The sequence below is a fragment of the Argopecten irradians genome, chromosome 4, assembly GCF_041381155.1.
Source record: "Argopecten irradians isolate NY chromosome 4, Ai_NY, whole genome shotgun sequence".
NCBI classification, from domain to species: Eukaryota; Metazoa; Mollusca; class Bivalvia; order Pectinida; family Pectinidae; genus Argopecten; species Argopecten irradians.
The window spans coordinates 7,769,389-7,841,477 of NC_091137.1; the positions used below are offsets into that span (position 1 = coordinate 7,769,389).

The 72,089-nt window shown below is 34.5% G+C and overlaps 3 protein-coding genes across 5 annotated transcripts; 2 read left to right on the forward strand and 1 right to left on the reverse strand.

Annotated features, from left to right (window-relative positions):
- Window positions 1-6,278: 6,278 nt before the first annotated feature.
- On the forward strand, window positions 6,279-29,436 carry LOC138320494 (CDK5 regulatory subunit-associated protein 3-like). 2 transcript variants are annotated; one of them, XM_069263479.1, is made up of 15 exons: window positions 6,279-6,372; window positions 10,526-10,610; window positions 11,294-11,425; window positions 11,638-11,738; window positions 13,134-13,182; window positions 13,413-13,501; window positions 13,939-14,028; window positions 15,442-15,578; window positions 16,166-16,331; window positions 16,712-16,825; window positions 20,115-20,199; window positions 21,782-21,876; window positions 21,974-22,182; window positions 23,763-23,934; window positions 27,451-29,436. In XM_069263479.1, exons 2-15 carry the CDS (start codon window positions 10,541-10,543, stop codon window positions 27,520-27,522), a joined length of 1,581 nt encoding a protein of 526 aa, XP_069119580.1. In that variant the 5' UTR covers window positions 6,279-6,372; window positions 10,526-10,540; the 3' UTR covers window positions 27,523-29,436. The 2 variants fall into 2 exon arrangements, with proteins under 2 accessions (XP_069119580.1, XP_069119581.1); XM_069263480.1 differs by lacking the exon at window positions 6,279-6,372 and adding an exon at window positions 9,956-10,086.
- A 3,232-nt stretch (window positions 29,437-32,668) lies between these two features.
- Window positions 32,669-56,508, reverse strand: LOC138320492 (uncharacterized). 2 transcript variants are annotated; one of them, XM_069263475.1, is made up of 10 exons: window positions 55,998-56,508; window positions 52,361-52,582; window positions 48,305-48,444; window positions 47,821-47,956; window positions 46,202-46,342; window positions 45,685-45,900; window positions 36,290-36,442; window positions 35,957-36,049; window positions 35,289-35,373; window positions 32,669-34,526 (listed from the first exon to the last, which is right to left on the reverse strand). In XM_069263475.1, exons 1-10 carry the CDS (start codon window positions 56,065-56,067, stop codon window positions 34,091-34,093), a joined length of 1,692 nt encoding a protein of 563 aa, XP_069119576.1. In that variant the 5' UTR covers window positions 56,068-56,508; the 3' UTR covers window positions 32,669-34,090. The 2 variants fall into 2 exon arrangements, with proteins under 2 accessions (XP_069119576.1, XP_069119575.1); XM_069263474.1 differs by having other exon boundaries at window positions 35,921-36,049; window positions 55,998-56,503.
- Window positions 56,509-62,953: 6,445 nt separating this feature from the next.
- LOC138320491 (outer dynein arm-docking complex subunit 4-like) lies at window positions 62,954-72,077 on the forward strand. The gene is made up of 12 exons (XM_069263473.1): window positions 62,954-63,533; window positions 64,781-64,912; window positions 65,852-66,005; window positions 66,354-66,415; window positions 66,663-66,843; window positions 67,596-67,805; window positions 68,079-68,286; window positions 68,807-68,893; window positions 69,345-69,541; window positions 69,901-69,969; window positions 70,225-70,677; window positions 72,048-72,077. Exons 1-12 carry the CDS (start codon window positions 63,417-63,419, stop codon window positions 72,074-72,076), a joined length of 1,899 nt encoding a protein of 632 aa, XP_069119574.1. The 5' UTR covers window positions 62,954-63,416; the 3' UTR covers window position 72,077.
- Window positions 72,078-72,089: the final 12 nt, after the last annotated feature.

Below are 72,089 nucleotides of genomic sequence, written 5' to 3' on the forward strand. Positions count from 1 at the left end.
ACAGCCACATGATAGTCTTATATTACTCGTACTCACCTATAGAGACACAGATACAGCCACATGATAGTCTTATATTACTCGTACTCACCTATAGAGACACAGATACAGCCACATGATAGTCTTATATTACTCGTACTCACCTATAGAGACACAGATACAGCCACATGATAGTCTTATATTACTCGTACTCACCTACAGAGACACAGATACAGCCACATGATAGTCTTATATTACTCGTACTCACCTATAGAGACACAGATACAACCACATGATAGTCTTATATTACTCGTACTCACCTATAGAGACACAGATACAGCCAAATGATAGTCTTATATTAATAGCCGTTATATTACTACTATGACATAGTGACAATGCAGACGATCTCCAGGCTATATTATAGCAAATACGAACGAATCAACAAAGAATGTCATCTTACTAATCATTATATTCCAAAACCACAAAGAATATATCGGATTCAAATTCGATCAGTTGATAAGCTAGTTCACAAGTACATTGTTGAAACACATATACTGATAGTCAATCAGTCAATCTTTATTTTCCAAAAGCCCTATTTCAAAGAAACTGTCCTCCTAATTCAGTAACATTCAGTAATCCAGTAATCCATTTTACAGTAAAAGTCACCCTAATTTTTTTTCTTTCTTTTAACTGTGGCCTTACTGACTGGCACAACATGATTTGTATTGTTTTATTTGTCAAAGTAGACAAATTCCCTTGTAAACGAAAACATTCTGCAGCTTAAGAAGTTTTGATCAGCAATATTCTTCTATTGCGCATGTTTCTGATGATATATAAACGATACATATTTGTGCTCCTGAAACATCTCGCTATATATGTACTATATATCTCCAGGGAAAGACTATACAAAAATATGTCCATTTTATCCCCCGCTTTCTCCGAAACGGGGGATATTAATTTGGGTTTGTCCATTTGTCTGTTTGTCTGTCCGTCTGTCTCTCTGTCTGTCTGTAACACTTCGTTTCCGTCCAATAACTGTAACAAATGAAAACCGATTTTCTTCAAACTTGGTGACAAGCTTAAATGCTTTAAGGGTTCGGCCAAGTTCGATCGCAACTGGCAATGGACCTTATTTAGCGGATATGGCCCTTTGAATTACTAAAAACGTCATTTTCTGCATTTTCCGTGTAATAAGTGTAACAAATGTAAACCGATTTTCTTCAAACTTAGTAACAAGGTTAAATGCCTTGAGGACTCTGCCAAGTTCGATCGCGACTTTCAACGGACCTTATTTAGCTGAATTATGACCCTTTGCTTAAATTTTAAAAAGTCAGTTTCTACCACTTCCGTACAATAATTGTAATAAATATTAACCGATTTTCTTCAAACTTGATAACAAGGTTGAATGCCTTAAGTGCCTGGCCAGGTTCGACCAACTCTTTCAGCGGATGTTATTTATCAGAGTTATGGCCCTTTAATTGACTACAATTGTCATTTTTCAGCAGTTTCTGTGTAATAGCTAACAAATGTTAAAACTAATATTGTTAAAACTTGGTAACAAAGTTAAATGCCTTAAGGGCTTAGCCAAGTTCGATCGCCACTTGCGACGGACCTTATTAAGCAGAGTTATTGCCCTTTGATTTAATAAAAAATCTTATTTTATGCTATTTCCCTGCAATAACTCTAATGAATATTAACCGATTTTCTTCAAACTCGGTAACAAGGTCAAATGCCTTAAGGGCTTGACCAAGTTCGATTGCCAGGCCTTTTTCAAATAAGGTTAAACTTAACCTCAATAATGTTTACCTTTAATATGTCCTGAAAGCGGGGGATGGAAATTCCACGAATTTGCTTGTTACTCTACATAACGGAAGGCTATCTTTTATATTCATCCATTCATTTCTTTATTCCTCCAGATTAAAGAGTTACATAAGTTGAACAATAATGAACAAGATCTCTAGATCTGTCAGAAACTATTTTTCTAATCAAAGTACTCAAAGTACTGCAAAAATAACGCAGCAGAAACAGAAAAATAGAATGAAATCAAATGAATTTCCAAAATTAAAATATATATAAACCATATTATAAAGACTTTAATATCAATTATTTCATGACCATTCAACTGATCAGAGAAAATACATGTTTTGTTTTACATTTTTCTTAAATAAAGTTCCTACATGAAAATTACAAAGAAAACAAAAGTCTTCATTAAAATGAGTTTTTATCCTTAGTATACTCTTGTTTCTTATGTTGCACATACACTTATTTTGGTAAAACCATCTACATATGAGGGCAACCAAATAAGTTATTTTGCCTTTACCTCAGATCAGTGTTTAACATTCATTTTAAAAAATTATTTTAAAGTACATAAAAAGGGCATAAACATTATTTTAAAGTACACAAAAAGGGCATAAACATTATTTTAAAGTACACAAAAAGGGCATATGATTAGTTTACTTTAAAACTCTTATATCTATTAGCCTTAGATAGTATGTCCAATTTGAATTATCATTAACAGAGATTATGTAAGTTGGACAGAGGAGTCACCAGCAGGCAACAGTTGACCTAGATGGGCTGTGTATTATATAACACTCTGTGTATTCTATGTGACACACTCTGTGTGTTCTACCAATCAGAAGGCAGTCTTCCCATGACTACTGATTGGTCCAAAGGAATATTATTCAATGAATAGGGAATTTATGAATGGAAGTTTATGAATGAAATGGTTCAAGAGGTCACCACTATATGTCATTGTAGGGCAAGTCCTACTCAGTCCTACACATCAATAGTAAACCGGATAGCATTAATACAAACGCTAGTCGCGTTGTATTAAAAATGTGCTGGGAAATTAAGATAAAAAATGTTTCTGCTCCACTATGTATCATTTTTATCCAGCAAAGGTAAATCGGGTCATTAACATTTGGCAACATTATTTTAAGAGAAGGTGACAATATTTTCATTGACTAGTCAGAAATATGTGATACTTTTAATGAATTTTACGTAAATGTGGCCACTGATATTGGTGGTAATGGCAGCTGTAATGAACAACTCATTATCAACAATATCAGGCTAGAATTCACACCAGAAGTGCTTTTGAATAACATCATGTATCAACAGCAATGAAATGAGAGCAAATCCAGGAATAAGCACTGTCCATACATTTTTTTTATAAATGTTTTTCGGCATCGTCCGTTACCTATGTTTACAAAGGAGCGTATTGGTGTAGAATTAATAGACATTGTTGTTTTGATGTTTAGGCAAACAAATCTGATCAAAAAATGCATCTTTTCTAATATTGGCAATTTTGACCTTCATACTTCGGATTTTTTTTAGAAAGGTATCATGACAGAAAGGTATCATGACAAAGATCAGACCAGCATTATTAACACAAAACCATAAACAAACACACAACACACATATCTTGCAAATATATAGGCATCACAATACAAAATAATGGTTGGACACACATAACAACAGCATAACTGCAAATGCTAACAAGACACTTGGATTCCTAGAACATGCTTACAAATCCATACTCAGACCCAAACTGGAGTACTGCTCCTCCGTATGGGACTCTAACTCATGCAAATTGATACCACAACACAAGTTCTGTACAAGATATGATAGAACACCTCAACTGGTCCTCGTAGTACGTGTAGTATTTTTGTGTTGACAAAAATGAATTTTATTCAACAAAGATGAATTTTGTTCAACAAAAATGAGTTCAGATTAACAAAAATTATAACATATTACAAAAATAAGTTTTGTTATAAAAACAATCTTTCAATGGACAAAAGTCATAACGAAATTCAATTTTTGTAACAAAATCATTTTCGTCACAAAAATAAAAGGTATTTTTTTATAATAACTTCATTCCCGTAATGACAAAAATGAATTTTGTTAGACAAAATTATCTTTCAGTGGACAAAAATCATTGTTGTTATGACAAATTTCATTTTTGTGGGCAGAATTCATTTTCGTCTCGACAGAATTCAATTTCTTCTCGACAGAATTCATTTTCGTCAGTCAAATGATCCATGTTTGACCTTTACTTGTAAGCTGCTAACCGATTGGTTGAAACGCTTACAGTTAGCTCATTCTTTGGCGAAGGGTAACCAGATTTGGAAGTTGTGATAGTGAACGAATATTGGTTGAATATGTACGTAATCATTACGCTTATAATAATTCGTGTGCATTTCCCTTGAAAGACTATTTTGCATAGAGTATCCATTTCTGTATGTACGTAATCGGCCTTTACTTGATATCGTTACCCCCCTCCCCTTCTACTTGGCCTAATAAATGATATTCCAGAGCATGCGCCTTTCACAAGAAGTCGGGACATATTCTGCTGACCAATGTAAGTATATTGATACAAACACAGCCTATCCTTGCAGCCTATCCAGTATGTAATGACACATTGGTTTAAGGCCGTGTGCGCGTGCTATACCAACGGTCACTATATCCAATGAGAGGCCATGTTACAAAATCGTGATGAGACAGTTCGTTTGCATATATATATATATATATATATATATCCATATCTGGATTCGATGACAAAATTGTCTTTTGTTACACAAAATTGAATTTTGTGTTCAATATTCACTTCTGTCTAACAAAACTCAATATCGTCCACAAAAATGAATTTTGTCATGACAGAAATGATTTTTGTGTAGACAAAAATGAATTTTGTGTGTTGAAAGATAATTTTATAAGACGAAAATGATTTCGTTATGACAGAATTCAATCTTGTGTACTCAAAATTGTTTTTTATTAATTTACAAAAAGATAAAGTCCCAATCGGCGCCCCGTATCATTGCAAACACGCAGAACAAGAACACGATTAATATTATTTTATAAAACCATACACCATCATGTGGCAAAATAGTCAAATTCTTCATACGATAGACTACAGGAACAGTCAATCACACCCATTTACTATATACATATCTATAGACGTACGTAGCGGCATGCCACCAAGGCCATATTCAAACATTCATTTTTCATACACACAATGAAACAATGGAACATTCTCCCGGTGGCTACAGTACAAAGCACTACACTAGAGGTCTTCAAGTCACATATCCTAAAAACAGGACTGGAAGACCTAAACCCCACTCTCTAAGCTCTACCATATGTTTATCTTACAACTATAAACTGAAAAAAATAACCTGCACCTTCACAATCACGTACTGTAAATGATTTTCATTCTTTTTTTAACCACGCCCCTGCTAATCCACACAATAATCATCGTCATCGATGGATTCGTGGCACCAATAAGAAGAAGAAGGATTTACGAATTTGCTTTACGTTTTATATACCATGACTATGTAATCTTTTAATCACATTAAAAAATCTGGATCTGATCCTCTACCGATGTGAAATGACTGTTAGGATATATGACCAGTGAGGTTGCTTTTTGAAATCGTTAACAAGAGGTCACCAAGACCCAGTTGTTTAAAAAATGGTTAGGCTAATCACAAATCAAGATAAATTAATTTAAAAAAAAATCCCGAAGAATACCATTTTCTTATTTACTTACTGATGATAGTGTAGCGGGATTGGACTGGGTCGATCATCGGTGACCAGGTAGCTCAGTCGGTAGAGCACTCGGCTAGTATTCTGAGGTTCGAATCCCGGTCTGGCCGCTACATTTTCTCCTCTCCTGTTACAGAATTGGCGCCCAACTAAATAACCCACGGTGGTGGTGGTGTTTGGAAGGGTCTCGTGTGTCTTCGAGGGCGAAGACTTCGAGAAAGGAGGGAGGAGTGTAGCGGGATTGGACTGGGTCGATCATCGGTGACCAGGTAGCTCAGTCGGTAGAGCACTCGGCTAGTATTCTGAGGGTCCCGGGTTCGAATCCCGGTCTGGCCGCTACATTTTCTCCTCTCCTGTAACAATAGTAAATTTAATCACGAATTGTACAGCGGCAAATGAGAAAGGGACATTTCACTAATCATGTGATTAAGTTAATCATCCTTTGAACAACTCAGCCATCATTATCTGTGATATCTTTTGTATTTTCTTTTGTATTGTATATTTGCTCATTAATTTGAATTAATCGAACTTTTGTAGACCTTTAAACATAAGTCTTAGCTTACATGTATATAACGTTATATTGGATGGAGTCCTTTCAGTGTTTATTTTGCCGACAAGCCAGTTCTTATAATTATCTTATTTAGACATAGTCTCTAAATGTTGGTTATATTAATGAAGACATTTTTTTTAAAATCCTGAATATTTTTTTCCTGTGCATTTGACACGCTTATACATTGCGAATGCAATCGTTCAACTCGAATGCGCCGAAGGTGAGAGTTCTTCATTACGGAGGTAAAATAGTCAAAGGTAAACACCACGTTGAAAACTCAACATCTGGTTGTGAAATACAAGGAGTCTTTTGTAAGTATGTCTCTTTAGTTTGATATGTATACTATATTTCAGTCAGCTTTATATTTGTGCAAAAACTTATTCTCGTTTTGATATGTAAGGACATTCCTGCAGCGACTGCCGGGCCCTTAAATATGGGTAATGGGCATGGACAGCTGTCAGCAGACCGTTCTCAGCAGACAGCTGTCAAAATTTAATATGAATTTAAGGCAAAGCCTCAGAAAAGCGCAGCTACATGTAAAAGATGTAACATCATATCTTTATATTGTCTATTTTTTTCTACGAGATTAACAATGAAATATATTTTATTGACATGCACGTTCACAGGGACCTGGCACGAAAATTTTTAACCAATAGTATACATATATATATATAATAGTATCAAGGGGATGAACTCGGCGGTCGAAAAAAACGGACCTATTTTTTTTAAAACCGTGATTATTTTAATAAATTGGTTCTATACAACATTGACGGATATCTTACCTTAAAGAGAAATAATTTATCTTTCCATTGAGTGCTTGATGAACAAAATTGGCCAAGTATTGACAAAGTTATGGCTTGATGAATCAGGAAATTTACGTCAAATATGCTAGGTAGACATTTCCCTGTCCGGTCAAAATGTCGTCTCGGCTCTAATGGGTACCTCAAAAACCAAGCCAAAATCACAAAATCTACGCTTGTGGTGGTAAACAGTACCCATAACTGTGTTCATCCACAATCTCCTTTGGAGGTGTCGTGACCCGTATTTTGTAGAAACTCCATTTAAACATCGTGTAGCTCACTTACTTTAACCGTCACCGCCATGTTCATTTTTCTCTCGGAACGCTCCTCGACTTTACATATCGTGACTACATTATGCAAATTATGTAGTGTTGTGCTTGTGGGTAAACTCGAGAAGCGTTCCGAAAAACAAATGAACATGGCGGTCACGGTTAAAGTAAGTGAGCTACACGATGTTTAAATGGGGTTTCAACAAAGTACGGGTCATGACACCTCCAAGGAGATTGTGGATGAATACAGTTATGGGTACTGTTTACCACCACAAGCGTAGATTTTGTGATTTTGGCTTGGTTTTTGAGGTACCCATTAGAGCCGAGACGACATTTCGACCGGACAGGGAAATGTCTACCTAGCAATTTTTTCGTAAATTTACCGATTCATCAAGCTATAACTTCGTCAATACTTGGCCAATTTTATTCATCAAGCACTCAATGGAAACATAAATTATTTCTCTTTAAGGTATGATATCCGTCAATGTTGTATAGAACCCATTTATTAAAATAATCACGGTTTTAAATAAATAGGTCAGTTTTTCTAGACCGCCGAGTTCATCCCCTTGATACTATAATATATATATATGTATACTGTTAGTTTAAAAAAAAATCGTGCCAGGTCTCTGTGTGCACGTACATGTACTATAGAAAGATTTCAAAATAATCCAAATGGAATAGTTGAGTATATTTCAATCTTGTTTTTTATCAGATGCAGAGAAAACTTGGCAATATGCTATGCTATCAAAAATATACGCGCGAATCTGTGCCGTCATATTTGGCGTCACGTTTTGTGACATCACTGCTGACGATGCTGTGTGCTTGAGAACATACACAGTACATATTGGACCAGTACATTTATTGTGTAGTCCTCGTATGAGTATAAATCAAAACTACTTATGGCAATTTTAAAGCGTAAACCGATAACACATTTAGTCTAGTACAAAAATTTCAATTCTCGTCGTGCTGATAACGAGAATTAAAACATGGCTGCCTACATGGAGGCGCGAGACTTTTCCTACGGGACACAATTTCAAAGTCCAAGGGATACTGGAATGTATTGGAATCTAAATACTCCCACAGATGGTATGGTTCGTAGGGCTTTGCTCTACGCGGCCTTCGGCCTCGCAGAGAGCTGCGCTCTTATAATAACCACAGCAGTTTTTTGTTTTGTCATTGTGACATATAAACAGGTTTGGCACATTCCTTTCATTTTCATTTTCAGAATTCTGCATTGATGTAACTAAATAATTACTCAAATGCAGGACTATAGTAGTACAAAATGTACTGAAATGCAGGACTGTTTACACGAAATTTTAAGACATTTCTTCTAAATTTTCTGTCCTTAAAGCAATTACTAAACATTGTGAAATTTAATAGTCTTTCCATTGGTGTTTCGATTGACTCGATAAGACAAGTATTTGTTGAGAAAAATGGTTTTTATTCCTGGTTCCTTTTCTTTAGATATATGCCATCCGTCAATAGTGACGATTATAGACGAGGCGATATTCGGCTCAGTGGCGTGAGGGGAGGGGGTTATATACAGTGCATTTTTTCTCTGGTGCTGGCATAGATAAAAGTAGATAAGTTAAAAAAACATGATAAAGATGAAGGTTCATAGGCGTCTTGCATGGTCAAGGACGTATATGAGAAGGATAAGTCACACTGGATTTGGGGCAAGTACAACGCAGGAGCCTTTGTGTTTGTGCACAGACCGTGACGTTGGGCGTAAAATTATTTTCTTTGATATCCGCCAGCGCATGCCTTTGATGTAGCTTGTGGGTGCAAGAGTTACTGTTTTACTTTCTGAAGCGTACTGTCATTTCATGAGCTGTCATCTTCTTTATTTAAAGAAAATTTAAGACATTTCTTCGAAATCTTCTGTCCTTAAAGCAAGTACTAGACATTGTAAAATTTCATTAACTTTACATTGGTGTTTCGTTTGACAAGATAAGACAAGCATTTGTTGAGAAAAATGGTTTTTATTCCCGGTTCATATTAGTGTCTCGTGCAGTGTTTAGTAGTGTAAAGAGACAGTGACAAATCCTTCTCACTGGTATGAGTCCATGTCTCATTTTAAAACAAAATACATGCATAATATGTGTTAGGAATGAAAGTTGTATCTTGTTTATATGTTTTATAACTCTGTCTGATAAAAATTTGGAAAAATGAAATAAATACAAAAAAAAGATCTTCTCACTTATAAATCCTTGCGTGTGGTGTTTAGTAGTGTAAAGAGACAGTGACAAATCCTTCTCACTTATAAATCTTTGCATACACTAAAATGTTTGCATGGTGCAACATGATTCATTATGTTACTGTTTATGGATGTTCTATTGTAAACAGCATATATATATACATGCATATCAAATATATATTGAAGATTTTATAATGGATTTCAAAATGATAATTTGATATTTTTATTGCATATTGTATATAATAATAATTGACTTTATTTTGACTTGATAAAACTATATTGAGTCAAAGACTCATCTCGCATATGCATATGGTCAAGTAAAAATGTACAATATATAAACAGTATTGTCTGTAAGCTTATTAATTAGTGATTTCAGTTGTATATGTTAGCTCATATAAAGTTCATTGCCTGGTACCATATTAGATGTTGATTATCTTTCCATCTGGCCCATTTGTCAATAACTGCAATACTTTTTCTATTACAATGTATAGGTATATATATATAATATACATGTATACAATGAACCTCCGAATTTGAATGTTTTCCTCTTACATACATGTAGATGGTGCAAAGAGTCAGATTGAACAGCGCTAGCCCCATCCTCCTTTCAGAGCCTGATAGATAATATCACGCCAAATGAAAAGATGGGGGACACAGATGCATGTTATTAGGGCTTGAGATGTGACGTTTAATTGGGCCAGTTAGGCTGTTGTTTTCATTTAAACAGCTCTTCCCTAGAAAACTACAATCATTCATCCTGTAATTATAATTACCTAACTTATTCCAATATTTCAATGAGAATTGACAAAAAACCTATGTTAAATGAAAATTTAAAAAAAGAGGTTGACTTGGCTTAAAGTAACAATACATGTATATGTGTATTTAGTTCATAAAGTCGTCACATTGGTAGTTATGGTAGTCACATGCTGTTGTCTGCAATGACATTACAATGTTGACTATTTTTGCTTCTTTAAAAAGTGGGACCCATTAGTAATAGAGTTTTAATCACAAGTTTCTGCCAATCTCATATAGTCTTATTTCTGTATGGTTAACAACATTCTTCTGAATCATGAAAAAATTCCAGCAAATATGTATACAATGTTTTGGGATTTCAATGAGATATTTACATCAATGTATCCGTTATTTACTGCCAACAAGTATTCTCAATAACATTTCATTCATTACTTCTTTAATTTAGGTTTCACCAATTGAAATGGCAACCATACAAAGCCAAACATCTGCAGAGAACATTCCAATTGATATACATTTTAACAAATTATTGGGTAAGTAGATCCATATGTTCTATATATTGCACTATTTATACAATGTACATGACTTCAAGCCACTAACCTGACTGTAAAAAAGATATAACCACAATCTAAAGAGAAATGAATAATACTGATTTAAGTTTCCCAAACAAAAAGTGACAATTTAAAAAGCTGAAGTCATTGTAGCTGGAGTAAATTTATTTGACTAATGTGGTAAGGTCTTTAAAGAAATCAGATCCTGCGCTTGTGATTTGCAGGTAGGTAGCCCTATAAATGATGGGACCCACTTAGATGGCCCATCTACCCATGTTTTCCCTGTATGACTCATCAAAATGTTATTGTTAAATATCAATAAACAATTTAATCAGATTAGCAGATTTTAGATTTTTTCACATTGTGATTATCTTTGAAATCTCTATGATATAATGCTTCTTATGCTTGCAATTGAAGTTTTACCAAAAAAAAAATATTAAATGCTGATGTGGAACTAAAGTAATGTTAAAACAAATAAGAATTTACTTGTGTAAATTGTATAATTATGGTTTTACCACCTTCACTGGCCAAAGGGTATTCTGTATGATACCCAGGGAGAGTGACATACTGTACTGAATGTCTTAGGCTTTAAAAGCAAGAGAATAATTTGACTGTCTGTCTATGTCATATGAAGGCAAGAAATGTTGTTTTTTTATTGTTTTTAGATTGGCTGATTAATCGTCGACATTGTGACAAAGAATGGCACACATCAATGTCAGTTATAAGGAAGAAGATAAATAAAGCAATAGAGGATATGCCGGCCATTGAGGAAATAGCAAATCTTTTGGAGGGAACATGTCAGTTATCATCAAAATCACTTATCATTACTGCTTTGGTTTTTAATGAAATACTTAATAAATATCAACGCTCTTTTCGAATTGCTATAATTTATTGGATTATTCTCACTTTTTAAAAAGAGTTTCATATTTTTATCAATTGCTATTTTGACCTAGATTAGTGATTGGGATATTGTTAATTTTAATTGTTGGCTTCTTGTTGTATTTGACAGACGTTAACTACTTTCACTGTGTGAAGATTGTAGAAATTCTGAAAGATAGTGACTCCGGGAAGAAGAATATGTTTGGACAATATTCATCACAAAAAATGAAGGTACCAGAAATTAATCAAAGTTATTACAGACATCATGCTTACGGTAAACCTCAGGTTAATTCGAACCGCCGGATAGTTCGAACACACAATTTTTTCCAGAAAAACGGTAATTTTTTAGCTAGTGATAGTTCGAACACTGACTTTTTATAATCAATCCTATTTCGAATAGTTCGAACACATCAAATTATGAACGTAAAAGTAAGATTTTTGTCGGCAAACCGCCGCAATGGGGTCCCTAAAAATGGCGATATATTTTGCATATTGCAACAGTTTTGATGTTTGGAATAAAGATTGTATAAATGATCATTATAATGACCATACGACAGATAAGTAATGAACATTTTAAGCCATAAATACAAATTATTTATGCCGATATATCGTACACAAAGCAGCAAGGCCAAATGTTTAATCTTAGGCCCCGACAATGTATATTTAAATTCGCTGTACCTGATGGAAACACGTGGAAGAAACCGCCAATGTTTGTTAAGTCCAATCTAGATACGGATATCAGTTTAAGTCGACATTAAAATATGCATTCAATCTATCTTTAATCAGCCAATCAAGGTGTTAAATTACCTGTAAACACGTGCCTCACGCTGGCTTGGACAGGCCAGTTACGAGGTGTCACAGCGAGCATCAAAACCCAGTCGCTCCTGGGTCACAGCAAGTGAGTGTGATTAATCATTCAGCTCCAGCCCAAACAATCCACGTGTTGGGTAATTGAACAATACATACGTAGCTTTTCATCAGGTTAAAACTAGTTACGTAATTTTAGAAGCAGACAATATGCAATCGAGTTTTGGACAATCTGACAGTCACAGTGCGCTTGTGACCTAATTTTACGAAATGAATGTAAACAAATATTTTCAACAGCAGTTTCGTAAATGCAAACGGATTTTCTTTAACTTAAAAAGTAAATAAATAAATTTACGTTTGTGACGAAATATAACAAAGATCTAACTAGATTTTCTGTGGTTTAGATAAAGTTTCTATCTCAGTAAATGGACGTCGCTGTAAATTATAGGCCGCGATTGTGAACGGTGCTGTTTGGGGCCTTGTCCACGTGCACATATGCACGCGGGTCCTGCTACGCAATTAATTATAAATTCACCAATTAAATGCTCATGTTTACGAGAAAATGGTTGAATAAAATATCTTCAGGAAGCTAAATACTTTCCCTATAGATTTTCTGCCTTACAAAACTGGTTTTTACCGATTTCAACTTGGATAGTTCGAACTCACAATTTTTTCCTGAAGCTTAATTTCGGATAATTCGAACTGGTCCATCAATATTTATTTAATTTTGTTCGAACTAACCGAAGGTTTACCGTAAATATTGTTTACTTGTGTTGGAGGTCAAAGTTAAATATTCTTCTTTTGCATTAATTTTTTCAGGATTGGGTTGAGATCATCAAACTGTATGAAAAAGATGGGGTATATTTAGGTAAGTAGAATCTGTTATCAAGGAAACAAAATACATTTTTGGAATTTAGATATTTAATTTCTGTAGTTTTTTCAGTCATATATTTTATATGACCCCCCACCACCACCAATTAAAGAATACTCCTCACTGCAAAATAAAACAAAAAATCCCAATGATACACATAATTATCAGGAAGTATGGTAATTTTGATTGTGTGTACCTAATGATATTGTTTGTATTTCTTTTTCTAGGGGAGACTGCCCAAATGATCGGGCGTAATGTCAATTATGAAGTCCCTGCCTTAAAGAAACAGATAGCGAAATGTCAACAAGTTCAGAAGGTGAGATATATGATCTAGTACCTAATTAATTTATCTAAGTTATTGTTATACCTGTACAAGAACTGTTTATCAAAGTTGAAGAAGTGAATATATTAACATCCATTAGTTATAACGTTTGTCAGTTCTGTAAGGATCTAAACACATACACCTCTATGAAATTATTTTAGTGCTGTGAAGAATAAAAAAAAAATTCTGGAATTATGAAAATTAAAATGAGGAAACAAACACATGTAGTAAGTAAAGAAAAACTGAAAATAAATGTGGCGAAATAGACAACAATGATGATTCCAAGAAACAGGAACACAAAGACAATAAAGACATTGTTAATATGGTATTTATAATGAACAATTGAACATCTTTTTATAGGGAGGCAAACACCTTAAACTGGTTTGTTGTTATATGATGTACCAAGGATTAATATGGTTTGTTTATTGTAGGAGTGTGATATAAAAGAAGCTGACTATGTAAACAAAGCAGCAGAGCTACGGAAAAAATACAGCTCCCGGTGTAAAGAACTGGGTATCGAGGCAAGTGATTTTAGATCACTACATCTGAGTTCACAAAAAGATGTAATTTTTTAAAGGCTTCATCAAGTGTCAAGGTGTTGGACATTCTACAACAAACCTTACAATTGTGATGAATTGGAAGTTGGCTGTTACAAGGGCTTTGTTGATAGTTTTTCTCAGGGAACTCATAAACATGTCAGGATCTTCATTGATTGTATATTATAAACTATTTCTCAGGTCAGGGAACTCATAAACATGTCAGGATCTTCATTGATTGTATATTATAAACTATTTCTCAGGTCAGGGAACTCATAAACACGTCAGGATCTTCATTGATTGTATATTATAAACTATTTCTCAGGTCAGGGAACTCATAAACATGTCAGGATCTTCATTGATTGTATATTATAAACTATTTCTCAGGTCAGGGAACTCATAAACATGTCAGGATCTTCATTGATTGTATATTATAAACTATTTCTCAGGTCAGGGAACTCATAAACAGTCAGGATCTTCATTGATTGTATATTATAAACTATTTCTCAGGTCAGGGAACTCATAAACACGTCAGGATCTTCATTGATTGTATATTATAAACTATTTCTCAGGTCAGGGAACTCATAAACATGTCAGGATCTTCATTGATTGTATATTATAAACTATTTCTCAGGTCAGGGAACTCATCAACATGTCAGGATCTTCATTGATTGTATATTATAAACTATTTCTCAGGTCATGGAACTCATAAACATGTCAGGATCTTCATTGATTGTATATTATAACTATTTCTCAGGTCAGGGAACTCATAAACATGTCAGGATCTTCATTGATTGTATATTATAAACTATTTCTCAGGTCAGGGAACTCATAAACATGTCAGGATCTTCATTGATTGTATATTATAAACTATTTCTCAGGTCAAGGAACTCATAAACATGGCAGGATCTTCATTGATTGTATATTATAAACTATTTCTCAGGTCAGGGAACTCATAAACATGTCAGGATCTTCATTGATTGTATATTATAAACTATTTCTCAGGTCAGGGAACTCATAAACATGTCAGGATCTTCATTGATTGTATATTATAAACTATTTCTCAGGTCAGGGAACTCATAAACATGTCAGGATCTTCATTGATTGTATATTATAAATATTTCTCAGGTCAGGGAACTCATAAACATGTCAGGATCTTCATTGATTGTATATTATAAACTATTTCTCAGGTCAGGGAACTCATAAACATGTCAGGATCTTCATTGATTGTATATTATAAACTATTTCTCAGGTCAGGGAACTCATAAACATGTCAGGATCTTCATTGATTGTATATTATAAACTAATGAAGCCAAAACTCCACTTTCTGATATTTTTCAATATAACAAACGTCTCTTAGATAAATTTGTAATTATCCTTTTCATTTTGTGTTTTCAGGGAAATAAGATAAAGTCAGAGTTATCTGCCCTTGTAAAAGACCTTCCGATGACTTTCAATAAGATTGCAGATACAGCAAAGGATCTACAGGAGGCAGTGGAATTTTATGGAGAATTTGTAAACTTTGTAATGAACAGGTACTGAAATGAGAGTTATGATATATAAAGTGATAATTTTAGCAACATTAAAGCTGTGGAATTTCTTTTATCTGTAAATTAGGATGTTATAGTTCCAATAGCCTGTGAAGGGGCTTATATAAAATTTAAATGAACCATTATGTCAATCGTCTGTCACTTGCATTTTAAACTTTGCAAGAAGTCCGATCACCATGGTAGGGGAGTATGTTCAGTAAAAATGTAGGTTACAATAATGTCCTATACTTTGACCTTTGACCTACTTCAAAAGAAGATTTTCTTGGCTCTGTTACATTAATTGCATTTCTTCTGATAGGTAGAGCGCAGTTTATACATACCAATGTTTATGTTCAAATTGCCGATAGCATACATTTGATTGGTAATTCTACACTTTCTCTACCAAACAACCCAATGTAGGTTTTATCATATCCAGACTATAGCAACAACGAATAACATGTGTGTTTTAATTGAATTGATTTACACAAGAAAGGCTAGTTAAAGGAAAAAGTAACATACATATGCTAGCTGTTAGTTTTTCTTTGGTACTGTTGAAATGGTCTGCAATAATCCCAATTGTCCTTTGTTTGAAGCCAAAAGCACCAGAAGACATGTTTGACCATGTTGAAATATGTCCAAAGCCATGGCGATACTACCACATACGAATGGAAGACTGGTACCAAGCCAGAGAAGGTGGTGGAGGCTGCAATACTGATCAACCTGGATGATGAACAGGACCAAGTTGGCAGTGCTGAAAACGTCAGTTTACAAACAACAGAGAGGAGATTAGTTCTTCATGAAAACGAAATCTAAATTTCACAGCTGCTAGGACATCTATAGATTGTACAGCAGCTTCTTTGTTTTCTCTGTAAACATCAATATCTTTATTTGGAGATGATAAGATTTTCTCACGTCAAGAATTTTAACAGTCTCCTGGCATCCTCATGGTACGGGAGATAATCCATTTTAATTGCAGAAATCTTATTTTAGCAAATTAATTACCAGAACACTTTCACTGCAAACACCTTCTAGTGCTTAGATTGAGTAACAGTTAGCTTACTCATCTAATGTTTTCAGAGATTCAGAATTTTAGGATTGGAGATTTTATTTTGATAATTATATTTTATGCATGTGAACAGATTGATTGGGATATTGGAGCAGATATGGAGGCAGACATTGACTTTGGAGATGACATCAACTTTGACATTTCTGAAATCACCATTGAACAAGGTGGAACAGAGACAGATGACCAGGTAATGGTTCTGGGTAAAAGTTGTAATTTTAGTCCCCTGTTTCACCAAAACAGGGGATATTATTTTGGAATAGTTCATGTATCCGTTTTATCTGCAATGTTTTCAGTTCTGCTCTCTAAAAAGTGTAAGAGAAACTTAAACAAATATGGTTAGTGGATGTGTTGTGGGGTACTTGAGGCTAAGTTCACCATTGTACTTGACCCATGATATGTGTTGTGGGCAAATAAAATGGGAATTCCTTGAATTATCTTGTTGCTTATCATAAGGCTTTAAATGAGATATTTGTGGTGATAGTCAGTTATTTAAATTTAAAATGTTAATGTTATCAACTCTAGCTCACTATCATAGAATGTAAGTATCAAGGTATTTTTGAGGTCATCTGACCGAAGGTCAGGATGACCTATTGTCATCATGTTTTGTCCGTCGTCGTGCGTCGTGCGTAAGACTTTTTATACAAAAGCCTACTCCTCCTTACCCCTTAAGTAGATTACATCCATATTTGGTGTGAAACATCATTGGGGAAGGACAATAATATTTTATATAAATGAGCCTGATCCGACCCCTAGGGGCTGAGGATTGGGGCCCCAAAAGGGCAAATTTTCTTAATTTAAGCTTTAAAATCCTACTCCTCTTCCATCCTTGGATTGATTTCATCCATATTTGGTATGAAACATCATTTGGGAAGGACAATAATATTTTATATAAATGAGCCTGGTCCGACCACAGGTGTTCGTTTCTAATATAAGTATAAGTATAATACTGGGTCAAGGTCTATAACTCGGCCGGCCATATAACACTACCCAATTTCAGAAAAAGTATGATTATTAACCAACCGTATAGGATATAATAATAGGAATACTCTCAATCGACAGCCAGATAATTTATCTTTATTTTGGTATATGATACAATATATATCATGCCGTATAAATGTCACTAGGTATCCAAAAACATCGGAAAACAGCCAGATTTCAACTGGTCGGACACTGTGGTGTCCTCCGATGAACACGCCAGGGCTCTAATGGGTAGCTCAAAAACCACTGCATGTCAACACTTCAGCGTCATAAGAATGAAAGTTTGGTAGAAAACAAACTTACCGGTTAGTAAATCCCTGGATAAATACCATCCATTTGCCTAACGTAGCCCTTTGAAATTTCCGATTGAAAAAAATTATGTCTCTAGCTGCCATGTAAGTATGTGTGCAGTAGATTTGTTTTGTCGGCGTTGATTGGCTCTCGAAAATTAATTGACCAATCAACGCCGAGAAAACAAATGTACTACACACATATCAACATGACGGCTAGAGACACACATTTTTTCAATCGGAAATTTCAAAAGGCTGTATTGCGCAAATGGATGGTACATAGATAAACAAGTTTGTTTTTTACCAAACTTTAATTCCTATGAAGCTGAAGTGTTGACATGCAGTGGTTTTTGAACTACCCATTAGAGCCCTAGCGTGTTTATCGGAGGACACCACAGTGTCCGACCAGTTGAAATCTGGCTGTTTTCCGATGTTTCTGGATACCTAGTGACATTTATACAGCATGATATATATTGTATCATATACCAAATTAAAGATAAATTATCTGGCTGTCGATTGAGAGTATTTCTATTATTATATCCTATACGGTTGGATAATAATCATACTTTTTCTGAAATTGGGTAGTGTTATATGGCCGGCCGAGTTATAGACCTTGACCCAGTATTATACTTATACTTATATTAGAAACGAACACCTGTGGTCCGACCCCTAGGGGCTGAGGGGTGGGGCCCCAAAAGGGCAAATTTTCTTAATTTAAGCTTTAAAATCCTACTCCTCTTCCATCCTTGGATTGATTTCATCCTTATTTGGTATGAAACATCATTGGGGAAGGACAATCATAATTTATATAAATGAGCCTGGTCCGACCCCTAGGGGCTGAGGGGTGAGGCCCCAAAAGGGCAAATTTTGTTATTTTAAGCTTTAAAATCCTACTCCTCCTTCATCCTTGGATGGATTTCATCCATATTTGGTGTGAAACATCATTGGGGGAGTACAATCATATTTTATATAAATGAGATAGGTCCGACCCCTAGGGGCAGAGGGGCAGGGCCCCAAAAGGGCAAATTTTCGTAATTTTATTTTTAAAATCCTACTCCTCCTTCATCCTTGGATGGATTTCATCCATATTTGGTATGAAACATTATTGGGGAAAGACAATCATATTTGATATAAATGAGCCTGGTCCGACCCCTACGGGCTGAGGGGTGGGACCCAAAAAAGGACAAGTTTTCTTATTTTAAGCTTTAAAATCCTACTCCTCCTTCATCCTTGGATGGATTTCATCCATATTTGGCATGAAACATCATTTGGGAAGGAAAATACTATTTTATATAAATGAGCTTGGTCCGACCCCTACGGGCTGAGGGGTGGGGCCCTAAAAAGGGCAAATTTTCTTATTTTAAGCTTTAAAATCCTACTCCTCTTCCATCCTTGGATTGATTTCATCCATATTTGGTATGAAACATCATTTGGGAAGGACAATAATATTTTATTTAAATGAGCCTGGTCCGACCCCTAGGGGCTGAGGGGTGGGGCCCCAAAAGGGCAAATTTTCTTAATTTAAGCTTTAAAATCCTACTCCTCTTCCATCCTTGGATTGATTTCATCCTTATTTGGTATGAAACATCATTATAGAAGGATAATCATAATTTGTATAAATGAGCCTGGTCCGACCCCTAGGGGCTGAGGGGTGAGGCCCCAAAAGGGCAAATTTTGTTATTTTAAGCTTTAAAATCCTATTCCTCCTTCATCCTTGGATGGATTTCATCCATATTTGGTGTGAAACATCATTGGGGAAGGACAATCATATTTTTCATGAACGAGTTAGGTCTGACCCCTGGGGACAGACGGGTGGGGTTCAGAAGGGGGAACTTCAACTTCCTCTTTTCAGGTTTCGGTCTCTGATCTCAACGAAAATTGATCTATAGGGGTTTCAAGGGATGGCAAACAACATGCAAACATGGGGATGGAGCCGCGGGGGTCTAAAATGGGAGCTTTGCTGAAATTTGGCTTTAAAATCTTACTCCTCCTTAATCCTGGAATGGGTTACAACTATATATGGATGAAGGGCTACCAAGTTTGTTCAACAAATGACCTTTACCTATTTCAGAAACTCACATATTCAACAAAGGAGTTCCTTGTATTGCTTATATTAATTATTAACCACTACTTTATACTGTGACTTTGTTGTTTTGTGCCATGAGTCAGATGACCATTAAGGCCCATGGGCCTCTTGTTTACCCACAGAATCAGGATAAACCGGTAGAGCCTGATAGTGATAGCAATGGTATAGACTGGAGCGACACTGTACTGGTAGAACACCCAAATAAAGGTAAGCTATCTATTTATAGACTGGAGCAACACTGTACTGGTAGAACACCCAAATAAAGGTAAGCTATCTATTTATAGACTGGAGCGACACTGTACTGGTAGAACACCCAAATAAAGGTAAGCTATCTATTTATAGACTGGAGCGACACTGTACTGGTAGAACACCCAATTAAAGGTAAGCTATCTATTTATAGACTGGAGCGACACTGTGCTGGTAGAACACCCACATAAAGGTAAGCTATCTATTTATAGACTGGAGCGACACTGTACTGGTAGAACACCCAAATAAAGGTAAGCTATCTATTTATAGACTGGAGCGACACTGTACTGGTAGAACACCCAATTAAAGGTAAGCTATCTATTTATAGACTGGAGCGACACTGTACTGGTAGAACACCCAATTAAAGGTAAGCTATCTATTTATAGACTGGAGCGACACTGTACTGGTAGAACACCCAAATAAAGGTAAGCTTTCTATATGTAGACTGGAGTGAAACCTTACTGGTAGAACACCCAATTAAAGGTAAGCTATCTATTTATAGACTGGAGTGCCAACATACTGCTTAACACCCAAGTAAAGGTAAGCTTTCTATTTATAGACTGGAAAGACACCGTACTGGTAGAACCCCCAAATAAAAGTAAGCTTTCTATTTATAGACTGGAGCGACACTGTACTGGTAGAACACCCAAATAAAGGTAAGCTATCTATTTATAGACTGGAGCGACACTGTACTGGTAGAACACCCAAATAAAGGTAAGCTATCTATTTATAGACTGGAGCGACACTGTACTGGTAGAACACCCAAATAAAGGTAAGCTATCTATTTATAGACTGGAGCGACACTGTACTGGTAGAACACCCAATTAAAGGTAAGCTATCTATTTATAGACTGGAGCGACACTGTACTGGTAGAACACCCAAATAAAGGTAAGCTTTCTATATGTAGACTGGAGTGAAACCTTACTGGTAGAACACCCAATTAAAGGTAAGCTATCTATTTATAGACTGGAGTGCCAACATACTGCTTAACACCCAAGTAAAGGTAAGCTTTCTATTTATAGACTGGAAAGACACCGTACTGGTAGAACCCCCAAATAAAAGTAAGCTTTCTATTTATAGTCTGGAAAGACACTGTACTGGTAGAACACCAAAATAAAGGTAAGCTTTTTGTTTATAGACTGGAGCAACACTGTACTGGTAGAACACCCAAATAAAGGTAAGCTTTTTATTTATAGACGGGAGCAACACTGTACTGGTAGAACACCCAAATAAAGGTAAGCTTTCTATTTATAGACTGGAGTGAAACCTTACTGGTAGAACACCCAATTAAAGGTGAAGCCCTCTGTCTTTAACTATCAGTGAATGTATATATATATAGACTGGAGCAGAGTAACATAATAAATACAAAGAAGGGTAAGCTTGATACCAAAATACACTCTCTTTTTAACATTGAATCAAGTTCACATATATATCTTAAAAGCACTAAATCAGTTATTTAGCATTGCAAATTCATCCTCTTTGTCTGAATTGACCAAAATGTTTGTAGGAGGTAAAACTGATGTCCATTGATGTCTTTATACAGATGGATCTGAGGAGGGAGTGGCTAAAGGGGAGGAGGCTCTTACCCTACTGGACAATCCGGTCACTCGGGCCAAGTTCATCGACGACCTTTTGGAGGTAATACTACAGTCATTAAATGGTTCCTCTATATAAAGATCACTTAGTATTTGTATAATATTCAGATAATCATTTCTTTATTATTTATTTTTTCCAGTTGGAAGCTTTCCTGACCCAACAAACCTTTGAGAGAGAAGCTAGTGGACACTCCGACATTGTCAGTACCAGTCAGTTTCAGAATGCACCTTCGTCTATACAGATTGAGCAAAGCAAGATCATGTCCATGGCCTCAAAGGTCAAGGACATCCTCGGACAGCTTACCTCGGTCAAAATGCACCACTTATTGCTTATAAGGAATTCACCAAGGTAATCAGGAATGTAGTATTATTAAAAATGAAGAAAAAAACAAGTAATCCAAAATAATTTGATGCTATTAAAACCAATATCAATATAAGGAAAGTATTTGAAGAATGTATAGCCAAAGTCAAACTTATTTATGCTATGTTTATCAATAAATATCCTGTATAAAATACCTAACTGAATTTATAATCGAATCACTAGTCTAGTACAAATGTTATAGTACACAACTGAATTTATAATTGTATCACTAGTCTAGTACTAAATATTATAGTACACAACTGAATTTATAATTGAATCACTAGTCTCTGGTACTATATATATTATAGTATATAACTGAATTTATAATTGTATCACTAGTCTGGTACTATATATTATAGTACATAACTGAATTTATAATTGAATCACTAGTCTAGTACTATATATTATAGTACACAACTGAATTTATAATTGAATCACTAGTCTCTGGTACTATATATATTATAGTACATAACTGAATTTATAATTGTATCACTAGTCTGGTACTGTATATTATAGTACATAACTGAATTTTAATTGTATCACTAGTCTGGTACTATGTATTATAGTACATAACTGAATTTATAATTGTATCACTAGTCTAGTACTATATATATTATAGTACACAACTGAATTTATAATTGAAACACTAGTCTAGTACTATAAATTATAGTACATAACTGAATTTATAATTGAATCACTAGTCTAGACTCACCTGACCAGTGCTAAAACTGGACAGTGCTTGAACAGTTATTTTATTTTTCGCTCCTCATTTCTAAAATCAGTCGATTCTTTTGTTTATGGTGCATGATAATTGTGGTATGTGTTGACACTTCTGCTAGTAAGAAAAGTTTCCTAACCAGTTCCGTAATTTGATTATGAGCAGACGACTTCTGACGGCAAATCACAAAATTTACGATCGACAATATAAACAACATCGCATGAAAAGTTAGAAATATTCTAGAAATATTTAACTATGTTAAAATGATGGCACAACATCTCTTATTAAAGAAAAATATGTCCAATATGTTTTTGGTCAAAGTAACGGAAAAAATGTTAATTATACAATTTTGGTTCACTTCCCGTCCCATTAAATCGTGTGTTAATTCATGATTTCTGGTGTTTTACCCACGAAATAGTTGACTAATTTTTTTGTCGAATATGAACAGTTGGTTGCTTTAGAAAATAACTTTTGTTTTTGTTTTGAAAAATACAGATCTAAATGGAACAGAATAGGCAGAAAACTTGTCATAATGCAATGTTTATTTTTTTATTGAGGTGTTCGAGGACTGGTCCCTTCTTACACCATTTCCGCCATTTTTTTAACTTAATTTTTATTTTGTTGAAAATATTCGCCATAAGTCTGTCCTAAATGAAAATAACACAAATTCAACCATTCTGTCCTAAACTGCTCAGGGTAGGTAAGTGTACTATATATTATAGTACATAACTGAATTTCATAACTTTATCAGTAGTGCTATATATTATACTTTATTTAATAAAAGAAATGCTTTATCTGTAAATAGTCGACAATATGGAAGTATTGATGAAAACTTGATTTATGAAAACAGGTATGTGGACCGCCTGAAGGACTCCCTCAAACAGACACTGTCCCTAGCTGACAAAATGGTGTTCTATGAGAAGGAGATGGTCGTAAAGAAGAAAGAGATAATGGAGGAACAGCGACAACTGGAACCCAAACTGAATGTGATCGTACAGAGAACAAAGGAAATGCAAAAACAGGTTTGTTTTTTTGTTTATTTATTGTTGTTTATTTATTTATTTGTTTATTTTTTGTTGTTTGTTTGTTTCTAGCTCACCTGGCGCGGCGTCCGTCGTCCGTCCGTCCGTCAACATTTCTATTAAATCGCTACTAGTCATAGAGTTCTGCATGTATTGTAACCAAATTTGGCCACAAACATCCTTGGGGGAAGGGGAACAGAACTTGCATAAATTTTGGCTCTGACCCCCCGGGGGCAGGAAGGGCGGTGCCCAATAGGGGAAATAGAGGTAAATCCTTTAAATCCCTACTTGTCCTAGAGTTTTGCACGGATTGTAACCAAAGGAGAAGGTACGTTAAGACTCGAATATGGCCTCAAAATTAATTATCCAGTAAAGAACAAATTATTTAGCCATATAACAGCTGAATACATTTGCTAACACATTACATCTCGAAAATATCCCGCATGTGCCAATTATGTTCACTATGACCTCATCAACATGCAGTTTCCCGCCATTTTTCACAAAAATCCTTGAAAAATCATACTTTTTGAGTGGTTTTCTCTAAAAATGAATGTGGCCGCCTTCGTGGAGCAGAAGGAGATTTTCACACGTTGTGTATCGTGAATTTACGCATATCCATGCAAAATATTAAGTTGCTCCAAGGTGGCGGCCAAATCCATTTCAAGCCTTTTCTAACCTAAGATGATGAATTTCTAGCAAAATTTGGCGAGAAGAGGAAAATCATCAATTTGATGACGTCATAGGTGGGACACATCGTGTACATGGTTATAAAAAATTATGTTTTGATGAATGGCAAGTATGAGAGTATTTATTGATATGAAATTGATGGGGATCAGAGTTAATATTTTTCGGCCTAAAAAATTAAGGCCAAATACGAAGGGAAACAGAACTTGTATATATTTTAGCTCTGACCCTCCGGGGGCAGGAGGGGTGGGGCCCAATAGGGGAAATAGAGGTAAATCCTATAAATCGCTACTTGTCTTAGAGTTCTGCATGGATTGTGACCAAATTTGGCCACAAACAGCCATGGGGGAAGGGGAACAGAACTTGTATAAATTTTGGCTCTGACCCCGGGGTGGGGGGGTGGGGGGGGCAGGAGGGATGGAGCCCAATAGAGGAATTATAGGTAAATATTTGAATTCCTTCAGAATGAAACAATGAACCTGTATTTAGAACATTACTTGGCATTACAAACCAGTTGAGCGATAAAGGTCTCTTGTTTTTCTATAAGCTTTGGTTGTAGAGGAAAACAGGGATACCCAATGAACATCAGCCTAAACCTGGTAGCATTTAGCAAAAATTTCTCTTATTTTCAAACCCAGAAATATTACTCATAGTAATGTTTCAAATAAAGTGATGCTTGAGCTGTGTCATACACATGATAAAGCTTGATTGATGACATTGCTCCCAAAATCAAAATTTGTAGATCTTTACCAAAGCTTTATTATGTATGTGATATAGTTAGACAAGAAAGCCATAATGTGATGTTGTTATAGTGAAAGAATTTGGGAAACATAGTTTAGGGTCTTTCTTCATTAGAATAATTTTAGAGTGTCGAAATGAAACCATATGAGAAATAGTTATTTCCCCTATAAACTGTGAAAAGTATAGTTTTTATATACAGACTGCATGTACATACCATCTACATAATTGATACAATCAAGTGTAATCAAATATTTGTCGAGAATCAAGTCATAAAAGATCCGTGAGTTTGACCCAAAGTATCACTACTTATCTTAAAATAAAAAACCCAAAAAACCCAAAAAACATTCTGTAACTGTTAATACTTTAATACATTTCCTGTTCCATTCTGTAACTGTTAATACTTCATACATTTCCTGTTCCATTCCATAACTGTTTATGCTACAAACATTTCCTGTTCCATTCTGTAACTGTTAATACTTCATACATTTCCTGTTCCATTCTGTAACTGTTAATGCTTCATACATTTCCTGTTCCATTCCATAACTGTTTATGCTACAAACATTTCCTGTTCCATTCTGTAACTGTTAATACTTCATACATTTCCTGTTCCATTCTGTAACTGTTAATGCTTCATACATTTCCTGTTCCATTCCATAACTGTTTATGCTACAAACATTTCCTGTTCCATTCTGTAACTGTTAATACTTCATACATTTCCAGTTCCATTCCGTAACTGTTAATGCTACCTACACTTCCTGTTCCATTCCGTAACTGTTAATGCTACATAATTTCCTGTTCCATTCCGTAACTGTTAATGCTACATAATTTCCTGTTCCATTCCGTAACTGTTAATGCTACATAATTTCCTGTTCCACTCCGTAACTGTTAATGCTACATAATTTCCTGTTCCATTCCGTAACTGTTAATGCTACCTACATTTCCTGTTCCATTCCGTAACTGTTAATGCTACATACATTTCCTGTTCCACTCCGTAACTGTTAATGCTACATAATTTCCTGTTCCATTCCGTAACTGTTAATGCTACATACATTTCCTGTTCCACTCCGTAACTGTTAATGCTACATAATTTCCTGTTCCATTCCGTAACTGTTAATGCTACATAATTTCCTGTTCCACTCCGTAACTGTTAATGCTACATAATTTCCTGTTCCACTCCGTAACTGTTAATGCTACATACATTTCCTGTTCCATTCCGTAACTGTTAATGCTACCTACATTTCCTGTTCCATTCCGTAACTGTTAATGCTACCTACATTTCCTGTTCCATTCCGTAACTGTTAATGCTACATACATTTCCTGTTCCATTCCGTAACTGTTAATGCTACCTACATTTCCTGTTCCACTCCGTAACTGTTAATGCTACATACATTTCCTGTTCCATTCCGTAACTGTTAATGCTACATACATTTCCTGTTCCATTCCGTAACTGTTAATGCTACATACATTTCCTGTTCCATTCCGTAACTGTTAATGCTACATACATTTCCTGTTCCATTCCGTAACTGTTAATGCTACCTACATTTCCTGTTCCATTCCGTAACTGTTAATGCTACATACATTTCCTGTTCCATTCCGTAACTGTTAATGCTACATACATTTCCTGTTCCATTCTGTAACTCTTACAATGCCACAAATGTTATATCATGGTTTGATGTGATCAGTTTTTCCAATTGATGTTATTTAATTTGTTTTTTGAAAGCATGAAAATAAGCAATTTTAACTGGTTTTTCGAAAATCAGACATTCAAAAATCAAAACCGGAAGTGCATTTTGTTTTATTAATATATAAGGTAAATTATTACTTTTTCCTTTCCAAAATCGTACTCAAACCATCTTAAATTTAATGAACTTTTATAACATATCAAAGTTATTCTGCTGTATTTAACAATTTAGAGTTTATCTAAAACCCCTTGGGACATGCAGAGGTACATCTGCCGATCGTAAAAATGTTTCTAGTATCACGTCATGTTTAATTTTTACACTAAGATGTTCAAAGGAATATCCCTTCAAATGTAGAGAGAAAAAAACATTATTTGTCCCAGTTATACATATAGTGTTAATTTCATTTCAGATGGAAGGCGAAATTTCTGTCAAATACAAGAACAGACCAGTGAATATCATGGGCGAAATCAACATGATTTGAAGTCAGGAAATCATTTACATATTATATAATAAATACGAAGAAACACTTCACACAATTTACACTCTTTCTGTTGACTGTGGTGGTATGAAGAGCCATAGTGTTATCATAAGGAGGAAGTGAATCACTGTCTGGATACTTTTATATACACTGTACCTGTATTTCGACTGATTCGGTGTTATGTTTATTATGTATTACTTAAGTTTTTGCAAGGGTAGCATTTTCATACAAACTTGTAACTTTGAGTCTGAAATCAGTAAGCTTTGAGGGAAATCTTACTAGAAGTACTATAACCAGGTTACTAAATTTGAATTTAGATCGTAAAAGAATTGTGCAATAGCTAAAATGTTTTACCTGCAAAAAATCACCAACTCTAATGTAATTTTGACTCCCGAGAGCCACATGGGGACATGATCAAGAGGAATGCAAGGAAAACGGCCATTATTTGATGTTTATAAAAATAATTTATTTTGTATGAATCAAAATAAGCATGATTTGTGACTGTGAGCGAATGTTTGAACTTTGATCATGGTAATATGGATAAAAATTATACAAATAAGTAAATAAGTACTCATAAAAATGGATATTTTAAGATGATTAAACGTACTGGTCAGCGTTCAGTAATCGCCACCACATGTGGATTTGTATAACATGTTTTTGTTGATCCCTACAGGTTAGTATCTAGTGTTTTCTATCAGCTGATGGAAATTCATGTGCAACCATACAAATACATATGTGATAGTGAGAATATGTACGTGACGAGTGCTGATCGCCAGCTTTAGTGATAATGAAATGATTCATATGAGTGCCGGTAATTTAAAAGGATTGGGTTGGGCAAATGTAAAACTATCTGTAAGATATACGAAATATGACGTGCAGACAAGGAAGTGGGAATTCCATGTAGTAAAATTAATTAATATCTAGTATCGTACATGTCCACCAATAAAAGCGTTAATATTCATTAATTATACACAATAATGATACACATTTGATTCCTTGAAACGTGTTTGTAAGAAATGGTCAACTAATTATAATATTAGGGCTGTGCCCTAATTTATAGAAATGTGATACTTGATTATGCTGCGGGAGTGAATGTACGTGAAGTGTATACTAATTATACGGTGTGGGGAACATGAGCGCGAGATAATTTATAGGGATTTGTACATATTTGTTTTGGCTGAGACCTGTTCTGTTGAGATGTACATATTATATCAATAAACCAACTGACTCCTGAATTTGTTCGTCAAGTTTTATCAAATGATAATGTAAATAATCTTTGTATAAACTTGATTTGCATTCTGTACCAAAATGTTCATTACAGTGATCCTTCTATTTAATCAATAACATTATAGAGTCACAGGAAAAGGTACGTTTTAAACTAGACCGAATTATTCTTCTATTCGATCATCTTTTATACAGCATCAGCTCAATACCTATACATATGTACAATGATAAAATGGCTGAACGGTATATCAAATGTATAGTAGTTCTGCTTGAAATAACGTTACATAAAATGTGAGCAGTAGTTCTGAAATAACCAGTGCAGCTGCTTGAAAGTGTATAAAGTGCTTATCACAATGCATCCTACTGTAAGACAAAAGGCTAGCTGAACTTGAGATCGTTTGAATAATTATTGTACTAATGATGTGTCATTGATGTACAAATGACAACCTCTATGAAAAATCTAAAATAAACCATTGGTAACTCCACTTAGATATTTAGAGGCGAGAAAGACTCGTGATTCCGATTAATTTTTAATTTCCTTAGGACTTGACTTTCCGTATTTAACGGGATCAAAAAGAAAAATGTTGATGATTCACGGCGAAGTTAAGCAGTTTTGGAGCTAGGGAAAGTTTAATCCAATGTGTTTTTATGTGTAATAACATTTTTTGAAATGAATTTTGTAAAAATTCTATTTTTCTTTGTGTTACAGTTATTTAATGCTTCACAATAATATCATATTTATTATAATGCTTGTTTTGTTTCATTGTCGTAGCCAGATCCTCACTTTTCGTGAAGAGAGTAGATTGTGGTTTGACTAGGTTTGAGAAACAGTAAAACAAGAGAACACGACGTTTACCTTTGATGGTCGACACTTGGCTGTATTTCCTATGTACATTATAGGTACTCTCTGCACGTTGTCTTTTTTTAAATATCTATATGGTTTCCACTGTTTGGTTACGATGATGTTCTTGGTGTATACAATGTAGGTATTCTTCGTTTTCGTGGTAGTGTATTCACGACATAGGCTCTTTATAATAATCATTCAACAGTCGTTCATTCCGCTTTTATTTGACATGGTAAATAGAGAGTCGTAGATATGTTGATAGGGCTATCTCCATTCAAGAGAAGGGTCATATAGGAATGCTGTCACACATAATAAGGTGTACATTCAGACATTTTTCATCTTTTTTATTTTTCTATATTTAACAGTTTTACCTCACATTCATCAATTGCCAAACAATACTGAATGCAATACATACCAATATTTGTTTATCATATGTTAAATACAATAAAATTGAGAGCAGAATTCATAGAATTTATTTTTATACTGCGCAATATTGTGAACGGTTTGGAAATGATGAATTATGGATAGAAGGAAGTGTAGTTGATGGGATGAAGAAGGGCTATTTGTAAGATAACAAATTTAATGTGATAATCGTAATATTTACATTTGTTGATGCAAATATCCAACGATATTGTCGATTATAATAATTGGAAGTGTTGTTTCAACTTCAGTTTCACAGGTGATGAATGATATCATTATATTAAATAAATGATAAAAAAATAACAACCCTTGGAACATGCCTTACTGATGTAGTAATTAACGTAATTTGGATTTCGGAACACAAAAGAAGTTTTAACTTACGCTCCACCAGTCTCAACATCTCTCATCAAATACGTCACAGAAAAGCATTTAGCACCAATAAATAGTATATTAGATTGTAAGTTACACTTTCATACACCAGCACACAAAGACACACTACAATTGTACATAACGTATATAATCACAAGCACACCTGTATCTGCGAATTAATAAAGTTTAGAAACCAAGCCTTACATACCGTATTGACAATCTTAACAATAATAGCTGTACATAGATCACATTTCAACGAGTGGCTAATCGAATGTTACAAATGTACACAAACAGTTTTTAAATGATGCTTATCACTAAAGTCACATGTTTGGAAATATACGCAAAATATTTCAATTTTATTTTATATAGTAGAAGCAACACTCGACGACATCGATAGCTTTTTCCACTACAGAAACAATCATGTGAAGTTAAGCATCGTTATAATTAGTTCAGGAGTCAATTGAGAAGATAATAGTTAAAGATATAGAGTATGTATCCCGATATGATAAATACCCAAACTTTGAAGTGTTGAATGAGAGTGATCTCGTACACTGAAATTTGAGCAAGATTACAGTGAGCCTCCCGTGATCACTTAGTCCAATCAGGATACAGGAAAAGTTATGTTCCAAAATAGACTAAATTATTACTCTATTCGATCATCTTTTATACAGCATCACTTCAAGATCTATTTATATATAAAGTGATAAAAAGGCAGAACGGTCCCGACTTACTGCGAAATTACTTGATATAAAATATATATTAGTTCTGTTTCAACTAACCAGTGCAGCAGCTTTAAAGTGTATAATGTGCCTATCACAACGCATCTTACTGTGAGACAAAAGGCTAGATGAGCTTGAGATCGTTTGAGTAATTATTGTACTAATGATGTGTCATTGATGTACAAATGCCAACCTCCATGTAAAATCTTTAAATAGAATATAGGTAACTCCATTTATATACGGCTATATTTGGAGGCGAGAAAGACTCGTGATTCAGATGAATTTGCAATTTCTTTAGGGTTGGACGTGCCATATTTAAGTGGGCTCTAAAAGACAAATGTTTAAGATTCGTGGGCTTAAAGTTGTATTGCTGCTAATTTCACTGTAACGATATGTAACTTAAACATTTGATATTTAAACATTGACATGTAACTTGATGATTTAGCTCCCCAAAAGCATATGTCGGCCTATAAGAGAGCCGAAATCTAGGAATCATATATTCCTGGTTTTGAATAAAGCGCCTTCAATCACCACCATGTTCAGTGACTTCGGGTTTTGTCGGATTCCTAATCGTATCACGTGACTGACGTTCGACACGACCTGCACGTGGTCAGCCAGGTAACTAGCGTAAGCACACATGTGTTTGTTTACGTTTTCCTTCTGGCCTATATGAGCAAATCATGCTAGTATGTCCACAGATTGAGTATTTGAAACATCCAATTTACACATTACCGTAAAATGTTGTGTATCAAATATTGTAATGTGCGAGCATTATTTTCTTTGTAGATAGAGTCTGATGAGGTCGACCACATATTTTGTTTACGAAAAATTGTTGATATTTTCTCTTCGTTTCACAACTCTCGTTTTACTTCGAGATTGTCGCGACGATGTTCGGGAGAGTTCGGAATGATTCGGCATCTTTCGAGCCTATTTTTCACGTGTACACGTTAAAAAGATTTTTTACTTTTATAATTAAAGATACTTCCAGTGCTGCAACTTTATAAAAAGTGGTAAAATTAGAAAGTTTAAACCTCAGACAGACGGAGAAAAATATGTATAACACTTAAACAGTTTTCACTATGACAAAAAGCGAAAGTTATAGACCACACAACTTTAACATGTTGTCTACTCCAATGTGTTTTCATGTGTAATAACATTTGTTGAAATGAAATCGGTGACTATTCTGTGTTTTTGTGTTACAGTTGTTTAATGCTTCACCACGAGATCTTATTTGTGTTGTTTTTTTTTGTTTTTTTTTTCATTTTCTATGTTTTCAACTGTTTGATGACGATTATGATCTTGGCATATTGGTATTCTTCAGTTTCGTGGTAGAGTATTCACGACAATAGCTCTTTATAATAAACATTCAACAGTCGTTTATGGAAGTATAAGCATCAGAGATAATTGATTGTGTATCACTCTATTCCACTTTTATTTCACATGGTGATTAGGGTATATTGTTGTACAGTCAACCGGGTGTCTCAGATACTAATATGTCGGCAGGGAAAGTATCGACATTCAATAGGAAGGTCATATAGGCATACTGATAGACATAATAAGGTGTACACCCACACATTTTTTTATCTTTTATTTTTCTTTATTTAACAGTTTTACATAACATTCATCGAAAACCATACAATACTGAATGCAAAGCATACCAATATTTGTATATCTAAATACAAGAAAATTAAGAGCAGAAATCACAAAATTTACATTCATACTCCGTGACATTGTGAACGAATGGGAAATCATGAATTATGGATAGAAGAAAGAATAGTTTGTTAATGAAGAAGAGCTATTTCTATTTGTAAGTTAATAAATTAAATGTGATAATCGTAATATTTACATAAATGCAAATATTCAACGATATTATCGCTAATAATAATGGAAAATGTTTCAACCCTTGTTTCACAAGTGATGAATAATATTACCATATTAGATAATTGATAAAAATCTAACAACAGCTTGGATATATCTGTATAAGAATTACTGATGTAATTATTTACCTAAGGATTTCGAAATACAAAAAATACTCTCCACCAGTCTCAACATTCTCTCTTTAAACACGTTACGGATAAGCATTTAACACCAATAAATAGTTTAATAGATTGTCAATTACACCTCCATACACCAGTACACAAAGACACCATACAAATTATTGTACATAACTTATATACATGTATTCACAAGCACACACGTATCTAGGAATTAATAAAGGTAAGAAACCAAGCCTTGCATACTGTATTGGCAATCTTACCAGCAATAGCTATACGTAAATCACATATCGAATGGTACAAATGTACACCGACGGCTGTAAGATTATGGTTATCGCAAAAGTCACATATTTGGAAATATACACAAAATATTTCAATTTTATTTTATATAGTGGAAGCAACACTCGACGACGTCGATAGCTTTTTCCACTACAGAAACAATCATGTGAAGTTAAGCATCGTTATAATGAGTTCAAGCATCAATTGAGAGGATAATAGTTAATGAAATAGAGTATTTATCCCGATAATATGATAAATACCTAAACATTAAACTGTTGAATGAGAGTGATCTCATACACCGAAATTTGAGCAGTATTGCAGTGAGCATTTCGTGATCACATAGTCCCATCATGATACAGCGAGTAATTTCCGTAGAATCAGGAAAAGGTACTGTTGCTACGTGTGTTTTTGTCGACTATATTTGACATGCGGATATGTTTAAGTACAGTTGCAGCAGAATCAGTATAGGACCTTCACTGTGAAACGTAAGTAGCAATGGCCCGAATCACGTTTGATTTCCAGAAAGACATTTAGCTTGTATGTGACATCTTGAACCAATTTAAAAACATTTTAGACGATTTCAAGTCATGATTTGTTCAAGGTTGACATCGTGAACACGTTTAATTGGCAATATTGGTTTTGGGATAGCGATAACTATCGAAAATTTCAATCACTTTTGATTTCAAACATTGTTTTAATTTGTCAACATTTGATATATTGAATCACTTTGGATTTCGAATATTGTTTTGATTACAATTGACGTCCTGTGCTGGTCTGGAGAATGACCCACATTTATCGTAAGGCTTGTCAACAAGCGTCAAACAACTTCTCTTGATGTTCTCGATAGTATCATATTCCGCAGACCGCACAACGTCATACGGATTATCAGGAGAATCATCTACATGGTGAACTAAGATTGGTAAAGGATTCAGGGCATTCGACATCCTGCCTTTGAATTCTAACTGATTGTACGTATTGTCTGGTTTAGGGGCTATTTTAGAGGTCCTGGGAGGGATGTCTTTCACTGCAGGCTTTACACGGACTGGTGTTTCACGCAGCATATCCGGCCCGTCTATCGTGTTGTATATACTTTCTTCTTTCTCCAAAACAAAATAAAAATGTTCCTCTTCTTTCTTCTTTTGGACTTTCTTTGCTTTTCTGATAAATACAAATATGCACATAACTTAAATATCAATGTTTTATATACAATATTTTGATAGCATGTTTATATATTCTTTCCTCATCACTTCTGAATTGTATTCCTATAACTGTTGGGATATCTATGTTATCATTTCCCTATCTTTTCTTATTTTTTTCTTTTTATCATTTCACTCTACAATATATCAAATACTTCACTAATAAGCCATAAAAAGATACGAATTCTTTTAAGGTATTAGTCCCTGTTTGAAATAGTTCTTGAACAGAACTAAGGTGATAAAAAGTGTGCCATTTGCATGACAATGCCGAAAAGGAATCGATATGTATGTCAAACAAGCACTCCGTGTATCTGCTATAGAGACTAGTTAACATTATGGTCTGATTACTTGGTGACAGAAATATGCACTGAACACTGTGGACTTGTTTAAATGAAATGTACACTGTTTGCATATTTTGCCAAAATTGACAAGCAACACCACACTGAGTCTGCAGTAATGCCTAAGGTTAGCTCGATACATACACACTTTTTATCAACTTAAATTCCGGTTAAACTTTAATAATCAGAATTCAAAAAGTAGCCGTTTTCCTGCCATTTTTACTCTGATGAATCCAGAATTTTATATATGGGCCAAATGAAACTATACATATACTTATATACAATTAGAGAATTATCCATCAAACACCTTTCGAAAATACCACAAATCACGAATAAAAGTGAACTTATACAGCCAATAGTCGGATAATTGTATGGCATAAGCTTACCTTCTCCGAACACAACAGACGATTATTGCAAGGAGTATCAACATAAACACACCCGCGCCCGCTGATATGACGATGTAGAAGATAACTGAAAAAAGACATTTAATAGTGTAAAAATCTTGATCATGTGTCATTATAAAATGGTCGTATACAACGGAGGCGAAGTCTCAAATGATCTATTCAATCGTCTTTGGTTTGTTGTCGTTAGCCATGCGTTCCAAAGGTACTGGTATTTTCTATTTCTTCAAACAACAGAAGCAAAATTTCCATTGCATGACAATGCAAAAAGACATTTTACATAATCATGATTTAGATAAACGAATACCGAATTGACTAGAATTCCAATAACTATCAAAATCCAAATTGACGGATCGCCAGCTGTCAATCAAACCGCTTGTGACTTTGTATTTTTAGTGTGTATGTTACGACGTTTATTCCGACATTGAATAGATAAATGTGCGTTTGTGAGCACGAGACGTTTCTACAAACTGCCTGGCGATCGGTCAACTGGGCCTTTTGGTTCCATTAGGTATGAAAAACAACCATATCGCTGTATTTCACATGTAACGGTGAAAGGTTAATGATATGCAATGTGCAAAATATATAAACGGTGTTAATAAAATGACATTAGATACCTGATCGTCGTGAGAATACACTGCTAACGTGCTCACCAAACAATATGTCGTCAATCTGATCAATTTTCGTTACTCCAGTATCCATGTCGTTACGGTATGTGTACTCGTTTGATTCGGTGATATCACCATCTGAAATTGACATGATTAACCAGAACATGATACATATTATCATAACCAGAATCTCTAATAATCTTGAATGACGATATGAGCCTAAGCAACGTAAAATCCGTAAAGTTTAGATTTTTTGTTGTGAAATTATAGATTTTTTGTTGTGAAATTATGTACATATATGGACCGCATACAATAAATAGATGTATTTAGTATAAATCCCAACAGGCGTTACATTGCAATATCCTCGGTTATACTCACGAGATTGACAGATGAAGGGTAGGTGTTCTTTACATGATACACTTCCTATAGACCAGCTGTCATCCAACTCATTCTTCTGTAAAGCTAGACATGTCCGTGTTCTATTCTCAATCCTTTGTGATCTGGGCAAGGTCAAATCAACGATGTTTTTACCTGTATAAACGGAAATCCGATTTGATAGTCCACATAACTGTAACTTAACCTCCACATATTGAGTTAGACTGATATAACTACTCACTGTAACTTGATATAACTACTCACTGTAACTTAACCTCCACATAATGAGCTAGACTGATATAACTACTCACTGTAACTTAACCTCCACATAATGAGCTAGACTGATATAACTACTCACTGTAACTTAACCTCCACATAATGAGCTAGACTGATATAACTCATGACTAACTCCACATAATGATAGACTATATAACTACTCACTGTAACTTAACTCCACATAATGAGCTAGACTGATATAACTACTCATTGTAACTTAACCTCCACATAATGAGCTAGACTGATATAACTACTCACTGTAACTTAACCTCCACATAATGACCTAGACTGATATAACTACTCACTGTAACTTAACCTCCACATAATGAGCTAGACTGATATAACTACTCACTGTAACTTAACCTCCACATAATGAGCTAGACTGATATAACTACTCACTGTAACTTAACCTCCACATAATGAGCTAGACTGATATAACTACTCACTGTAACTTAACCTCCACATAATGAGCTAGACTGATATAACTACTCACTGTAACTTAACCTCCACATAATGAGCTAGACTGATATAACTACTCACTGTAACTTAACCTCCACATAATGAGTAGACTGATATAACTACTCACTGTAACTTAACCTCCACATAATGAGCTAGACTGATATAACTACTCACTGTAAACTTAACCTCCACATAATGAGCTAGACTGATATAACTACTCACTGTAACTTAACCTCCACATAATGAGCTAGACTGATATAACTACTCACTGTAACTTAACCTCCACATAATGACCTAGACTGATATAACTACTCACTGTAACTTAACCTCCACATAATGAGCTAGACTGATATAACTACTCACTGTAACTTAACCTCCACATAATGAGCTAGACTGATATAACTACTCACTGTAACTTAACCTCCACATAATGACCTAGACTGATATAACTACTCACTGTAACTTAACCTCCACATAATGACCTAGACTGATATAACTACTCACTGTAACTTAACCTCCACATAATGAGCTAGACTGATATAACTACTCACTGTAACTTAACCTCCACATAATGACCTAGACTGATATAACTACTCACTGTAACTTAACCTCCACATAATGAGCTAGACTGATATAACTACTCACTGTAACTTAACCTCCACATAATGGACCTAGACTGATATAACTACTCACTGTAACTTAACCTCCACATAATGAGCTAGACTGATATAACTACTCACTGTAACTTAACCTCCACATAATGAGCTAGACTGATATAACTACTCACTGTAACTTAACCTCCACATAATGAGCTAGACTGATATAACTACTCACTGTAACTTAACCTCCACATAATGAGCTAGACTGATATAACTACTCACTGTAACTTGACCTCCACATAATGAGCTAGACTGATATAACTACTCACTGTAACTTAACCTCCACATAATGAGCTAGACTGATATAACTACTCACTGTAACTTAACCTCCACATAATGAGCTAGACTGATATAACTACTCACTGTAACTTAACCTCCACATAATGAGCTAGACTGATATAACTACTCACTGTAACTTAACCTCCACATAATGACCTAGACTGATATAACTACTCACTGTAACTTAACCTCCACATAATGACCTAGACTGATATAACTACTCACTGTAACTTAACCTCCACATAATGAGCTAGACTGATATAACTACTCACTGTAACTTAACCTCCACATAATGAGCTAGACTGATATAACTACTCACTGTAACTTAACCTCCACATAATGACCTAGACTGATATAACTACTCACTGTAACTTAACCTCCACATAATGACCTAGACTGATATAACTACTCACTGTAACTTAACCTCCACATAATGACCTAGACTGATATAACTACTCACTGTAACTTAACCTCCACATAATGACCTAGACTGATATAACTACTCACTGTAACTTAACCTCCACATAATGACCTAGACTGATATAACTACTCACTGTAACTTAACTACTCCACATAATGAGCTAGACTGATATAACTACTCACTGTAACTTAACCTCCACATAATGAGCTAGACTGATATAACTACTCACTGTAACTTAACCTCCACATAATGAGCTAGACTGATATAACTACTCACTGTAACTTAACCTCCACATAATGACCTAGACTGATATAACTACTCACTGTAACTTAACCTCCACATAATGACCTAGACTGATATAACTACTCACTGTAACTTAACCTCCACATAATGAGCTTGACTGATATAACTACTCATTGTAACTTAACCTCCACATAATGACCTAGACTGATATAACTACTCACTGTAACTTAACCTCCACATAATGAGCTAGACTGATATAACTACTCACCACTGTAACTTAACCTCCACATAATGAGCTAGACTGATATAACTACTCACTGTAACTTAACCTCCACATAATGAGTTAGACTGATATAACTACTCACTGTAACTTAACCTCCACATAATGAGCTAGACTGATATAACTACTCACTGTAACTTAACCTCCACATAATGAGTTAGACTGATATAACTACTCACTGTAACTTAACCTCCACATAATGAGCTAGACTGATATAACTACTCACTGTAACTTAACCTCCACATAATGAGCTAGACTGATATAACTACTCACTGTAACTTAACCTCCACATAATGAGCTAGACTGATATAACTACTCACTGTAACTTAACCTCCACATAATGACCTAGACTGATATAACTACTCACTGTAACTTAACCTCCACATAATGAGCTAGACTGATATAACTACTCACTGTAACTTAACCTCCACATAATGAGCTAGACTGATATAACTACTCACTGTAACTTAACCTCCACATAATGAGCTAGACTGATATAACTACTCACTGTAACTTAACCTCCACATAATGACTAGACTGATATAACTACTCACTGTAACTTAACCTCCACATAATGAGCTAGACTGATATAACTACTCACTGTAACTTAACCTCCACATAATGAGCTAGACTGATATAACTACTCACTGTAACTTAACCTCCACATAATGAGCTAGACTGATATAACTACTCACTGTAACTTAACCTCCACATAATGAGCTAGACTGATATAACTACTCACTGTAACTTAACCTCCACATAATGACCTAGACTGATATAACTACTCACTGTAACTTAACCTCCACATAATGACCTAGACTGATATAACTACTCACTGTAACTTAACCTCCACATAATGACCTAGACTGATATAACTACTCACTGTAACTTAACCTCCACATAATGACCTAGACTGATATAACTACTCACTGTAACTTAACCTCCACATAATGACCTAGACTGATATAACTACTCACTGTAACTTAACCTCCACATAATGACCTAGACTGATATAACTACTCACTGTAACTTAACCTCCACATAATGAGCTAGACTGATATAACTACTCACTGTAACTTAACCTCCACATAATGACCTAGACTGATATAACTACTCACTGTAACTTAACCTCCACATAATGACCTAGACTGATATAACTACTCACTGTAACTTAACCTCCACATAATGACCTAGACTGATATAACTACTCACTGTAACTTAACCTCCACATAATGAGCTAGACTGATATAACTACTCACTGTAACTTAACCTCCACATAATGACTAACTATATAACACTACTCACTGTAACTTAACCTCCACATAATGACTAGACTGATATAACTACTCACTGTAACTTAACCTCCACATAATGACCTAGACTGATATAACTACTCACTGTAACTTAACCTCCACATAATGAGCTAGACTGATATAACTACTCACTGTAACTTAACCTCCACATAATGAGCTAGACTGATATAACTACTCACTGTGTAACTTAACCTCCACATAATGAGCTAGACTGATATAACTACTCACTGTAACTTAACCTCCACATAATGAGCTAGACTGATATAACTACTCACTGTAACTTAACCTCCACATAATGAGCTAGACTGATATAACTACTCACTGTAACTTAACCTCCACATAATGAGCTAGACTGATATAACTACTCACTGTAACTTAACCTCCACATAATGACCTAGACTGATATAACTACTCACTGTAACTTAACTCCACATAATGAGCTAGACTGATATACTATATAACTACTCACTGTAACTTAACCTCCACATAATGACCTAGACTGATATAACTACTCACTGTAACTTAACCTCCACATAATGAGCTAGACTGATATAACTACTCACTGTAACTTAACCTCCACATAATGAGCTAGACTGATATAACTACTCACTGTAACTTAACCTCCACATAATGAGCTAGACTGATATAACTACTCACTGTAACTTAACCTCCACATAATGACCTAGACTGATATAACTACTCACTGTAACTTAACCTCCACATAATGAGCTAGACTGATATAACTACTCACTGTAACTTAACCTCCACATAATGACTAGACTGATATAACTACTCACTGTAACTTAACTCCACATAATGCTAGACTGATATAACTACTCACTGTAACTTAACTCCACATAATGACCTAGACTGATATAACTACTCACTGTAACTTAACCTCCACATAATGACCTAGACTGATATAACTACTCACTGTAACTTAACCTCCACATAATGAGCTAGACTGATATAACTACTCACTGTAACTTAACCTCCACATAATGACCTAGACTGATATAACTACTCACTGTAACTTAACCTCCACATAATGACCTAGACTGATATAACTACTCACTGTAACTTAACCTCCACATAATGAGCTAGACTGATATAACTACTCACTGTAACTTAACCTCCACATAACTGACTAGACTGATACTTAACCTCCACTAATGACTAGAAAAACACTACTGTAACTTAACCTCCACATAATGACTAGACTGATATAACTACTCACTGTAACTTAACCTCCACATAATGACCTAGACTGATATAACTACTCACTGTAACTTAACCTCCACATAATGACCTAGACTGATATAACTACTCACTGTAACTTAACCTCCACATAATGAGCTAGACTGATATAACTACTCACTGTAACTTAACCTCCACATAATGACTAGACTGATATAACTACTCACTGTAACTTAACCTCCACATAATGACCTAGACTGATATAACTACTCACTGTAACTTGACCTCCACATAATGACCTAGACTGATATAACTACTCACTGTAACTTAACCTCCACATAATGACCTAGACTGATATAACTACCCACTGTAACTTAACCTCCACATAATGACCTAGACTGATATAACTACTCACTGTAACTTAACCTCCACATAATGACCTAGACTGATATAACTACTCACTGTAACTTAACCTCCACATAATGACCTAGACTGATATAACTACTCACTGTAACTTAACCTCCACATAATGAGTTAGACTGATATAACTACTCACTGTAACTTAACCTCCACATAATGAGTTAGACTGATATAACTACTCACTGTAACTTAACCTCCACATAATGAGCTAGACTGATATAACTACTCACTGTAACTTAACCTCCACATAATGACCTAGACTGATATAACTACTCACTGTAACTTAACCTCCACATAATGAGCTAGACTGATATAACTACTCACTGTAACTTAACCTCCACATAATGAGCTAGACTGATATAACTACTCACTGTAACTTAACCTCCACATAATGAGCTAGACTGATATAACTACTCACTGTAACTTAACCTCCACATAATGAGCTAGACTGATATAACTACTCACTGTAACTTAACCTCCACATAATGACCTAGACTGATATAACTACTCACTGTAACTTAACCTCCACATAATGACCTAGACTGATATAACTACTCACTGTAACTTAACCTCCACATAATGACCTAGACTGATATAACTACTCACTGTAACTTAACCTCCACATAATGACCTAGACTGATATAACTACTCACTGTAACTTAACCTCCACATAATGACCTAGACTGATATAACTACTCACTGTAACTTAACCTCCACATAATGACCTAGACTGATATAACTACTCACTGTAACTTAACCTCCACATAATGAGCTAGACTGATATAACTACTCACTGTAACTTAACCTCCACATAATGAGCTAGACTGATATAACTACTCACTGTAACTTAACCTCCACATAATGACTAGACTGATATAACTACTCACTGTAACTTAACCTCCACATAATGAGCTAGACTGATATAACTACTCACTGTAACTTAACCTCCACATAATGAGCTAGACTGATATAACTACTCACTGTAACTTAACCTCCACATAATGACTAGACTGATATAACTACTCACTGTAACTTAACCTCCACATAATGAGCTAGACTGATATAACTACTCACTGTAACTTAACCTCCACATAATGAGCTAGACTGATATAACTACTCACTGTAACTTAACCTCCACATAATGACCTAGACTGATATAACTACTCACTGTAACTTAACCTCCACATAATGACCTAGACTGATATAACTACTCACTGTAACTTAACCTCCACATTATGACCTAGACTGATATAACTACTCACTGTAACTTAACCTCCACATAATGACCTAGACTGATATAACTACTCACTGTAACTTAACCTCCACATAATGACCTAGACTGATATAACTACTCACTGTAACTTAACCTCCACATAATGACCTAGACTGATATAACTACTCACTGTAACTTAACCTCCACATAATGAGCTAGACTGATATATAACTACTCACTGTAACTTAACCTCCACATAATGACCTAGACTGATATAACTACTCACTGTAACTTAACCTCCACATAATGACCTAGACTGATATAACTACTCACTGTAACTTAACCTCCACATAATGACCTAGACTGATATAACTACTCACTGTAACTTAACCTCCACATAATGACCTAGACTGATATAACTACTCACTGTAACTTAACCTCCACATAATGACCTAGACTGATATAACTACTCACTGTAACTTAACCTCCACATAATGAGCTAGACTGATATAACTACTCACTGTAACTTAACCTCCACATAATGACCTAGACTGATATAACTACTCACTGTAACTTAACCTCCACATAATGAGCTAGACTGATATAACTACTCACTGTAACTTAACCTCCACATAATGAGCTAGACTGATATAACTACTCACTGTAACTTAACCTCCACATAATGACCTAGACTGATATAACTACTCACTGTAACTTAACCTCCACATAATGAGCTAGACTGATATAACTACTCACTGTAACTTTAACCTCCACATAATGAGCTAGACTGATATAACTACTCACTGTAACTTAACCTCCACATAATGACCTAGACTGATATAACTACTCACTGTAACTTAACCTCCACATAATGAGCTAGACTGATATAACTACTCACTGTAACTTAACCTCCACATAATGAGCTAGACTGATATAACTACTCACTGTAACTTAACCTCCACATAATGAGCTAGACTGATATAACTACTCACTGTAACTTAACCTCCACATAATGAGCTAGACTGATATAACTACTCACTGTAACTTAACCTCCACATAATGACCTAGACTGATATAACTACTCACTGTAACTTAACCTCCACATAATGACCTAGACTGATATAACTACTCACTGTAACTTAACCTCCACATAATGACTAGACTGATATAACTACTCACTGTAACTTAACCTCCACATAATGACTAGACTGATATAACTACTCACTGTAACTTAACCTCCACACATAATGAGCTAGACTGATATAACTACTCACTGTAACTTAACCTCCACATAATGAGCTAGACTGATATAACTACTCACTGTAACTAAACATCCACATAATGACCTAGACTGATATAACTACTCACTGTAACTTAACCTCCACATAATGAGCTAGACTGATATAACTACTCACTGTAACTTAACCTCCACATAATGACCTAGACTGATATAACTACTCACTGTAACTTAACCTCCACATAATGACCTAGACTGATATAACTACTCACTGTAACTTAACCTCCACATAATGACCTAGACTGATATAACTACTCACTGTAACTTAACCTCCACATAATGACCTAGACTGATATAACTACTCACTGTAACTTAACCTCCACATAATGAGCTAGACTGATATAACTACTCACTGTAACTTAACCTCCACATAATGAGCTAGACTGATATAACTACTCACTGTAACTTAACCTCCACATAATGAGCTAGACTGATATAACTACTCACTGTAACTTAACCTCCACATAATGAGCTAGACTGATATAACTACTCACTGTAAATTTAACCTCCACATAATGAGCTAGACTGATATAACTACTCACTGTAACTTAACCTCCACATAATGAGCTAGACTGATATAACTACTCACTGTAATTTAACCTCCACATAATGAGCTAGACTGATATAACTACTCACTGTAATTTAACCTCCACATAATGAGCTAGACTGATATAACTACTCACTGTAACTTAACCTCCACATAATGAGCTAGACTGATATAACTACTCACTGTAATTTAACCTCCACATAATGAGCTAGACTGATATAACTACTCACTGTAATTTAACCTCCACATAATGAGCTAGACTGATATAACTACTCACTGTAACTTGACCTCCACATAATGAGCTAGACTGATATAACTACTCACTGTAACTTAACCTCCACATAACGACCTAGACTGATATAACTACTCACTGTAATTTAACATCCACATAATGAGCTAGACTGATATAACTACTCACTGTAACTTAACCTCCACATAATGAGCTAGACTGATATAACTACTCACTGTAACTTAACCTCCACATAATGACCTAGACTGATATAACTACTCACTGTAACTTAACCTCCACATAATGACCTAGACTGATATAACTACTCACTGTAATTTAACCTCCACATAATGACCTAGACTGATATAACTACTCACTGTAACTTAACCTCCACATAATGAGCTAGACTGATATAACTACTCACTGTAACTTAACCTCCACATAATGAGCTAGACTGATATAACTACTCACTGTAACTTAACCTCCACATAATGAGCTAGACTGATATAACTACTCACTGTAACTTAACCTCCACATAATGACCTAGACTGATATAACTACTCACTGTATCCCGTCCATGTCTGTACGACCCTCGTCAAGCCTGTCCAGTAAAACGAGTGATGTTTTAGGAGATCCTCCTCGTCCTCCACAGCCCTGTCAGACAGGTGACCGCCCATTATCTGACACTTCTTGGCTGCTTCAAACCACGTCCTCGCTTCTTCAGACGCGTAATAACATGGAATGGCTCTCTTATAGAAATTACACACACCAGGGTTGTTTACTGTAAACCATGTTTAATATAAGAAATGAATTCAGGGGAATCAATAAAAAAGGAAATGTAGTTTCAAAGACTAGCTAATGAGATGATTGGTTTATTATATACATTACCTATTTATCATCATAGATATGCTACAATTACATGTAATAACTTACGGCTTGGTTTGCCAAGTGAAGCGATTGCCTTACGAAATTTTAATTAAATTATGCTTAATGTCATTTATGTCTATTGTACAATTCTTACGGATTAATAGCATTTTCGAACATTGTTTTGATTTAAAGTAATATGAAATACAGACATTTACCTATCTTACAGACGTATTTATGTCGTTGTGTACAGTTGCCGGAGTACCACATAGTTTTATTATCGCTAATTCTCATAATCTGGCCACAATCCTGTCGAGTTTGTTCTGCATCAGGCTTGTGCATGTGCCATCCGAGTGAATCTACATTCAAGCGACAATATTTTAGCATAGTTATGGAGTCTATAAAACTTTATCGTATAATTTGTTTGCAACAATCTAAATTTGAATTAATATATAATCAACTATTATTTTTATATAGTTACTTGTATATAAAATATACGCATGGAGCCCACGTCATGTAATGATTTTTTTAGTATGTATGAGGTTATGTAATGATTTGTGATCAACGTTTTTAAGAGAGGTCACCATAGCAACGTTGAGTACTTACAGAGCAAATACAGAATAAAATGAATATGCTATATATTATTGCATATCATGAAAATGCCATTAAAGTGATATAACTGAAAAACTGATCAGGAAATAATAGCTATTTATATATCTAGGGAGAAGCTTTAGTCAGTACCAGAATACGTATCATAATATCTGAGAGAGCACGTTATCCTGTTCTCCTTTTTCATGCATTAATCCGCATATAAGTCATGCAGATTATGATGAATAATTCAATATAAAACTATTTCATATTTTATTCAGTTTACACAAGGTCGTAGCGTCAGTATTGTTTTCTAAACATGGCCGTACACCATCAACTTTTAGACATTTCTCTATTATGGTGTACAAAGAATATAAACGGACTCTCTAAACTCAGTAAATTAAACCATTAATGTAAACAAAATCACATTACATTATGATAACACTCTAAAAAACAAATAAATGTTATAATAATTTATCTACAAATAAATGTTATAAACAAGTTCAACAAATTGTTTTAGTTTTGTTTAAAAAAATATTTCTATGCAATTTAAGAAATGAACGCGTTACAAATAAAACAACTTTCAATCAGAAAATATATAAAAAGAATCACAAAAATAGCGAATAAGAATGATTGGTGATTTGGAACTACACTGTTTATTGGCCCCAATTATATTCACATATAATCTAAGCAATTGCAATCCTTACCAAAAGAATGCTAAGAGTATTTCCTAAAGAAAACATTATTTATGTATTTCATCAGTAATGTTATGATCTTCAAATGTTCTATGCGGAAGATTCAATTTTAGAGATACCTTTATAAACATTGCCTGATGACTAATCTCGTTGACATTGTCTTTGTCAGAAAATGTTTGAAATTGAATATTCGACTTCAAATGTACATCTTGAAGTTATCAACTTATCTTTGATGCAAGTAATACAGATCTTGAGTTTTGTATATAAAATATTCTTTACATATTTCCTTCTTTGAACGCGTATTTGTTCGGTTTGAAAATCTTATAAATACGCATGACATGGTTTAGGGACACTTTCTGTCATTACGATGAATTTCCTGTTCGTGTTTCTTATCACAGCCAATCCCTGTGTATATCTAATACTAGATCTGTTTATGAATAGACCAACTAAAGAACAGTAGTGATTTGACCTGTTTTGATAGGGGTTGTAAGACGAGCTCTTTGACACGAGCCTCTCTCGCGAGCCACTCTCTCGCGCCAGTCTCGTGAGCTCACCTTGGGTGTTATAGACGGTGACGCTCTTATCGCCTCCACAAAGCTGGTACCTGTTTCCGGGACAGAGTTTGTTACAATTGACATCCAACACGGATTTAAACTTTGTCTCTTCATGGAGACAAAAACACTCAGACCCCTACAAACATGTAAAACGAAACAACACTTAATATTAGTATGACGAAATACATGTAATGTTCCAATACACTAGAGTAGTATTTAGATTACGCAATTTAACCCAAGTAAATAAGTACTGTTTATGTTATGTAGAATCGATTCATAAAAATTATCATAAACTGATAAGAAAGAATAATGCTATATGAACAAACAATAATCATAAACTGCAATTTGCGCAAAATAACTGGCACAGAAATCGTTTAGAAAAATAGTTTATCAAGAAAAGTAATGGAAATAGATTTGAAATGTTCCCGGTGTTTGTTAAGCACCTCAATACCTTGTTAGGGTATATGATGACGTCATGTCTTACCTTCAGACCTGCGTAAAGAGTTTTCATACTGTGTCTACAGAAACTTGAACATAACGTCGGCTGATTATTTGTGAAGTTACTGGGGTAGGAAAACCTCTCTGTAAAACAGCCTAGTGGTCTCTTCTGTAGAGTGGACAAGTCTGAACATAAACAAGAAAGCATGAGGTAATGGAAGACTTTGGCACAAAATGTTGATGTCTATATACTATAAACCAATTTCTTTGTGTGATTGACTGTCACGTATTTCACGGGCGATAATAAATAAGACATCACGAAATGAAATCGCCACGAAAATGTAAAAACGACAGATGAAAAATAGAAGTCAGGGTCGTCATGAAAAAAGTCCTTGGAAATAAAAACGTCGCAAAAAAGAATTAGGTTACAGTATAAATAACTTTTATTTTAATTATGAAGTGATTTAGACTTATCCCTGTAAAAATACCACAATATGATACAACATCCTAATCTGCTGCATAACCAAAGTTGATAAGAACAATTTTACACCTAATTGGTGATGACTATAAAAATGGCGTTTTTTTCTCCAAGAGTTGTTATCTGACCTATGGCAGATTAACATTTACTGTAAGTTTACTATAATTGATGTACATAGGTGTTGATACATTAATAACTATATCCAGAAGATAATGGTTACCCTACGGTAACATCTGATCTGGTTCTCTTTCTGCATTTACACACGAATAAACCATTACTTTGTTTCTGTGTTTCCGTTTTTAATTTACGCCATCTGAACAAGCTATTACTAAACCATTTACATCACCAATGAAAATCAAAACATCTGACTTTGTTTTCTCATGAAACAACTCTCATTCAAATTTATATTTAGTTCAAACTTTTCCTTTCTTTTATTATTATGAAGTCAGTGTTATTTATAGTATCTTCATTCTGTTAAATCGTTTTCAACTTCAGTTTAGTTTATGTATATATACATATACGTTTGACATCAACTTCAGTTCATAGTTTATGTATATATACAAATTACGTTTGACATAACTTCAGTTCATAGTTTATGTATATATACATATACGTTTGACATCAACTTCAGTTCATAGTTTATGTTTATATACGTTGACATCACTTCAGTTCATAGTTTATGTATATATACATATACGTTTGACATCAACTTCAGTTCATAGTTTATGTATATATACATATACGTTTGACATCAACTTCAGTTCATAGTTTATGTATATATACATATACGTTTGACATCAACTTCAGTTCATAGTTTATGTATATATACATATACGTTTGACATCAACTTCAGTTCATAGTTTATGTATATATACATATACGTTTGACATCAACTTCAGTTCATAGTTTATGTATATATACATATACGTTTGACATCAACTTCAGTTCATAGTTTATGTATATATACATATACGTTTGACATCAACTTTCATGTTCATAGTTTATGTATATATACATATACGTTTGACATCAACTTCAGTTCATAGTTTATGTATATATACATATACGTTTGACATCAACTTCAGTTCATAGTTTATGTATATATACATATACGTTTGACATCAACTTCAGTTCATAGTTTATGTATATATACATATACGTTTGACATCAACTTCAGTTCATAGTTTATGTATATATACATATACGTTTGACATCAACTTCAGTTCATAGTTTATGTATATATACATATACGTTTGACATCAACTTCAGTTCATAGTTTATGTATATATACATATACGTTTGACATCAACTTCAGTTCATAGTTTATGTATATATACATATACGTTTGACATCAACTTCAGTTCATAGTTTATGTTATATATATATACATATACGTTTGAACATCAACTTCAGTTCATAGTTTATGTATATATACAGTTTATACAGTTTTGACATCAACAACTCAGTTCATAGTTTATGTATATATACATATACGTTTGACATCAACTTCAGTTCATAGTTTTACATCAACTTCAGTTCATAGTTTATGTATATATACATATACGTTTGACATCAACTTCAGTTCATAGTTTATGTATATATACATATACGTTTGACATCAACTTAGTTCATATTTTATGTATATATACATATACGTTTGACATCAACTTCAGTTCATAGTTTTATTATATAACATATACGTTTGACATAACTTCAGTTCATAGTTTATGTATATATACATATACGTTTGACATCAACTTCAGTTCATAGTTTATGTATATATATACATATACGTTTGACATCAACTTCAGTTCATAGTTTATGTATATATACATATACGTTTGACATCAACTTCAGTTCATAGTTTATACATATACGTTTGACATCAACTTCAGTTCATAGTTTATGTATATATAATATACGTTTGACATCAACTTCAGTCATAGTTATGTAATACATATACGTTTGACATCAACTTCAGTTCATAGTTTATGTATATATACATATACATATACGTTTGACATCAACTTCAGTTCATAGTTTATGTATATATACATATATACGTTTGACATCAACTTCAGTTCATAGTTTATGTATATATACATATACGTTTGACATCAACTTCAGTTCATAGTTTATGTATATATACATATACGTTTGACATCAACTGTTTCAGTTCATAGTTTGACTTTATAGTTATATATACATATACGTTTGACATCAACTTCAGTTCATAGTTTATGTATATATACATATACGTTTGACATCAACTTCAGTTCATAGTTTATGTATATATATACTTAAACATATACGTTTGACATCAACTTCAGTTCATAGTTTATGTATATATACATATACGTTTGACATCAACTTCAGTTCATAGTTTATGTATATATACATATACGTTTGACATCAACTTCAGTTCATAGTTTATGTATATATACATATACGTTTGACATCAACTTCAGTTCATAGTTTATGTATATATACATATACGTTTGACATCAACTTCAGTTCATAGTTTATGTATATATACATATACGTTTGACATCAACTTCAGTTCATAGTTTATGTATATATACATATACGTTTGACATCAACTTCAGTTCATAGTTTATGTATATATACATATACGTTTGACATCAACTTCAGTTCACATTACATAATATCCTCTATTAACCATCTTATCAAAACAATAAGACGTGGTATTTGTAGTGTTGGTGACGGGAAGTCGGGATGGCGACTGAAAAGTTGTTTTGTATCAGAATCAAGTCAAGTGGCCATCATTACAATCGGAGGTTGTACTGTTCCCACGACCATTAAGGTTTCTACAAGGAACATCCTCGTGTTAAGTAATATCCTGATTTACTTAACACACGCCTCCTTACATAAATTAATTTGTTCAAAATATTGCACAAACAAAACTCTCAAACTCAAAAAATATATATATTTGGTATTTTAGTACACTATTTAAGGCAATGAAATTAGCAAAAAATACGACTTTTTAGAAAAAATGAAAGTTTCTTGACATAACATTCGATCTATTGGAGTTTAGTTTTGTCACCTTTTATCCATACTTGGCCATCTCTATTACTGAATAATCGTAGCATTTATATTATGTCTTGAAGTGTTAATGAGGATTTCTAAGGAGACTACACAGCTGAATATCGCTGTTGGCTTTCCCAATAGTACTAATATCTTGCACATAATATCACATGCCTTTATGAGTCGGTTTGAAACTTACAATGCATTATGTTTTGTTTACACTTGTGTAACTGGTAAGTAATAACGTTATTACACACGACTTCCATCTTTGCATTTGTGAGTAATTATCCAATCATATTATTTGAATTTTATCACAAAACGAGCACACTGATATACAATTATGTATACTTTCTTTGACTTTTTTTACACAGAAATGTTATATCTTTGCATACTGTATATATAACTAGAAAATATTGCAATTTTTAAACACGCATAGAGATGTTTTATGGCAATCATACAGAATTTTTTCGATTGATTACCAATATAAATTAACAAAAATGTATTCAGAATAGCCAAAAAACTTGTTTGTTGTGCAAGAATTGTAATTTTTGTCTTTATTTTAAAGTAGACATTTCGTACCATGTGACCAGATCCATGAAGCCTTGTCCTCCCGTCCTCCTATCCATATAGTCGGTCTGGTATCCGTCGTGTTCAGTCTATCAACCAATTTGTCCCAATAATCTAAATCTTTGATTGTTAAAAGTTTCCCGCCTCTATTCCGACATAACTTCCTGGCATCTTTCCACACTTCCGTCTGACTGTAATAAGTTCCTATGCTTCGTAGTGATATCCGTTCGGTGCCTGCAATTGATAGATATTTGTTTTAATGATAAACTCTGAAAAGATACCTTATCTCTTATCGTGTTACTTAAGAAAAAACAGGCAGAAGGAAAACAGGGAAAAAAGTTAACGCTTTAAATCTTCGTCCTGCTAGGACCTTACGAGGTTGCCTACTCAGTTGTGGGGAAGGAAATAGAGATACATGTAAATTGAACCCGATACTCAATAACGTTTTAAAGCAGAGGTTTACTTTCTGTAACAATGTACAGGTTAGCCTAGAAGTGGCCCCATTAATCGCCACCTTGATGTTTTCAATTTCTAAGCCACTTGTGCGATTATTGGGTCAATTATAGTGGTTTTGCTTATATTAGTATATTGTCGATTGAATAAAGTCGAAATTTCAACCGTTGGCCAGTAGCGGACAACTGCCCTGCACATGGCTGACATTTGGATATACATAAGCCACTCTTCCATAATTTAAATATGTCACATTCTTAAATGTTGGTAAGTTACCATGCGACCACGTGTGTGAATACTAGTTGATACTACCCTTGCATGCTACCACTGTAAGCATTTCATCCAAAATATATAAATTATGATAGCTTACAAGCCATTTGTATTACTTGTATTGGTGTCAGTTAGAAGATAAGAAAGTTACATTTTACCATGTATCATTTAACTGTTTCATTTAACTATGCACAGTTTCAAGAAACCTTAACTCTATCAAAAAAATTTCACATCACCTGCTGAGCGTATTATCTCAGATTAGAGTAAAGTTTTATTGGTTGTGTCATGACTGTACATATATTTTCCATGTGTCTAAGCCAAGCTCGTGCCGGGCCGTCAGCTGCAGTAGCGATTGGTGAGGGAGTGATAACGTTTATCTGCACCAATCGCTAGCTGACTAGCACTTTGATAGCAGATCAGGGAATCATTTTCCCAAGAGCTTTCCTTTACATTATACATGCATGTGGGTATTTGAAAAATATATATATATAATTTTTTTAAACATTTACTTTTGGTAATGTAGTGTTCTGACTATATCTTATGCAAGCCTTTAACAAATCAATGCCCTAAAGTCTGAATTTAGTTAAACACTTTTCGTTTTGCTTTTCTCAGAATGCAAGCTTAAGACAATTAAGCACGAAAACAGACAGAAACTCTAATGTTGAACTCCTTTCGTTCTGATGGTTCATATTACAGGATGTACATTTATTTTTACAAGATGCAGACTCCGTCATTTTACCACGTACAAATTATACCCTGTACAAAGCACCAACTTCAAAACAGAAAACATAAGACGTCTTCAAATTCCTTTATACATTTTACTTTTTTTCATTTCAAAACTTTGAAAAAATTCGATTGTTGTGTTACACAAGTTTTCGTATCAGTATATGTAGAAAAGACTAATATAAGATGATACTTTTGTTTACGCCTACTTTTGGGTTTCTCTTCGACAGTACAATACGTCATTGGTATATGCAATCAACTGTAAACGAAGTACATAGCAATGTATATATATCATACAACGATAGTTCAGAGAAAATATTTTCTATAACAACAGAGTGAATTTTGATTATTTAATTTGAAAATTACATTTATCTGGCACCATTGTTAACCAAGTTAACATAATGACATCATAGAAATTTGTTCATCAACGTTTTATGATAAATATTATTAGGTACTATTTTACCACTGGCCTACAGGGTTCAAGGTCTATGTGCAGGAGTTGATAGGGATTATTTTCTCTGGAAAGTCCAGATTTCTTCCAACACCAAATTAAGTCTCTGATATATTCATCGATAGGACGTAAATCCAATCCAAATTTTCTCTTACTAATTTTGTCATTTATGTGTCAAATTACATAGCGAATTATTTTTAGTTGAATCAAGAATATTCTTATTTAAACAGTATAGTCATCTTACCTATAACATGTCCATGCTTTAAATATACCACTCGTTACCAAGCGGAAGTGTCTAAACTGATACACTACATCTCGTATATAATATCCAAGGATCGATTGTCGAAAGATTTGTCAGCATACAAACTTGGAAATCAAAGTATAAAAAAACACTTTCAAACCTTGCAGAAACAAGTGTGTTTAATATTTTTTATCAGATGTATATCTTATATCTTTTCATATTATTACTAAAATATTTTGTTTGTCATAAATTTCATGGTTTCGAGAAATGCTGTCAATATGCAATTTCAGTTTGTACAAAATGAAGCTTGTCAGGCTTTGATAATCTGTTCCTAAATGTCAATCACTGTGACCACGATACATTAGGCATAGTTCACCAGCATTTAACAGCGTCTGTGTGATGATACATACACACATGCGAGAATATCACTAAATTCTGGCTCCGCGCCTATCTGCAGTCTGTTGCTATGGGAATGTTTATAAATATAGTTATCAGCTGAGCGTTAACTTTTAACTTTAGTCGGTACGCAAGACATTTTAATAGCAACTACTGTTTTTTTGGTTTCCCGTCGAAGAATCTTTCACTTCCTTCGAATAACGAACGTATTTGATGCCAAACATTTGCAGCGTTCGACCAAAAACCTTTAAAAACACTCAATGCATTTATTTAATGAATTAATCTATTTTGTATAAAATTAATTTCTTACTCAATTTTTTCAATATTTTCTTTCTACCGTTAGATAATAATATACACGCGCCAATAAAATTGGATATTTTCATATAAAATTATTATCTGCTCTCAAGCTTGATTGTCAGAACCTATGTAGAGATTCCCATTTAATGAACAATGATATGTGTCATTATAATCATATCATGGTCAGAATTTGGGCAACCCTATGATGTTTAATTAGCGTCATAGCAGTGTGAACCCTATAATGGACATGAGTTAGTGCTATATTTGTTTTATGATATCCCAGTAATGCTTTCGAACAATGGTTGATAGGTATGGGTTAGTCCTATAATAACCCAGTGATGACCCTAATGTATTAATTGTGATCAGGGTAACAATAGTTATTGATTAAAGTCAAGGCAACAGGAAACCAAAATTGGTTCGAACCATAGTTAAACGGCAGTTATCGATCATAGGTATTAAACTCGTCTGACAATACATGTCAATATAATTATATATTGACATGTATTGTCAGACGAGTTTAATAACTATGTTATCGATAAGACTAGGTAACATTACAATGTTAATTATCTATGATGCCTACAGGAACTGTAGATGAATACAAGTCAACAATTCACATATTACACAAAAAACCTACTCATATAAATATAATACGGAAAGTGCTTTGATAAAAGACTTATCAAACACTTAGCAATTCACAAACTAAACAAAATAATAATAGTTATCATACAAGAAAAGGAACACTTGCTTGAAAGAGCTCTTCCATCACATAACATTTCACATACTTTCGATTGAAGAAATAGGAAAACTTCAAAAATACTTACTCAGCACAGGCAAAAGTAAATATCCATAAACAACGACTGTAACTACCAACACGCACAGATTCTCCGCCATCTCGCTTGGGAAAATGTAAACACTGAGTTCCTTGGTCTCCTGTTTGGTAAAATGTAAACACTAGTTTCTTCGGTTCCCTGCTTGATGGACTTTATATGTTAGATAGTTCCTCCTTGGTCAACTCTTGTGAAATGAACATATTAGTCCTTCAATCACCTGTTTGGTGAAATATACAGACTGAGTCTTGATGAAACGGACACACTGGTGAAATGCACACAGCCTGGTAAAATGTACAGAATGAGTCTGTGGTCACCTGCTAAAGAAGAAACGGAGAAACGTAGATCAGTTTAACAATAAATGAGGCACTGTTAAGTAAGGGCCATAGTATCAAGTGCAACAGGATGACAGCGTCATATAATTTCGAGTAGTCACCATTACGCGTGTGGGTCGGGCATCGTGTAAAACTCTTACAGATATAATATGGGATGTATATGTAAACAGAGTACACGATATGGACCTATACAGCTGTCTTCTCCGCTTAAAGATGTGGTTAACACGGAAACTGTCAATAATGTTATATACATACACGTAATCACTTCTCTCTGTTTTTAGGACAAGTCCGGAGTGACTGACATTCTTTCCCCATATACTAATGATAGTTACGGATGAGATGATTCATATTGTACTCCCATTATCAATTTTTACAATGGTTTACAATTTAAATCCCTAAACTGGCAGACAACTGACAAAGGCATCCAAAACGTGGGATGTCGAAGACTTTTTGCTTGCAGATAGGGTACTTAATAGGGGGAAAGAAGTGTGTATGAATAGGGTGATGATGCTAACCAATTCTTGTGGGATAGGATCTCTTAGAATATACCCCTAAATGGATTGGAAGGCGAGGAAATGCTCCTGAATAATGTTAAGAGACAACGAACATATAGGTTAGTTGATTGATAAAGGATCCTAAAAGGGGTGGAAATAAGCATGAATGGTAGAAAGTACCAAACGAAATATTTGAGTTACGAAAAGAAACATTTCAAAACAATTTATGGAGGTGATGAGAGAAACCCAAATAATAATAATTTTGAAAAAACAAATGATCTCAAATAGAACAACGAAAATGTCCTAAATATTATGATGGCAAAGACAAACGCTTAAAAGCAAGTAGGAGGCAATGAAATGATATAAGATCTGGTGAAGAGGAATTGCTCTGAATCGGTTGAGGTCTAGAGGTGAGCGATGCAAGTAAATGACATATACTGGAATAGTTTTAGATGGCAAAGACAGTCTCTCAAATAGGACGGAAAGGCAATGAAGTATGCCCAATTGTGGGAGGATGCAAGGAAATCCCTCAAATATGTTATGAGATCATAGAAAAACGCCACCGAATAGTATTAGTATCGTGAGGGATAGGAATAATTATATCATATAGTACATCATACACTATTTAAAATAGGGTATGAAGCAATGGCGTGTTCTAAGTTGGGTTGGGAGACAAGGAAATAGGTCAAATGGGGTATGAGGCAATGGCATGTTCTTAATTGGATTGGGAGACAAAGAATTAAATATGTCAAATAGGGTATGAAGTAATGTCATATTATAAATAGGATTAAAGATGCTCCACCGCCGACAAACAGTATTTTTTCACTAACAAAAACAGGAGCAGACGATTTAGTATTTTTCTTCAGTTACAAAAATTACTTACTTTACACCATTACCACCATTGAAAAGTTTGAGCTGCTAATTTTACTTCAAGTTAAAAATATGAAAAATAATTAATTGCATCCCGAAAAAATTCTGACGCACTATATCCTATATGGAATAAAGTACTGATTGCGCATGCACCAAATGCAAAATGAAAATATATATGTTATTTTTGTGTTAATTAGACATACATACACACGATTGAACACCAATTATTGTTCAAATAATGAATATCATTCATGCTCTGTCGGCGGTGGAGCATCTTTAACGAATAAAATGACCAAGTATTATAATGTAGTAGAAGACATGTGTTATATTAGTAGAGTAGGGAGGTACAGAGTTTGTTAACTACCACGACTATTAGGTCTGCTTTAACTCATTAACCCGAAAACACATTTAACTCTTCTTTATCAAAGACAAGACCAGTCTATTATTAAATTGCACGAGAGAGTGGATTAATATCTCGTACTTAACAGTGTCCAGTTTATCGCTGTTTCGCTACTTACCGGTTAGTACATGTACAAATGTCAGTACGGTTTAGTGTACAGTTCGCTACATTTCGGATAATAAAAATATGGTCACTATAAGGTGATCTAATTCGATATATTGTTGCTATGATGTAATAAGCGAGAAATGTTACTTCCATTCATAGACATACTCATCTGTGTGGCATAGCTTTGAAACAGGACACTTGAAATCACAAAGACATACTCACCTGTGTGGTATAGCTTTGAAACAGGACACTTGAAATCACAAAGACATACTCACCTGTGTGGTATAGCTTTGAAACAGGACACTTGAAATCACAAAGACATACTCATCTGTGTGGCATAGCTTTGAAACAGGACACTTGAAATCACAAAGACATACTCACCTGTGTGGTATAGCTTTGAAACAGGACACTTGAAATCACAAAGACATACTCACCTGTGTGGTATAGCTTTGAAACAGGACACTTGAAATCACAAAGACATACTCACCTGTGTGGTATAGCTTTGAAACAGGACACTTGAAATCACAAATACTCACCTGTGTGGTATAGCTTTGAAACAGGACACTTGAAATCACATAAACATACTCACCTGTGTGGTATAGCTTTGAAACAGGACACTTGAAATCACATAAACATACTCACCTGTGTGGTATAGCTTTGAAACAGGTCACATAAACATACTCACCTGTGTGGTATAGCTTTGAAACAGGACACTTGAAATCACAAAGACATACTCACCTGTGTGGCATAGCTTTGAAACAGGACACTTGAAATCACATAATCATACTCACCTGTGTGGTATAGCTTTGAAACAGGACACTTGAAACCACATAGACATACTCACCTGTGTGGTATAGCTTTGAAACAGGACACTTGAAATCACAAAGACATACTCACCTGTGTGGCATAGCTTTGAAATAGGACACTTGAAATCACAAAGACATACTAAACTGTGTGGCATAGCTTTGAAATAGGACACTTGAAATCACAAAATAATTTTAGTACTTCCATGAAGTATTTATTGAACGTTTTAAAAGCATAGGAATAGAGTTATGTCCTCCGCTCTACGGACAGTTTTAGTAACTATAGACTTGTGCAATCCGTGGCCGCCCCATCCGTAGGGGTGTTTTTTCAATAATTTTCAGGATTTCTTTCACTTTCTCAACCGAAAACACCCTCAAATTATCTTGACTGTTGGTAGGACAAAAAAGTCAAAACCTGTTAAAATCTAGTGAGTTTCGTTTGCATTGCACCTGCTGCCCCTATTGTATGTTATCTTTCCTAATGCCTCCCTTGGCACCGCCTAACTTTTGGTCTTGAGTTGAGCGTTCACTCCTGTGAGGAAGGCTTTGGGTTCTCTCCCTTGGTTGAGACACACCAAAATCTATAAAAGTGGTAGTTTCTGTTCCTGCTTAGCGCTCAGCATACAATATATAATATTATCAGTGTGAACTGTAACTTTATAGTTCTACAAATTAGTTTGGTTATGTCTTAATCTTTTCTTTCTGTTTTCCTACTTCTTACTTTCGCAATATCTTTTGTATTCTACCTCTCTCTCTATATTTTTAGGTCACCTGAGACGAAGTCTCAAGTGACCTATTCTAATCGCCTTTTGTCCGTCCGTCGTGCGTCGTCCGTCGTATGTCCGTAAACAATTTACATTTTCGACTTCTTCTCCAAAACTGCTGAAGCAATTTCAATGAAAATTTGCACAAACCTTCTAAGGCATAAGGCCAATCAAAATTGTGAATTATATGGTCCCCACCCCCCCATGGGGCTGTGGGAGGGGCCAAAAGGGGTAAAATTGAGTAAAATTTCAAAAATCTTCTTCTCTACTCACAGATGTGGTAGAATCAAATACTCTTCATAGATAGAAAGGTCTTAAGGTCCTTTACAAAAATTGTGAATTATATGACCCTGGGGTCTCTAGTTTCCCCCTGGGGAGGGGGTTAAGTTTACTATACTTTATATTGAGAAAAAACACATTTTTGCGCATTATTTGGTCATTTGTAATAGGAAATGAGTCAAATGTTGTCAGAATTATCAGTATGAGATGGCCATTTAATCCTATTAACAAATTTTCTATAACTGACCCCCAGGGGCCTTAGGGGCGGGGTCAAAAGGGGTCAAATAGGCTAAAACTTCAAAAATCTTCTTCTGAAATTCTGGATATGGTAGAATCAAATACTTTTCATAAATAGAAAGGTCTTAAGGTCCTTTACAAAAATTGTGAATTATATGACCCTGGGGTCTCACGTTTCCCCCTGGGGAGGGGGTCAAGTTTACTATAGTTTATATTGGGAAAACACATTTATGAGCATTTTTTGCTCAATTTTCATTGGAAACGAGTCAAACTTGGTTAGAATTATTAGCCTGAGATAGCATTTTAATATCATATCCACATTGGTTCTGGCCGACCCCCTGGGAACAGAGGGGAGGGGCTAAAAAAGGGTCAAATAGGGTAAAACTTCAAAAATCTTCTTCTGAAATTCTGAAAATGGTAGAAACAAATACTTTTCATAAATAGAAAGGTCTTAAGGTCCTTTACAAAAATTGTGAATTATATGACCCTGAGGTCTCACGTTTCCCCCTGGGGAGGGGGTCAAGTTTACTATAGTTTACATTTATGAGCATTTTTTGCTCAATTTTCATTGGAAACGAGTCAAACTTGGTTAGAATTATTAGCCTGAGATAGCATTTTAATATCATATCCATATTGGTCCAGGCCGACCCCCCTGGGGGCAGAGGGGCGGGGCCAAAAAAGGTCAAATAGGCTAAAACTTCAAAAATATTCTTTTAAAATTCTGGAAATGGTATAATCAAATACACTTTATAGATATGAAAAGGTCTTAAAGTTTGTTTTAAAAAATTGTAAATTATATGACCCTGGGGTCTCCTGTTTCCCCTTGGGGAGGGGGTCAAGTTTACTATAGTTTATATAGGAAAAACACATTAATGAGCATTTTTTGCTCAATTTTTATAGGAAATGAGTCAAACTTGGTTAGAATTATTAGCCTGAGAAAGCATTTTAATATCATATCCACATTGGTCCTGGCCGACCCCCTGGGGGCAGGGGGGCTAAAAAGGGTCAAATAGGCTAAAACTTCAAAAAATTTCTAAAATTCTGGATATAGTAGAATCAAATAATTATAGATAGAAAGGTCTTCAGGTGTTTTATAAAAACTGTGAATTATATGATCTTGGGGTCTCACATTACCCCCTGGGGAGGGGTCAAGTTTACTTTAGTTAATATAGGAAAAACATATTTGTGAACATTATTTGCACAATTTTCGTAGGAAATTAGTCAAACTTGATTAGAATTATTAGCCTAAGATATAGCATTTTAACATCCATATCCGTCCTCGATGACCCCTGGGGGACCAGAGGGGCAGGACCAAACAGGGTCAAATTGATTAAAATTTTAAAAAATACCTCTAAGTTCACAGGTTTGATGGAAGCAAATACTCTTCATAGTCTAAAAAGGTCAAATTTGTAAATCACTGAACAACTTCAAGGCCCAGCATATAGTGTTTATATGTCTTTAATTTGTTTCATTATTTGTTTCATTATGTATTCTAACTCAGGTGACCGTTAAGGCCCATGGGCCTCTTGTTTAATTACAATATAATATTTCATGTGTATGTCGCTTTCACCAATTTTGTTATATAATAGATGTAGAGAGGGCTTTTATAAGTTGTCATAACTTATGCCCAATCCATTTGTTATAAGCAATAAAATGTGTTTAAATCAAATCAGCATACATGGAGGGGAACGACTGGTTCGCCCGTTGTCAGTATAATGTGACCGGGTTGGGTGTGTTGCTTGGTGTCGTCTTCGGCGACATGCTTCAGTGATACAGCATTATAAAAAGGGCAACAGTTCCACTATACAAGAAGACACAACATGAATATACCGCAGTCTCCCAAAACACGCACCTCGCAAAACATACACAACACACCGCATGCATGGGAGGCCGTCCTTACATGGCCATAGCTGTTAATAGGACGTTAAATAATCAAACAAACAAACAAGCAAAATTGCTAAAAAAGTACTTGTCTCGTGATACTCTTTACATATAAATGTTTTGTACATTTTCAGACCAGACCACGAGTTCCGGCATGCCATCATCTCCCGCTGTGTCCGTCTGTGCAGCCAGACGCCCACTTAAGAACTATACAGCCACTTTGTACTCGGCGGGTTCACCTCAATCTTTGTCCTTTTGTTTAAATCAACATTATCAACAGACATGTTTGTGTGATAACTATTTGTGGTGGAGGTGTTGTAGAAGAAGGATTAACTATTTATGTAACACGATATGTGCTAAATTTAAAGTTATGAATGAAATATTTGGTGTTTTCCTTATACTGTGCATCCTATATATAGCCAAAACTGGTTTTTGTGGTTATGTCAAATTAATTGCTTATATAATGGTCATTTTAAATCGCCGCATAATTTGTTGTTAAAGCAAAAATAGGATAATTTTGATCGAGATCTGCCTAGACCTACAAAAATTGTATGTAAGACACATACATTCCCAAGCACCAATAGTTAGATTCCTCCCTATTCAGTATTAAGCACATATCAGTCCTAACAAAGGAGTTTGGCGGTCTGTCAATAATAAATAGTATACATATATAAAAAATACCCCTATATACGTTTTTATATAGTATATAGGGGTATTTTTATATATGTATACTATACTATATATATTGACAGAACGTCAAACTCCTGTGGTCCTAGCGAGGCCTACTAAATCGACGATATCCAGATTTAGACACTAAGTCAAGTGCTGGGTGTTTAATAATCAAATAACGGTATAGGTTAGGCCTACCTGTTAATGTATGATTGAAAAATTAAGCCGTCTTTAATCTGGATTAGGCAGGGATTACACGATTACTCCACATAGCCGTTCATCCGTGACCAGAACGACCAAATATTTTGTTTTCATATTGTAAATATTCAGTGTTTCATTTTAATAAAACCATGTCTTCTCCCTAATTTAATGTATTTTCACATTTTAAAATAATCAATGACAAAAATTTACTATGAGCACGTGCCTTCTAAAAGTTGCCGCCTACGAAACTTCGGCCTTTACCCATTTCTGACGTTAGGTGGCGCCCCGTAGAGGGTTCGTTGCTAGGGAAAATACCGGAAGAAAGGTGTCTGGCATCACATTCTGAATAGGTGAAAGTTTCAATCAAACACCAAAATGTACGACGGCGATGAATCGGAGGGTCCTAAGGGAACATTTGAAATATACAAGGCAGAGGCAGACACGCTTTACAAACAAGGAGAATACAGAAAATCAATTGAAAGTTACACGACAGTAAGTTGCGTTCATTTTTTGCCATCTAGAGGAGTGATAGGGAATGTCATGTTGTAGATTGTAGAAATTGTAAACAGTCTTAATGAAATATTGTTGTCGAATATTGTGTGCATAAGTTAATGGTGTTTATGGCAAAATATCAAATTAGACTAGATCGACATACAGTAGAAAAGTATTATGTCAAAAATATTTTGACAACTAATTTACCATTTCATATTGGTCATAATGAATCCATTTCTCAAATCCATACAATACATTGTGTCTGATACCGAGTACAGTAACTTACTGTAAGCTTAGAAATGAACACTGTACTGAAGTAACAGTAATTTTAACAATTCATAACCACTGCAACATCTGTTAACCTAAAATGTAGCTCCATGGATTTGTTTTAAACTTCTATAGGACAGCTTAATAAGTGAAAGTGATTATGAATTACAATATTTTAAGTTAAGTTAAGTTGAGTTGAGTTTATTTTCCAGTACAGGATTGAGGTCCTCTACACTGGACTCATAATCATACAATAAATACATACATGATACAGTATATAATGTACATGTAGCATTGCAGGTAATAATCTATAAAGTTTCGTTAGTTAAGTTTTTAAGAAATGTTCGATTTCCATGTTGATAATTTCAAGGTGTTCATATTTGTATTGTTAACACAGTTCATAATGATAACTCTGCTCTATAATTATAGAGAAGGTCTTGGTTTTCCCGGAATTTGTCTAAATTATTTTTAAAACAGTTTATATTAGGTGATGACATAACAGATTCTGGAAGAGAGTTCCAAATTCTGACAGTTCACACAGTAAAATAGTTTTTCCTCAATGTTGATGTTGAATGTAGGTGGTAGAGTTTTTTTTAAATTTTCTCTAGCACTATGTTTGGGGGCCACATCTGACCATAAGCAGTTACAGCAGTCTTTATCATATACTCCAGAAATAATTTTGAACACCTTAATCATGTCCCCACGCATACGCGGTATGATAGACTGGGCAATTTCAGTTTTTTCAGTCTTTCCCTGATTTTAAAATTTATTTTTAAAAAATTTTAAAATTTTATTTAAATTTTTTTTTTAAATTTATTTTAAAAAAATTTGATTTTAAAAGTTATTTTAATTAGTACATTGTATGTCAGTACTATTTGAACTAATTGCTATTGAAGATTTTGTTTCCTTCAGACTATCAAAAGTATACAATTTCTTGGCATTAAAATAAGAAAGTATGTCATTATTTTTTCTTTGCAAAGGCTTTGGAACTACAACCAAATGAAAAGAATACTTTGGTTGCCAGATCAAAATGCCATCTACAACTTGGAGATACTTCAAATGCTTTGATTGATGCAGAAGCCTCACTTGCTGATGACAAAACATTCCATAAGGTAATTCATAAATGTACACCTATACTACCTGTTCATTCTTTGTTGGGAATCATTTTCTCTCAGCTTTCTTTGAATTATGTATGTCTTTTGTTGAAATTTTGTCAGGATCGCCTTTTGCTGATCTACTAGATATCTGACATTAGTGTAACTTGTTTGATACATTTTGTAAAAATTAAAGATATTCTACCACCACATATCCACAACTTTAATAGTTATAAGATGGTCATTTACAAAGCTGGTGAATTTGTATACAATATATTAAACCAACCTTACTAAGTCTATTTCATGTTGAGATAGCAGGATTTTTGCATCTTCAAAAAGTATTAGATATGTAGCACATTACAGTAAACTTTTAATATTGATTACAGTGGTGTTTGGAAGCTACCAGACTAGCAGTCGACTATTCAACATGCCTGTAACAATTATTGGTGTAAAGCTTGTAATGTACAAATGATGATCATACAGACCTTGACAAACTTACCGGTCTTGCAATGTCTTTTAAACACCCTCTGGAAGAACATTTTAGATGATTGGTGATGGTTTAAGAAATCATTATGTTTTTTTATCCCCTGCTTTCACCGAAATGAGGAATACTAATTTGGGTCTGTCAGTCCGTTAGTCTATCTGTAATGCTTGGTTTCCGTGCAATAACTGCCACAAATTTTAAGCGATTTTTTTTGTAACTTGGTCACATGGGGAAATGTACCAAGGGCTCAGATGAGTTTGCTTGGCACTTTCATGGGACCCTATTTGGCAGAGTTATAGCCCTTTTATTAATGAAAAAAGGCACTTTCAGCTGTTTCCGTGTTAATAACTCTCGCATATATTACCAGATTGACTGAGTTATGGGCCTTTGATTAGCGAAAGCAAGGGGATATAAATTCCACGATTTTTGCTTGTTGTTATACCTTTACAGGGAGGTATTGAATTCTGTTGTAGGGGGTGTACCAAAAGGCCCAGGCACTCTACTATCAGGGCGACTTTGAAATGGCCCTTGTCTTTTATCACAGAGGGCACAAACTGCGCCCAGAGCTACAAGAATTTCGCCTTGGAATTCAGAAGGCCCAGGAGGCAATTGACAACTCTGTAGGATGTGAGTTATGTTGGACTTGTTCACAAATAAGTCTCAAACAGTTGTATGGAATTACAGTCTTAGTGAATGAGTTTAAAGACCATCACCAATGCAGTGCAGTACATATTACAATGTATTGTATAAAGATTTCACTTTTTTTTTCATTTTGTATTGCTTTAACAAATTAGTTTTTATCACTGAGTTTACTTGTACCGGTATTTGGTTTTGCTAGAACACATGGATTTGGTATGAAACAGTGAAAATCAAATGAGGAATTTACAATTTAATGTTCAGTGAATTTCGAGTATTCTGGAATAGGTTTTAAACTTTTATGTTATATTTCATATTAATATTTCACACTACCTTTAGCTCCAGACAAAGTTCAGCTCACCACTGAGGGGGATTTATCATTCTTTCAAAAACATGATGAGGTAAGAAATTGGATGCTTCAGATAAATATTTACCTATCTACACGTAGAACTTGACGATGGACCTGTATGTATTGACTGTCTTTGTGGCTGTTGAGATTGAAATCAAAATACAATTTTAAACTTTTACCGTAACTTGAAAAAAAGAATCAGTTCATATACTCATTCTATACTTTTATCAAAAAAGGGAAGTTTTTGTTTTTTCTTTGTTCCTTTTGTGGTGTGTTGAAAGTGTATTTGTGTTTTGTAGAAGCGGCTGCCCAAGCGAGGTGGTGGAGGGTATGGCATGGGACGATCACTCACACATGCTCCAGTCAGGAAGAGAAAGTTTGATCTCAACAGATCCCCTGGTAATGAGAAAACAATCAAACAGCTTCTTGGTGAGCTGTATGGTGACAGACAGTATCTGGAGAGGCTTCTAAAGGAAACAGGTAAAGCACAAACCTTCCACTCTAAAATTACTGATGCAAATAAGATAAATCCTACTTTAAATTGATGAATGATGCATGTCAATCATTAATGGGTCCCTAATGTCAATGTCAAAATATTTCAATGGATTTTGTTAGTGTTACTGTAGTCATGATGAAAATAAAATAAGATTTTAATATTTACATTTTCACTGCAGTCCCACTATGTAACCTTACCAAGCGCAGTTGGCGGTCATATAGACAATGAACTTCAAGCGCTATTATGACATCATTATCGTTGTTACGTCACAATTGTTGTGCCAGCAATCACAGAAGGCGTCTGTTCAAATGGCTGTTCCATCCATGACGATAACTAATGATTATTTCATTATAGATGCAAAATTCCTTTGGAATTCATCATAAATTTATAACCAAATGTAAATATAAGCATTGAACGTCTTTCAGTTGGCATTCATAGCCAATATGAATGCCAACTGAACAGAGGCAAATTCAACGCAAATTACATCAACGCTAGTGCGCTTGATGTAATTTGCCTCTGTTCAGTTGGCATTCATATTGGCTATGAATGCTAACTGAAAGATGTTCAATGCTTAAATCTTAACATTGAAAATATAATGCAGCTAAGAGCATATCATCGCTGATTTATAATATGAACACATATATACTGTGAACAAACATCCTATATTGTGCTAACAAATTACAGCCAATAAAAATGAAATTAAATAAAACTTAGTAAAATGCTTGTTTTTTCTCAGACCCAAAAACAAATATGGGCAAGACGATATCTAACCTAGTGGAGGAAGGATTGATGTACCTCGACACACGCACAGACTTCTGGCGTCAACAAAAACCCATGTATGCCCGCAGACACGAAAAAATCATGCAGAAACATCGGTTTGAGTCAAACACAGGAAAACTGTCACCCAATGACTATATTATTAGGGAATTAGAGAGAATAGATCAAGGTATGTGCCGAGTATTTCTGTATTCCCTATAATCGGTAAACCATTCATTTTGATGTGTAGTGAGATACAATGTGTACATTTATGTGCACATAAGGAAGGCTGTTGTTACTGGAAAAGCATTAAGAAGTGAGCTCAATTTGTTAACCGTCATATAACTAAATGACCAATGTACAGAATTTTGGATTGTTTGCTTGATACTGATTCTTCCAGATGTACACCAGTCTACGAAGGAAATACTACCATTTTTAATTATGTTTTTGTTCAATATTGCAGCACAAATTGAAGGTAAATACCAAGAAAGTTTAAAGAAAGCCCAAAGATGTCTGAGTACTGTTGAGAACTTCACAGAAGATCAAGTACCCAATAAACTAGAGGTTATAGCAAACCTTCATAGCTGTATTGGTAATGCCTACCTAGAGATGGGGCAGTTTGACAAAGCTCTAGAACACCATCAGATTGACTACAACATGGGTGATGCACAGTAAGTACTACTGAAGGAGACATGGTGTTGTAAATGTTTGTAATTTCAACCACTGGCTATTTATACACTTTGGTGCCCATTTAAAATTTCATACCTTCATGGGTGATTGAATTAGGCCTTAAATGGAATACTTTTAATTTTGTGGTTGGAGATTTTTCACAAATGTCACATGCAAATATAAAAAAGAATGTTCATCTGAATGTCACAATTGTAACATTGTCTTAAAAAACTTCTCCTAAACTTTTAAATTGACTTTAATGAAACTTTCCAGAGATGAAAATATTCAGTATGTCTGTTCAATTGTAATTATTGCGACAGACTTCTGGCTAAAAAAAACCAAAAAAACAAACAAAAAACAAAAACACTGCATGCAAATGGATAGAAAGGTGTAAGAAAGCTGGATTACCAACTGTCTCATATTGATATCACATTAGCAGCTAAGAAATGGCCCTAAGTGTACAAATGAAATGTACATTATTTGAAGTACTGTAACATTACATTGTACTTTATCAATTTTCAGTGATCTAGAAGAAGCCAAGTCAAGAGGTTTGGATAACTTAGGTCGGGTCAATGCAAGACACGGGCACTACCAAAAGGCCATTGATGTGTAAGTCACTCTGTTGTCATATTACTGTTGCAAAGAACTTAGTTCCAATCTGAAGAATTTGCTGGAGATAATTTATTGACTTAAATCTGTACATTTGTACCAAATAATAAAAGTTTTCTTAAAGATTTAATGAATATAAGTTTCACATGACATGAATTTTGATGATCTGCATCCTTTCTCATTTACTGTAAACAACTTACTTTCATGTGCAATTCACTTTCATAATTTACTTGATCAAAGTAAATATGAGAATGTTTGTTACCACGAAGTACTAACTACCTTATTTATATTGTAAGGTATTCTAATTGAATTGATAAATATGTGAAAGTCAATCTTGGTGAATTAGTTTTGAAATGAAAATCATGAAATTAAAAAAGAATTTTGGTTTACATCAGCTATAATATCTTGAATACAATTATGTTTACCTATGTATTGTGTATTTTTTCAACAGGTGGGAACAAAAACTTCCAATGTCAAAATCAGCCTTAGAAAGTACATGGTTGTACCATGAAATAGGACGATGCTATTTAGAACTTAATAAATTTGAAAAAGCTAGAAGCTATGGAGAAAAATCACTGACAGCAGCAGAAGAAGCTGAGGATCCAATGTGGCAGCTACAGGCAACCGTCCTGATAGCTCAGTCAGAAGGTGACTGCCCACTTTTTTTTCATAATTATGTTGATCAAAGTCATCTGGAAATTATTTCTCAACAGATCTGTTGTTCTGGACTTTTACCTGATGTTAAGTGCCATCATCTAGGAATAGTTTTGTGTCTGAAAGTCAATCTCTTTAGGGTAATTTAGATATTAGATTTAACTAAGAGCAGTTAATTATTAAAACCAATTGTTTTTTGGTATCTTTTTTATTTGTTTCAAATATTCAGTCTTTAGTGTCAATGTTTGCTGTTTATCAAAAAAGAACCTAAATGCATTATGCATTGCAAAAAAAAAATTGTACAGTTTTTGATTATATATCTGGTTAAATGACAATTTATTATTGTTTTTCAGTAAAACTCGGAGACTTGAGTGGTGCACTAGCAACATTTGAAACATCATTAGATTTAGCAAGAACACAAGGTAACGTTGATCTCATCACTACGTATATAAACTTTATGTATCCTCTACTATGTACTCTAGCTGTGTGTCAACATGAACTTTCCCAGGTATCCATTACTTTAGAGGTTTTGCTTTAGAGGTACAGCGACTGGAGTTCAGATAGCATACTCATCTGAAATATTCGTTCACAATTTGTATTTTCTGAAAACTGACCAAAAAAGAGAAGCAGAAGAGGTAAGATTTACTTGGTATTTATGTGTAATTTTTGTATTTTAGGTGATACTTCAGCAGAAACAGCCATCAAAAAAGCAATAGAAGAAGTGAATGCAAAGATAGCTAAAGGTGGGTCTAGGGGATCAGGCAAAAGTGCAGATGGTGAGATGAAAAAGACAGAGACGAAAACTGACCAAGATGGTGATGTGAATGGTTCAAGTTTAGAACGTGTAGATACAAAAATGGAGGAGACGAAAAAAGAGGAAGAGGCAGAGGAAAGAGAGAGAAAAGAGCAGGAAAGGAAAGAAGAAGAGCGAAAGGCCCAGGAGAGGAAAGAGGAAGAAGATCGAAAAGAGAAAGAAAGAATAGAAAAAGAAAGATTAGAGAAAGAAAGAAAAGAGAAAGAAAGATTAGAAAAAGAAAGAATAGAACGAGAAAAACAGGAAGAAGAAGAAGAGAGAAAAGAAAAAGAAAGAAAAGAAAAAGAGGAAAAAGAGGAACAGAAAAATAAAACAGGTTTGTTAGAAAGTTAGCATTGTGCAAGAGTTTTATTTTTGGGCTTAAACAGATGTTCTACTGTACCTATCTTCATTACTGTCGTATCGGTCTAACCGTTGACAAAATAAATGATGTAATACCTCGGTATGTTGGCGACAGTATTATCAACTGGTCGAGTGGTTCTGTCAATCGTCTGGAAGGGCGGAGTTTACATAGCCTACCCGACGTGAGGCGATAGAATGAGTGGGTGGAGTTTATCTGATAATGTTCTAGAATTTGATAGGCAATATGGGGGATATTTGACCCAGTCACCTGTTCATCAGAACCCAAACAAAATTACCAACGAAATCTTAAAGTATAGTCTTATAGAATAAACAGTAATGAAATAATGACCCGTTTATTGGAGAGGAATGTTCGTACGGCGCAAATGGTTCCATCGGCTTTTTTAGTATATAGAGGTAATTTGCTGCATTTCCATGTAGAAGTCCGAATGATAACAACATTAGATCTACGAGCGTACAATGTTTGTCCTTGAATGTTTGAAAAAACGGCACATTCTGTAAGAAATCCATTAACAACCGATAAATCTGGAGTGAATTAAAAGTACTTTAGATGGCATTGATAATTAAGAAGTTGATTGATAAAGATACAAACAAAGGTAAACTTACCGCAAGGCGGGCCTCACGGCAGCCATTAAGTTGTTTTCAAAGTAACGTTTGTGACGTACATTCCCTACCATGAATTATGCTAGCGATGACGCGAAAAGTTATCCAGTCTCTTCCAGCAGTTCATGAAAACCGCGTTATCACATTTATTGCCAGAGCTATGAACTTCATTCCACAACAATTGGACTTCTTTGAAGAAACGTCTGTTGTAAAAACTGCCGGTAATGGAAAGTATGGAGTTCTAATGAATACAGTAATACCCAATGAGTTCAGGATAGATCTATCACAGGTGGGTCACACATATCACACGATAGTTGCGCGGCGAGTACATCACTGTCAACGTCAACGATTAGACCGACACGACAGTAATCCAAGTTCTAATAGCTTTATCAATATTGTGTACACATTTTCTCTTGCACCTTTCTTTCTTTCTGTTTCCTGTTCTTTATTTCTCATAAGTTTTCCCTTACATATTGTATACTCCTTTTCTTCTGATTCTTCCTATATGCATCTCTTTTCTCTCTATCCACTCTTTGGCATTTACTATTCTTTCTTTTCTCTCCTATGTGCTACATTTCCTCTTGCAAAGACCTAGTCATTTGACTGTGCTTTAATCGATCCAATTTAACACATATCAAATTTATGCATGTTATTATTCTTGTTTTTTTTTCTTCAAATTCATCAATTTCTTTTGTAATTTTTGTTTATACTTTTATTCTTCAGATGAAGAAGATAAGGAAGAAGAGGATTGAACTTGAATCATGA

Coding starts and splice junctions, on each gene's coding strand:
- LOC138320494 (XM_069263479.1), top strand. CDS start 10,541: ATGGCAACCATACAAAGCCAAACATCTGCAGAGAACATTCCAATTGAT. Junction 15,579..16,165: donor GTAAACTTTGTAATGAACAG/GTACTGAAATGA, acceptor CTTTGTTTGAAG/CCAAAAGCACCAGAAGACAT. Junction 23,935..27,450: donor CAAAGGAAATGCAAAAACAG/GTTTGTTTTTTT, acceptor ATTTCATTTCAG/ATGGAAGGCGAAATTTCTGT.
- LOC138320492 (XM_069263474.1), bottom strand. CDS start 56,067: ATGGCGGAGAATCTGTGCGTGTTGGTAGTTACAGTCGTTGTTTATGGA. Junction 36,050..36,289: donor ACCCTTCATCTGTCAATCTC/GTGAGTATAACC, acceptor TGTCAATTTCAG/ATGGTGATATCACCGAATCA. Junction 35,374..35,920: donor TGTATTCTCACGACGATCAG/GTATCTAATGTC, acceptor GTCTTTTTTCAG/TTATCTTCTACATCGTCATA.
- LOC138320491 (XM_069263473.1), top strand. CDS start 63,417: ATGTACGACGGCGATGAATCGGAGGGTCCTAAGGGAACATTTGAAATA. Junction 63,534..64,780: donor CAATTGAAAGTTACACGACA/GTAAGTTGCGTT, acceptor TTCTTTGCAAAG/GCTTTGGAACTACAACCAAA. Junction 66,416..66,662: donor TCTTTCAAAAACATGATGAG/GTAAGAAATTGG, acceptor TGTGTTTTGTAG/AAGCGGCTGCCCAAGCGAGG.